The following is a 61,707-nucleotide window of genomic DNA, read 5'->3' as shown; positions in this document are numbered from 1 at the left end:
GGAGAGAATAAAGAGTGAACAATAAAACAATCACATGGGTAAATTAAATAAATTATAAGTAATATTGGAGTTCCCATTGTGGCTCAGCAGTTAATGAACCCAACTAGGATCTATGAGGATGCAGGTTTGATCCCTGAACTTGCTCAGTGGGTTAAGGATCTGGCGTTGCCATGAGCTATGGTGTAGGTCACAGACGCAGCTCAGATCTGGCATTGCTGGGGCTGTGGCATAGGCCAGCAGCTATAGTTCTGATTTGACCCCTAGCCTGGGAACCTCAATATGCTGTGGGTGCAGCCCTAAAAAGCAAAATAATAATAATAATAAATAAAAATTATAAGTAATATTGACTGCATATATATAATTTCTTCTGAATAGAAAATTGTGTGTATATATACTTTATATATATACATTTATATCTATGTATATATATTTGTATACATCCATTAATACTTATATATATGCACATACATGCATACTTATATACACATATATATACATGTATATTATGTTGAGTTTCTTTAGTGAGGCTTGCTATTCTATTGGGTTGTCTCTCAGTAACTTAATTTGCTATAAACAAATTAAGGGGAACATCATGAGGAAATTTTCAAAATATTTAGAACTGAATGAAAAGGCTTATTAAGAGAAAAAGGGAGGAAGATGTAAATAACAATATACTGAACACAAAAGTCAAAATAACCAAAAGAAAAACAGATTTTTTTTTTAATTATGAAAGAACACAAAGAACAAGTTAGCAAATTTGAAAAATTGATGAAATGAAAACAACTACTGGAAAAGATAATATTTCAAAATTGCTCAAGTGAAAGAAAACTTGGATAGACCAATAGGTACTAAGAAAATACAGTTAATTATTTTTAAAAAACCTTCTAAAATCGACTATGTCTAGACTGTTTTAGGGCTGCACCCATGGCATTGGAATTTTCCAAGCTAGGAGTCAAATCAGAGCTTCAACTACTGGCCTATGCCCCAGCCACAGCAATGCCGTGTCTGCAACCTATACCACAGCTTGTGGCAACACCAGATCCTTAACCCACCGAGTGAGGCCAGGGATCAAACCTGCATCCTCATGGGATACATTACCACTGAACCACAACAGGAACTCCCTCCCTCTATTTCCTGATCATGACGACTTTTTACATTTATCCACATATTCTACTTTAAAGACAAACATTAAAGATCCAGGGAGGTTTATTTCTGCCTGCACAAGTGCCTTAAATGGTAACCTAGTCTGGTCCTGAAAGACTTAATCTCTCTAAATACTAAGCTTAGTTTACCTACGGTTGAAAGAGATGATGCTGGCACACTAATTATAATGATAATAAAAATCCTCCAAATGCATTTACAGTGTAACATCATACCTCTACTTGCACTTATTAATGCAATATCACTTGATGGCTAATGGACATTGGGCACTCTGGGGCTCAGTCTCCTATTTGAGAGGATATAATACTCAGTAATTCAATTACCAGTAATGAGACTTGGCCATGAGAAGGAATCTGATTTTACTTCTGGAGTTGAAAGAAGCAAAGTAATAGACTCCAACTCAGACTGTGTTTTGTTTTATTTTCAAGGTAGGCATTTTGTCGAGATATTTGCGTCACCTGGTAGCTCCCATTCATCCGTCAATTTGTAATCTCCTCGCTCTGTGCACACACAGATCAGACCTTTCCCTGTGCTCTGAGGGGGTTCTCTGCTGTTGTAGAGACCAGACCTCCTGCTCTTATCACAGAAGTAGAACCACAGCTTTCCAATCTTTGACCAATTATCTTTAGAAAGATTAGGCGTCTTGAAATTGCTCTGATCTTGCACCCTGTCTTTGAGCTTCTAAGTGCTCTGAGAGGTAGATCCTCAGACACAGAGGAAGCCCTCTGCATTGATCAGTGCCCCACATTTTTAATCTTCTCCTCAGGCCAACTTACAGGTGTAGCAGAGGCTAAGGCTGTTTCTAAGAGGTGGTAAACATAGTAGCAAAAAGTGCCAGCATTCATTAATAGCTGTAAGACATGGCCAGAAGCATTTCCTTCCTCCAACTTTATCTCCTTTAAACATCACTGATTACAACTTCTAGATCATTTTTGAGACCAGGTGAATCTATGTTAATAAATAGTGACATAATTTAAACAACACAGTCATCCCACACAAGAGAAGGAAATAAATTGCTAATTGTTTTAATATTCTGTTGAAGTATCCACTACTGATTTGTTTACCTTATTTGATGTCATTATAACCAATTCTCTTTATTGTAACTTTCATTTCAACTTACATGTGAGCAGTCTGGGCTAAATCCAGGAGTTAAAAAAATGTAAAGGATCTTTAAAGAAAAAAATACTTCATTTACTTCCTGATGTCTGAGGGGAACTAGTGTACAGCAGGATGCAAAAAACCAATGTTTTAAATTTTCAAGATAAGGTTAAGTTTCATCTTATTGAAAAATAGCTTAATACCTGTTGGTCAAATACCTTAATTATGCTATACTTACGGGAACAGCAGGTATGACTGAGTGTCCCAGACATTCACAACGGGTTTTGTTGTGAATTTCTCTAGATCTCACCCTACACCAGGCTAGTGGTTTTCAAAAGGTGATTCCTGGGCCAAAATCATCAATATCCCTTGAGAACTTGTGAAAATGAAGAGTCTTGAGCCCTACACCAGTCCTACTCTGGAGTTTGGAGTCCAGCAATTTCTGTTTGAAGAGAAACTTCAGGTAATCCTAATGCTTGCTAAAGTTTGAAAGCCTTAGGTCAATCATACCTTCAATAGGTAGCACCCATGGTGGCACTCTGGAGGGCTAAATGAACCAAGTTTTCTGATGTTGGGCTACTGTGTTTGGTTATAAAATTCCCTGGGCCTCATAGGGCAAATCCATACCTTGAAGGTACGGTTTTGTCAGAAGAAAGTAGTCTTACTTGAGAACTTTAGAAAAGAGGCAGCTCCTGGAATAGTTAATAAGGTTTTAGAAGATACCTTAGCTTGCAGGTAAGTGGGGACTATAGCCTCCTCTCTAGGCCTGGTGATTATGTGGACCTTGACAATGGATGGAAAGGTCTGTCTCTTAGGACAGAGTGGCCACGTGGAGAAGAGAGCCTTCCCCAGTGGATGGGATGTGGTGGAACAACATTCCAGCAGAGGATCTGCTGGGGTTCTGGAAATGCAACTGCCTACTCCCATGCAGAGGGATCTCCTGAGAACATTATCAGCAGAAGCGTGGCATGGAAGCCTGTTGAGGAAGGAGCCTGCGTCACAGGTTTTAGGACTCTGTCAGAAAAAAACTGAGAGAATAGTGTAGAGTCTAAAGATGGGTTGGATACTATAGGCTCTGTAATGTTGGCAAAGGAAATGAAGGTTATACCCACAGGCTGGGAAAAGCTCGACAGGCATTCACACCTGCTGGATGCCTAGGTACCACAAACTCCTTCACCCCTCATTTGCTGACCTCCAATTCAAACTCTTACTGCCTGCCTTTCCAAATCTCACAATACACCTACCTTTTCTCTTGGCCCTGGCATTACAATATATACAAATCAAGATTAGAAAGGCAGTAAATACAGTGTCACTGTTAATTCAAAGATATTATAAAAACACATCTTATTAATATAGATTCTTCTTCCATACTTCCTATATTATAAACCAGCATGTATGAAATAATCAGAAAGTAAAGAAAGCAGAAATCCCACAGAAGAATTTTTTTAAAAATTTCTTTGGAGTATAACTGACTTACAAAGTTGTGTTAATTTCAGGTGTACAGCAAAGTAAATCCGTTGTATATATACACATATCCATTCTTTTTCAGATTCTTTTCCCATATAGATTATTACATAGCATTAAGTTTTCCTGTGCTATGCAGTAGGACCTTGTTATCCATCTATTTATATTAAGTAGTGTGTATCCCACAAAAGAATTTGGAGAGGGCTAGCTAGGCTTTGCCCTTCCCAGTAAGAATTTGAGAAAGTGAGGCAAATTTCACTTAGAGTCCCAGTCAACCTCTTTGACTTTTCTTTAAGAGTCAGAATTTTATGTTTAAGGTTTTTTAGAAGAAATGTTTTTTTTTCTCCCTTATCTTGAAGTGAGGCCTTTATGGAATTTTACTGGTAATCCTAAGGAGTTCAGAAGAAAAACGAGCAAACGTGGGCAGGTAACATGGCATCCACTACCCGCTCCATGACCTGCTTTCTACTCTCTCTAAATGACTTACTCCCCCATTCTCTTTGTGATCCCAACAGACCACTCCTAGATATTTCCTATGGGTTTTATATCTAGGCTGCCAACATGAGCATCTTATCTGAGATCTTCCCAGACCTGTGCTTCCTGAATCCAGTCATTTTAGTGACATCACAGTGTTTCTTCAGGGGATACCCACGTTCTACAGGGAGGGGCTGCCATATAGTTACCAAGAATAATTCCCAGATAAATCACAGGGAAATGCATGTGGCCTTTCCAAACATTTTTATAAGAAAATAATAAATTTAGCTTTCTTTATGTATATGGATTGCAGTTGTTAATATATCCTTTTGAGTTGTCTTTATGCAAAATTTGGACAGCTTCTCTTTAAATTGCTATGTTAACAGAAACTTTGTCACCAGAAGAGTTTAGTGGCAAAGTGCTGGCTTATCAGTAAAGAGCTGGTTGTGTTAACTTGGGCAAGTAACTTAACTTCTCAAGACCCTTGCTTCTTTATCCATAAAATGAAACAGCTGGACTCTGATCTTTAATAATATTTAGTAGTCTTTAAGGTCTGTCCAGACATAAATATTTTTGGTGCTGTAAATTCAATTTGTTCTGTTCTTTTGCATCACCTCACATTGTCTAGTTGAGTTTCTTTGCACAGAATACTAAGTGTTACTGGATGACTATTAAGACCATGTTTCCAAAACTGGGTCCTGGCACCGCTTTCTTGAGACACCCATGCCTGACTTTGTGTGACTCCACTCTTTCAGCGATGCACTTCTGGAACAGGCAGTACTCAGGCTGGTGAAGGATGAGGCTGGACATCATCCTGAAATCAAATAGACTCGTCTAAATAGCCTTCTCTTATTGGCAAACCAGTCCAATTCCATATTTCTCAAACTAAAATAAAAATCCATTTCACTTTCTTCTGCAACTTGAAGTTCTGAGACCAAGGACATGCAGATGAATAAGAAGACAGAAAACAATAGCAGAACAACAACTTTAATGAAAACTTGTTTTAAATAATTTCCTATTTCATACTGGATGTTCTGTCAGATAGTTTGAATATCTTTTTTATTTACTATCTTAATAATCCAGTGAGAAAATTATTATTCTTCCCATTTTACAGATAGAGACAGGTCTCAGAGAAATCTGGTGACTTGTCAAGGGTCATACAACTATAAAAGACAGAATCAATTAGAACCAAGGTCAGTTTGAATGCTCTTTCCACTATATCATCCTGGCTCTCACAATTTAGTTATTCACTAATAAACATGTAATAGCATAAACATTTGAGTAAAAAGAACTTTATTCCACATAAATATGGCCCTTCTTTTCAGTACACCTAGATGTGGCCCACATAGTTGCCAAAGATTACTTAGGCAGTCTCTAATTTCAACTCTTCCCTCTCCAGCTTATGTTTCTTGTTGGCAGAATAGTAGGATCTAGGAATAGAATCTCCTCAGTTGGGTGAATTTAAGCTGTTCCTCAGTGATGGTCACCACTTAACATTACCACAACAAAAAATCATACCTCTTGAATTGCTAGACAATTGTTTACCCTAAACCCTAAGGGAAAAACATGTTTTAATGAACTATTAGTACTTTTTTAGAGACAGGGACAAAGAACAGAGTCACTTAAAAGCATTTTGTTGAGCCTATTGCATTTCTTGGATATTTAGGATGATGTTGATGGCTATTAGGTACGTCATTTGGACTAGGATTAGAATTTGTTCAGGAAAGAATTAATCTGCATCCAAGAGATGAAGACCTAATGGCTGCCAAATTTAGAATTATCCATGATAAGGGGAGAGGTTAGAAAAATTTAAAAATACCAACCTTCAAGAGCTAGACAGCAATTAAGAACAGATAATTCGGCAGAGCTAGATAGGAAAACAGACATTGGACAATCAGAATTAGGATTAGAATGTGAACTTCCAGATAATGGCACAAACTGTTGGAAATGGAGAAAGGAGTTTTCCTAGAATAGGAACGATAGCAATTTAGTAAAACTGAATACATTTTATAAATATGATAATATATTTGGAATATATAAACTGGGGACCTGCAGTGACAAAATTTTCAGATATTCTTGAATCTCAGTGCCATCTGGCTTCTCAAAACAGGCACCATAGAGACATATAAGGCCAGGTAGATATAAGCATAAAAATACAATTAAATCCTAGTATGATGTATCTATAGCTTTGATTTTTATATACCTCACATTATATATCTTATAAATAAGAAACATAATATACTCTTGCCTTTTTTGCCAAAGTTTAAAAAGTTAATAAATTAGGGTTATAATCTTGTCTCACCATATGAATACAGTTCCATTGTTCTTACTTATGCTTCTTGCATGAGTTCTTTGTTATTCATTTTAGTTCCCATTTACTCATCATTCAAGCACTTATTTCTGGCATTTTCTCTGTGCCAGGAAATCTGCTAGATGCTAGAGGAAGAGATGAGTAAGAGAAGGGCCCCATCGCCAAGTAGTTCTATTGAGTGGGATAATCTGATTCACAAACACCATACCCCAAAACAGTGGGGACAATGCTAGGGCAAAGGAACGCCTACAGTCTGCCAGGATTTTAGCGAGAGGAGCAGCATGGGAACATTACTAGGAAGCCCTGAGGGACCAACTGAGAATGGAGACAGTGACTCTGCAATGGCATCAACTCACTCTGCTTCTAGAGAAAAATAAAAAAATATATCAGTCCAGGTAAAGAAGCAAAGAAACCAAGTGGATATGCTAGAGACCTAGAGATTTGCAAGGGTTGTAGGGCAGGAAAACAAAGAGTCCAAGAGATATGGGGGGCTTTTCATGAAAGAGCTCAGTGTAGGCAAGAAAGAAAGCGAAAAAGATCAGGGGATTTGTAGATTGGAAGAAAAGAACAAGGTTTGAAGAAACCAAAGTTCTCAGTGAGATTTTAAGGGCAAGGATGGAGGGAGATGGTGAATTAGGCATTTTGGTTCAATAAATTAATCAGCCATCATCAGGGTATTCATATAACTTATTACTCAAATGGTGAAAGGAAGCAAAAGAGATTATTAATCACTACTCCAGGCAGCAGGTGTAAACTGGTATGACCCTAGCATGTGCAGTTGCCCTGTCAATAATCCATATGTCAGACCTTGTCCTAGATACTGGGGATAAAATGGAAAACAAGGCAGAAATGGTGTCTTGATTCACAGAGTTTACTGTCATACCGAATGACATGTATTTAATAAAAAATTATTAATGTGATGACTGTTGCTAAAAAGAGAGATGAGGGAGCTGTGTTTTTTATATAGGAAACCAACACCTTCTCAGAGGTCAGCAAAGGGTTCTCCTAGGAAATGACATTTAAGCTGAGCCTGCAAAGACAAGTAGGAGTTTGAAGGTGGAGAAGTGAGGTTTGAATACCCAGGCAGAAGGAAGAATACTAAGGCCTTGGAATGGGAAAGTACATTATATTTGATTTCTAAATTATAATAGGGTTTGAAAAATCCTTATGGTCTTTTTTTCTTTTCTCTCTCTTTTATTTATTTATTTTGCTTTTTAGGGCCCCATCCATAGCATATGAAGTTCCCAGACTAGGAGTCAAATCAGAGTTGCAATTGTCAACCTACACAATGGCCACAGCAACGCAGGATCAGAGGCACATCTGCAAACTACATCACAGCTTATGGCAATGCCAGATGCTTAACCCACTGAGAAAGGCCAGGGATCAAACCCACATCCTCATGGATACTAGCTGGGTTTGTAACTGCTGAGCCATGACAGGGAATTCCTGGACTTTCTTTTTTTTTTTTTTTTTTTGGCTGTTGCTTTCTTCTCTTATTTTTACTCCTTCCTTCATCACTTTGAATTTTTTTTTTTTTTTTTTTTGCCATGCTGGCAGCATGTGGAAGTTCCTGGGCCAGGGATCAAACCTGTACCACAGCAGTGACAACAGCCGGATTTTTAACTGCTAGGCCACCAGGGAACTCCCATTTTGAACATTTAAAATACACTTCGTAAACAATTAATTCATGTTGTTCTACTCATTCAAGCTTTGGCTCCCACTTCTTTCATCTGCTGACTCATGGTATAGTGGTTTGTTTCATGGTATAATTTATGATTTATTACTAGGAGATAGTCATTAGTAGAGAGTTCTCTGTGGGGAAGTAGTCTACAAAGTGCTATTCCCTGTCTCAGCTTGGGCAAAAGGATCCAATTTCCCTTCAGGTTGATTTCCAAGCTTAGGATCCCTCCACACAGGGGATGTGATTTTAGACTCTCCGTCTGCAGGTGGCCCAGACTTGGGGTCTCGACTTCTTGCAGGTGACGTTTTCTCATTTGTGATCCTGGGATATTGTAAACCTTCTTGTTGTTTATCTGAGCTGATGCACAGTTCCCTTAGTCTTCATTTCAAAATCAGCACAAGCCCTTGTTCCCAGATTTATCAAAATAGCTCAGTTCAAGCTTTCCTCCTAGGCCTGGAACCTGGACCCTCTTTCCAGGGCAATTAGTGGTTAGAACCAATGGCAGTTTCTAAGGCCTACATCTGGTTGCAAGAATTCTATGAGCTGTTTGGGCATAAGAGTCTGCTTAGCACCCTGACTTGAAATTTCCTCTTTGATTCTAACACTTGGGGGACCCTCTTTCTTGATTTCAAGCTCAGCTACATACTTAAGTTTTAGCCATATTTTATTCTGTGTTGAGAGCAAATGAGTGAAGAATTCTTTGATATCAGCTCATGTTATAACATGGTAAATTTGAGAAGATGTTTTAAAAACGTATTATTCATCTAAAAAACACTTATGGAGCACCTACGATGTTCTGAGTGTTACAGGACTGAAGGATAGAAAATGAGGGAAGAGGGGCATGAGACAAGGTTAAAGAATGAGATGGAGTTGTGTAAATTATGTTAAGAATATGGATATTTCTTCAGAGCAAATGAGCAGCTTTGAAAGATTTTAAAACATGTTTGCATTTTTAAAATGCAGGGTGAGGAATGGACCAGAGCCCAAAAAGAACAGATGTGGCAGGAAGTATTCAGAGATCCAGTGAGTGATGATGGTAGCTTGAACAGGACAGTGAATAGACTTAAGAGGTATTATAGTAATTGATTTAGTAATACTTCCCTATGGACTTAATTGCAGAAAGGATAGCGATAAGCCAAATATCACTCCCAGGGGTTTGGCTTGAGTATATGAGTGGTTGATAATAGCATTTAATGAGATGGAGAGTACAAAGAGAAGAAGCAAATTTGATGACAAATATCTCAAGTTCAGTTTTGGGCATGTTGATCTTTTAGGTACCAAACAGCCCAGTGGATATATCAAGTAAACAGTAGGCTATTTGAGATGGAGACTCAGGCATAAGTCTAAGCTGAAAATAAAAAGAAAATTGAATTTTTTGAAGTAGATAAGGTTTCCTGAAGAGAGGGGATAGAGTGATCTTAAATTCATATGGAACCACAAAAGATCCCAAGTTGCCAATGCAATCTTGAGAAAAAAGAATAAAGCTGGAGGTATCAGCTTCCCAGACTTCAGACTATATGACAAAGCTAGAGTAATCAAAACAGTACAGTACTGGCATAGAAACAGACATGCAGAACAGTGGAACAGAATGGAGAGCTCAGAAATAAACTCATCCCTTATGGTCATTTAATCTATGACTAGGAGACAAGAATATAGATTGGAGATAAACAATCTCTTTAGGGAGTTCCCACTGTGGTGGTAGTGGGCTAAGGATCTGGCATTGCCATAGCTCTGGCATGGGTCACAGCTGTGGCTCGGATTTGATTATGGGGAACTTCCATGTAGCATGGATGCAGCCAAAAGAAAAAGGAAAAAGAAAAAAAGGCAGTCTCTTCAATAAGTGGTGCTGGGAAAACTGGACAGCTACATATAAAACAATGATATTAGAACATTTCCTCACACCATATACAAAAGTAAATCTAACATGGATTAAATAACTAAATATAAGACCTGAAACCATAAAACTCCTAAAAGAGACTAAGGCAGAACATTCTTTGACATAAATTGCAGCAATATTTTTTTTCAGATCTGTCTCTTAAGGTAAAATGAATAAAAGCAAAAATAAACAAATGGGCCTTAAACATTTTGGCACAACAAAGGAAATTATTGACAAAAATGAAAGACAACCTACAGAGTGGGAGAAAATATTTCCAAATGACATGACCAACAAGGTGTTAATATCCAAAGTTTATAAACAGCTCATACAACTCAATATCAGAAAAACAAATGAATCAAAATATGGGCACAAGATCTGAATAGGCATTTTTCCAAAGAAGATATACAGATGGCTAAAAGGCTCATGGAAAGATGCTCAACATTGTCAATTATTAGAGAAATTCAAATCAAAATGAGACATCACCTCACCCCTGGCAGAATGGCTACCACCCAAAAGTCTACAGATAACAGATGTTGCTGGGGATGTGGAGAAAAGAGAACTCACATATACAGTTGATGGGAATGTAAATTGGTACAGCCACTATGGAAAACAGTGTGGAGGTTACTCAAAATACTAAAATCCACCAATTCTACCAATAATCCACCAATTTTACTCCTGGGCATATATTTGGAAAAAAATGAAAACATTAATTTGAAAAGATACATGCATCCCCATGTTTATAGCAGCAATTATTTTACAATATCCAAGATATGGAAGCAAGCCAAGTGTCCACCAGCAGACAAATGGATAAAAAAGATGTGATATACATATATTTTATGCACACCCCCCCAAACACACCCACTGAAATATTACTTGGCCTTAAAAAAGAATGAAATTCTGCCATTTGCAGAAGCATAAATGATCCTGGAGAATATTATTAGTGAAATATGTAAGAGAAAGATAAATACTGTATGTTGCCACTTATATGTAGAATCTAAAAAATAAACAAATGTGTATAGCAAAACAGAATAGACTCATAAATATGGAAGACAAACTAGTGGCTACCAATGGAACCAGTGGCTACCAGAGGTAAGGGAGGAGGGGAAGCTAAATATATGGGATTAAGAGATACAAGCTACTATGTATAAAATAGATAAGCAACAGATATATTGTATAGCCACAGGGAATTAGAGCCATTATCTTGCAATAATTTTTAATGGAGTATAATCTGTAAAAACACTAAATCAGTATGCTGTATATCTGAAATTAATATAATATGGTAAATCAAATATACTTTAATAAAACAAAGAAATAAACAAAATGAAAAATTTAAAAAGAGAGTATACTGGAAAGAGAAGAGGGCTTGTAATCCACCTTAAGGAATTATGTCAAGAAAAGAACACCTGGAAAAAAGCATTGTATCAAGGGTGACTTTTTTCTCCTTAAGAAGGAATGGATTGAGACTATTTGATGATAGGAAAGACACCAAAGAGAAAGACTAACGTCATTATAGAGAAGAAAGACAACTGCCAACATAAGGTTCCTGAGAAGATGGAAGAGGATACAGATTAAGGGCAGAAGGAGAAGGATTGGTCTTTAACAGGGGGTGGGGCAGCATCATAACAAGAGGGAAAGAAGACAGGATGGGTACCTTCAAGGACGGTTTGTAGAATTGATCTTTGAAAGGCTGTGGTAGTTCTCCGACATTGTTGTTGCTCTCTGTGTAAAGTATAAAGTGAGTTCATCTGCTCCTTGGTTTAGGATAGACAGAAAGACAGGGGCTTGAGGAGAATTTAAGTCTGAGCTAACTCTAAAGACACACTGGCTTTCCGGGCAATGTTGAAAGCTCAGAAATCTGTCAGTTCATATGATTTTTTTCTACTAGTGTTCTTCAGCCTAGGTACAAACACAGAGAAGGTGGGTATCTGGATTCTTCTAGCTTGGGCTTTGTTAGATTGGGGCTTTGACAGACTGGTGCTACAAAAAGACAATGAGGCAAGGCAAATTAGAATATTGATAGGAAACTGGCTAAGATGATGGCCTATGGAATACATACGGGATAAGGGAGGAAACTAAATATAGGGAGATGATAAGAGAAAGACAGAAGACCAGTGCTAGGGTGTGAATATTTATGTCCTGCTAAAATTCATATGTTGAACTCCTAACCCCTTAAGGATGATGGTATTAGAAAGTGCTTACATCATGAGGGAGGGCGCATCATGGATGGCATTAGGGTTCTTATCAAAGAGACTCCTGAGTCCCTTCCGCCTTGTGCCATACAGCTGATTTTCATAAATGCAGAATGTTTTTTGAGTGGCAGGAATTATTTCTGGACATCAAGTGATCTTTCCTTGTATTTATCTCTCTCTTTTCGCATTAGCCTCTATAAAGAGGTAGTTTGTGTTCATTGCCTCAGAATAAGTAGCAAGGTGGAAAGCAAAGAACCTGAAACACCACTCCTAAATTCTAATCTATAAAAAGCCGAGGCCCTGACAAGATGGAAAGGTATGACCAGTAGAACAATGCCCCTCCCCAAAGATACCCATGTCCTAACCCCAGAACCTGTGAATGTGGCAGGCTGCACTGGAAGGGGGAAATAAGACTGCAGATGAGTTAAGATTACTAATCATCTGACCTTAAATTAAGGAGATTTAAATGTCACTGTAAGGGTCTTTGAATATGGAAGATGGAGGCAGAAGAGTAAGAGCTACATAGCATGAAAAGACTTAACTGGCCATGGCTGGCTTTGAAGATGGAAGAGGGCCATGAACAAAGAAAGGTGGTTAAATCTTTAGAATCTGGAAAGGGAAAGAAATGCCTTCTCTCCTAGAGCCTCGGAGGGAACACAGCTCTGCCAAGAACCTGATTTTAGCCCAGAAAGACCAATTTCAGACTTCTGAACTATAGAACGGCAAGATAAATTTGTGTTGTAAGCCACTCAAAGTGCAGTATGTGTTACAGCAGCAGTAAGAAACTAATACAAAGGGCACAACCAAAGTTTTGAGAAGTGGAAATTTGAGGAGGGAATTATCTCAGAAGTGGAAAAATCAAGCCATATCAGAGCAGAAGCATGAACAGAACATGAAGATTAGTTAACAGAGAAAAGAAGCCCAAGACAGGGAGTTCCCATTGTGGCTCAGTGGTAATGAACTGAACAGTATCCATGAGGATGCAGTTTCAATCCCTGGCCTCATTCAGTGGGTTAAGGATCCTGCATTGCTGTGGCTGTGATGTAGGCCAGCAGCTGCAGCTCTGATTTGACCCCTAGCCTGTGCCTTAGGTGTGGCCCTAAAAAGACAAACAACAACAACAACAGCAAACAAAACACAAAACAAAACAAAAACAAGCCCAGGACACTGCTGTCTGGGCCAACACATAGGCAGGCAAAAAACTCCTGAAACAGGATCATGCCTCTGTGCTCTTAGAGGTGGTAACACGTGGAGACAACAAGACCCCCATGGAGAATAGCTATGGGCTGTGTTAGTCAGTCACCATAATTAGCCTCATAAAGAGTTCATTTTATCTTGGCCCAAAGTACTTGGTCCTCTTTTTTTTCTAGTGCTATAGTGCTATACTCATACTCATACTATTCCTCTTCTTCCTCTTTGTGTGTGTGTGTGTGTGTGTGTGTGTGTGTGTGTGTGTGTGTGGTGACTTTTTAAGATGTTAACCTGTCTAGCTTGAACTAACTTTCTTGGTTTTCCTTTCCGGTAGGCAAAGGTGGGCTCCAAGAGAGACACTTGTGAGTGATGTGGAGGTTGGAGGGAAGAAGCAGCTGAACCATGTGGTCACTTACCTACTGGCTCCTCATCTGTGAGGCAGTGGGCGCTGCTGAAGCTGCCTCACCTTCCCCCGATTCTCCTTCCACGTCTAACTCCCGAACCAGGTGTGGATGCTTAGCTCCATGAACAAAGATCTAGCTTCTTCAGGCTGCTCACTCACCAGGGGCAGTGGCAACAAGAACTGAGGCAGGTTTCAGTCCATCCTGTGGGTTCTGTCTCCATCCTGTGGGTTTTAATTGGGTCTTGCTCTTCCCACATTATATCCATCTTTCCTTACCCACTGCCTGCCATGGACTTCAAGCTCCAGGATCAGATGTGAAGACAACAGCCTTACAGATACTGCTTAACCAGCTCCCCCATCATATGAGGTCAAACCCTTGTTGTAAATCCCTTGAATGTGATATAAGATAATGAATATGTATATACACACCCTGTTTCTCTGAACTTTTGTTTCCATCCTATTTGTTTCTGATATTACCAAAAATTCTTTTCAATTTCTGTGATTTGTAGGAATTATATTCCGTGTCTCTCATGGATTATTATCCTGGTCATTTATTCTTTTAACTGGTCCCTCACTTTCTCTGAATACTATTTTTCTTGGGCCAGCAGAATGTGAATGATTCATCAAGATAAAGCAATCATTTGTTCCTCTTAAGCGGTCTTTAAAATGCCTCCCTTTACCTCTCCTCTAACATCCTCCCCAAAGCCTTGAAGAGATCGTTCAAAAGACATAATGGATATAATGCTAATAAGGAACCAGTGATCCATGAATAAATGATGAATAGTGACAGAAGGCGAGGCAATGTTTATGATTCAGCTCAATAGACTTGGCTGGCAGGAAAACATCCTGTAATCAATCCCTTTGATTGCTGGAAAACACGGTTTAAAATAAAAAATGAAGTAATCCTGCTTCATAAGAACAAACACTTGCAAACTTAGAACCCCAGTCCCCAGGCCCCCTTTTAAACAAAATGTTAACCTGAATGAAAGGAGCAGGAGATTTGATAGTCAGATAGGCTGGAGTTGAAATCTTGATTCTTGCACTCTGTTACTCTCTGATTTTTAAGCTGATGATTTAACTTTCCAGAAACTCAGTTTTCTTGTCTACAAAATGGCAGTAATAGTACCAGTCTCATAGGATTGCAGAAAAGATTAGAAATAGTATGTAAAACTTCTGACAGATAAAAGGCACTAGGGGTCACTATCAATTATTATTAAACACCCCAAATAGCACATGCATCCCCTTTGTTAATACCTTTAAAAATATATGTCTCTGGAAATGAGAATCTATACAGATTGGTACATATGTACTTTCTAATTGCTTAAACCTACTCATCTTACTTTCTTACCAGCCGTGAGATCAACGGCTCTGAGGTCAAACTAAAGCAATGTAGGAGCTCACCCTCTTTGCGGCTGCAAGAAGATGGAGGCTCTTGGCAGGAGTTTTGGAGCCTTAAAGAAAGCAGGACCCTGGTCCTTAATCAGAGAGCTGCTGCTTCAGTAGCTGCACTGTGACCAGTCACAAGATAGAGGAGCACAAAAAGAGGGCAGGCCCTTCCTGGCCCAATTTGAAGGTGAGTGGGCCAGTAGATTGCTTTCCTTTCTGACTGCCACCAGCTGTTTCCCTACCTTCTGTAGGTTCCCATGGTCAGGTTACCAAGACAAGGACTTCCCAAAAGGAAAATACACTGACAGCTGTGTTTGGAATCTATTAACAGCATTTTAACAAATACACACAGATCCAAATTTGACCTCAAAATCTTAGGAAACTCATCCCCCAAAGGCTGAGTGAAAATGAAGAGATCACATAAATAAAAAAGACCCTCAAATGAAGTGAAATTATGGATGAAGAAAGGAAGACATTAAAACAAAATATTATCCTGTTACAGACAATAGTTTTAAAAATTCTGGGGCCAAGGGAACAAATCTTTACTTCTGTAACCTTAAACAAAACTCTATTTCCCCCTACTTATGCTGCAAGGCATCCACGAATATTTATTTTCTGATTCTTGGCACATGGATTCTTATTATTTAATTTAATTAATTAATTTATTTATTTTTAATTTTTTTATTTTCCCACTGTACAGCAAGGGGGTCAGGTTATCCTTACATGTATACATTACAATTACATTTTTTTTCCCTACCCTTTGTTCTGTTGCAACATGAGTATCTAGACAAAGTCCTCAATGCTACTCAGCAGGATCTCCTTGTATATCCATTCCAAGTTGTATCTGATAACCCCAAGCTCCTGGTCCCTCCCACTCCCTCCCCCTCCCATCAGGCAGCCACAAGTCTCTTCTCCAAGTCCATGATTTTCTTTTCTGAGGAGATGTTCATTTGTGCTGGATATTAGATTCCAGTTATAAGTGATATCATATGGTATTTGTCTTTGTCTTTCTGGCTCATTTCACTCATGATGAGATTCTCTAGTTCCATCCATGTTGCTGCAAATGGCATTATGGCATTCTTTTTTAATGGCTGAGTAGTATTCCATTGTGTATATATAGCACATCTTCCAAATCCAATCATCTGTTGATGGACATTTGGGTTGTTTCCATGTCCTGGCTATTGTGAATAGTGCTGCAATGAACATGCGGGTACATGTGTCTCTTTTAAGTAGAGTTTTGTCTGGATAGATGCCGAAGAGTGGGATTGCGGGGTCATATGGAAGTTCTATGTATAGATTTCTAAGGTATCTCCAAACGGTTCTCCATAGTGGCTGTACCAGTTTACATTCCCACCAACAGTGCAGGAGGGTTCCCTTTTCTCCACAGCCCCTCCAGCACTTGTTATTTGTGGATTTATGAATGATGGCCATTCTGACTGGTGTGAGGTGGTATCTCATGGTAGTTTTGATTTGCATTTCTCTTATAATCAGCGATGTTGGCATTTTTTCATGTGCTTTTTGGCCATCTGTATATCTTTCTTGGAGAAATGTCTATTCAGGTCTTTTGCCCATTTTTCCATTGGTTGATTGGCTTTTTTGCTGTTGGGTTGTATAAGTTGTTTATATATTCTAGAGATTAAGCCCTTGTCGGTTGCATCATTTGAAACTATTTTCTCCCATTCTGTAAGTTGTCTTTTTGTTTTCTTTTGGGTTTCCTTTGCTGTGCAAAAGCTTTTCAGTTGGATGAGGTCCCCTGGGTTTATTTTTGCTCTAATTTCGATTGCTTTGGGAGACTGACCTGAGAAAATATTCATGAGGTTGATGTCCGAGAGTGTTTTGCCTATGTTTTCTTCTAGGAGTTTGATGGTGTCCTGTCGTATATTTAAGTCTTTCAGCCATTTTGAGTTTATTTTTGTGTATGGTGTGAGGGTGTGTTCCAATCTCATTGCTTTGCATGCAGCTGTCCAGGTTTCCCAGCAATGCTTGCTGAATAGACTTTCTTTTTCCCATTTGATGTTCTTGCCTCCTTGTCAAAGATTAATTGACCATAGGTGTCAGGGTTTATTTCCAGATTCTCTCTTCTGTTCCATTGGTCTGTCTGTCTGTTTTGGTACCAGTACCACACTGTTTTGATGACTGTGGCTTTGTAGTATTTCTTGAAGTCTGGGAGAGTTATGCCTCCTGCTTGGTTTTGTTTCTCAGGATTGCTTTGGCGATTCTGGGTCTTTTGTGGTTCCATATAAATGTTTGGATTTTTTATTCTAGTTCTGTGAAAAATGTAATTTGATAGGGATTGCATTGAATCTGTAGATTGCTGTGGGTAGTATGGCCATTTTTACAATATTGATTTTCCCAATCCAGGAACATGGAATATCTTTCCATTTCTTTACATCTTCTTTGATTTCTTTGATTAAAGTTTTATAGTTCTCGGCATATAGGACCTTTACCTCCTTGGTCAGGTGTATTCCGAGGTTTTGATTTCGTGAGGTACAATTTTAAAAGGTATCGTATTTTTGTATGGATTCTTATTATTTTAGGTTAGAATTTAACAACTCTTTTTGGGTCTTTTTAGGGCTGCACCCCTGGCAGCATGTAGAGGTTCCCAGGTCAAATTGGAGCTTTAGCTGCCGGCCTATACCACAGCCACAGCAATGCAGGATCCAAGCCCCATTGCAACCTACACCACCACTCATGGCAATGCTGGATCCTTAACCCACTGAGTGAGGTCAGGGATCGAACCCACATCTTCATGGATACTAGTTTGGTTTGTTAACCACTGAGCCACAACAGGAACTCCTAACAACTTTTTAACCATCTTTTGCCCTGAAACACATATCTGTACTACCTATCTATTTCTACCTATGGTTTGAGGTTTCTATAGATGTGTGGCCCAGAAGAGCATCACTGTTATGAATAGAGATGTTGATATAGTCTTAAAAGCAAAAAATTGAAAACACAGCATTTGTAATACTTTCCCTTGCTTCTTCTTTTAGCAATAAGCCCAATGTAAGTGAAATTCTATTCACAAAAGTTAGAATTAGACAACAGAACTCTGGTTTTAATGGCCAGTCCTTTCTTCTGATCCAGTACAACACTATCCCTAGAATAAGGAGATAACAATTTTCATAGATCGGATGGACAAGGATTTCTTTAAAGGTTATTACTCTGTGGTGGAAAGGACTTGAGGAAATAGGTGCTTTTGAGTACTTCTGCTCGATACCTAAATCAATACATTTTTCTAAGGAATAATTGAGAAAAATGATTCAAATTCTTAAAGTAAATTTATTAAAAATGCATATATGTGTGTAGTTCCCATTATGGCTCAGCAGAAATGAATCTGACTAGCATCCATGAGGACGCAGGTTTGATCCCTGGCCTCCCTCAGTGGGTTAAGGATCTGGAGTTGCCGCGAGCTGTGGTGTAGGTCGCAGGTGTGGCTCGGATCTGGCATTGCTGTGGCTGTGGTGAGGGCTGACAGCTACAGCTCTGATTCAACCCCTAGACTGGAAACCTCGATATGCCCTGAGTGTGGCCCTAAAAAAGACAACAACAAAAATACATATATGCGGATTAACAAAAAGATTTACAATCAGATTTGTTTTGAAGTGTTATTATGACAGAAATTTGAAAGAACCTAAATGTCCTACAGTAAATTACTAATTAAATTGTCAAATGCTAGCATCACATAATATGTATAATAGTAATATGTAAAAAATATTTAATGATGGGAAAATATTCACATCGTAGTCAGTTAATTCTAGTTTATTTATTGAGTACATAAACCAACATGTTAAGAGCAATTATTCCTAAATGAAGGAATTATGAATAGTTTTTAGTTTTATCACTGTACTTTGTTTTATAAGTTTTCTGTGATGAACATGTATTAATTTATAATCATATTCTGTCAGGTATTAAAAACTATTTTTAAAACTCAGAATTTTAAGCATATTTATGTTTATGAAATGTGTTTATAAACATATAAGCTATAAAATAAATTATGAAAATGATTTTATGGATTATATTTATATTTGCATTTATTCTCAGAATCATGAAACTTCATAGTTGAAAGGGATCACAGTGATAGCCTGGTACAAACAACATTTGGTGTCTAGAATTTTAAGAGACATAATCTACATCATTGATAAAGCTTTTGTAATCACTAATATAAGTTACGACCTCTTTGGTCCTTAAAATCATTTCATTTGGGCCATTTGTGATTTTTTTAAATAAAAGAAGGTAGAATCTACTAGTTGGATAAAAACAAATTATCTTTTACTTTAAGAGACAGAGAAAGCAATTTCTTACCTTTGATAGTAGGTCACTGGGGACATATTTCAGTACAGCTTTAATAAATTCCTTTGTATTGTTATCAAAATATTGGAGTTCTCTTATGGCACAGCAGGTTAAGGATCTAGCATTGTCACTGTAGCAGCTCCAGTCACTGCTGTGGTGTGGGTTTGATCCCTGGCCCAGGAACTTCTATATGCTGTGGGCGTGGCCAAAAAAAATCATAGTGTAAGGATTCCTATGAGATAATAGACTCTCTGAAATACATTCATATATATCAAATCAAAAATTCTGGTAATAGTGGAGTTTTGTCTTTTAGAATTAAACTTAAAATGAATTTTTTTTTCTTTTTAGGTTCACACCCATGGTATATGGAAGTTTCCAAGCTAGAGGTTGAATTGGAGCTGCAGCTGCTGGCCTACCCCACAATCAGAGCAACAGCAACACTAGATCCAAGCCATATCTGCAACCTAACTGCAGCTCACAGAAATGCCAGATCCTTAACCTATTTAGTGAGGCCAGGGATCGAACCAAAGGATATTAGTTGGGTTCGTGACTGCTGAGCCACAACGGGAACTCCCTAAAATGAATTTCTGTTTCTGTTCCTGAATGCAAACGTGTACCACTGAGAGGTTATCTGATTAACATGACATTAAAAGATTTCTTTTGAAACACAATACATGGTTGAACTCATAGGCATTTTCCATTCTTGGAAGTACCATGCAAAAATTCAGTTCTCAAATTATGTGGGTGGTTCGTCTATTAATGTGGTAGCAACTGTACAGTAAAGATACCGGAGTTTTTCACAAAGGATATACCTTTATTACACAGTTTTATTTTTACCTATGTGCCAGGTACTGTGCCAGATGCTGGGGTACATGCAATAGGGCAGGGTCCCTGACCTTGAGGAGCCTATAGAGCAGAGTATATTCCTAAAAATGAGCGGGCAAGTAGATTGTAGTGTGTTAAGTACTCTGCTAAGAGACATGCTAGTGCTAGGAAAGAAGTAGGATAGGACAATGGTAGAAACCTTTTGCAGAGGATCCGTTTAGCTCACACATCTTTCCCTGGGAACTACCTTCCACCTTTGCCTCCTAGCCTTGTCCAACCCCAGCCACTGATGACTGGACAAGAGGTACATATTTGACCCCGACTGGAACTCATCCCAAGGGAAATTTGATCAGTTAGCTGTGGCAGTTGAATCCACATGATCCTGTAAAATCAGAATCAGGGTGGTGGTTTGAGGTTATATACAAACAGATAAAAGAAGGCTGCCCTGTAGAAGTCTGGAGAGGAGGGTGGACTCAATCCATTTGGGAAGAATTGCTTCCAAGATGGCTCACTAATGGGGCCAGGGAGTTGGTGCTGGCTGTTGTCAGGAGACCTCAGTTCTCCTCCACAGCACTGCTTAAGGAATGGCAGCTGGCTTTCCCCACAGCGAGCAATCCAAGACATGGGCAGAAGCTATAAGGCTTTCTAGGACTTTGTTGGAGAAATCGCACACACACACACCATCACTTTCTCTATGTTTGTCACCAGGCCATTCCTGACTCACTGTGGAAGGATACTATGGAAGCCTTTCCTTATTTATTAATAATTGGAAAGAAACCGAAGCATCTGCCTAGACTGGGACTTTAATAATGTTGGAAATGGTAGCAGCAGCTAGTGCTGTCACTGAGAGGGGGTAATATCAATCTCTTTCAAAGGGCAGGCCAGCATGCTTCCTGAGAGGCAGACTGAGGGCTCCGTGGGACTATAGTGACCTCTGCTGGACCCTATCTTTTTAAACTCTAAACGCTCAGTGCCTCGGGGTCATCTGTTCCTGAGTGCTCTGCTTCTTCATCATTCTTCCATCAATCACCATCTCTCTCCACTACATAAATCAGAGTTCCTAAGACATATCATGACCATAGCTTAGTGCATTCATTCTCCTGTCACTGTACCAGAGGGCAAGGTTCTGGTTCCTGCTTATATTCCTAGAATATATATTCAGTTCCGTGATCTTTAAATGAGCACAGTACTGGCTATATTAACTTCACAGTGTTTCAGTGAGGTTCAAATAAGATGAACTATTAGAAAGAACTTCAAAAAATAGAAAGATGCGTAGGATAGTTTCTGAGATACTATTTTTATTATTTGCTTTGTAATTTTCTTCCTCTTCAACGAGTCAAGCAGGTAGCCAGACTATTTCTATTTTTGCTTGTAGAAGCTTTTGCATAGGGGAAACTTAAGCTATAAAAGGTTTAAAAAATTCTTTTTCTCCTTTATAGAAAAGATGATGCTAGGAACCCCAGAGAAGGAAGGAAAGGGGGAATGAGAATAAGATAGAAGTTTGTCCCATTCAGACTAGAAAGGTTATAAAGGTTTATTGTTTTCACACTGCAGCCTGCGCTTGAGGCTGCCCTGAGAAAGGTGGCGAGACCCCAGGTAGAATGCTTCATAACTTAAATATTAAAACCTGACTGTCCACTTGGCTTGCTAGAGAGATAGACAGAAGTAGAGATCTCTATCGATTCATGGGTGAGTTCTATTCATGGCCAAGGAGTCAGCGGCTTGAAGAAACAGGATTAGGAGATAGGTTTAAAGGATGGGCCTTTCAGAGTGGGCAGAGTGAGGATATTTGTGTCCTATGTGAAAGCATACAAAAAAAAAACATCCATTGAAAAAGATTCTCAAAATCAAGTAAACAGTGTGACAATCTTATGGATGTCAGTTAGCTGTCTTCCCCAGCTACCCTGGTTCTTGACAATGGACCTGGCAAGAACACGGGCTAAAGAACACAGGCTTCCATTCACCGAGGCTGACCTGGCTTCTTGCACTGATGAGTGTCTATGTCATCAACATCAGAAATCCACACTGAGCTCCTAAAATGGCATCAATTCCAGGACTTGTCAGTCACCTAAAGGCAGATGGATTACACTGAACTTCTGTCATCGTGGAGGAAAGATACTTAATCTGGATTTGAATTTGCCTTCTTTGCCTATAATGTTTCTGCTTAGAGCCACTATCCAAGAACTAAGAGGCTTCTTTGTTTACTCTCCTGGACTCGCATAAAATATTTCTTTTGACTAAGGAACTCCATTAATAAGAATAAGAATTGAAGACATGGTTTCATGTCCACAGGAAAAAGGTGGCTTGATAGAATGATGGAATGATCTATTGATAACTCATTTATTTGCTTCCTGTGGGACTGAGGAGTTGGCCCACAAGTTCTCTGAGCCAGCAACCAATAGATGATGCCATTTCTCCCATAACCAGAATACTTATAATACAGAATTACAAAGAGGGGTGGCCCCTTCATTATAGTTGCTAATGACCTACTCACATAACTTTTATCTCCATCCCCACAATGTTATGCTCATAGTTTCCAAAGGAGGAATATTTCCTCTAGGAAACACCAGAAGGGTTCCACTGAATGGGAGCTGAGGCTACCACATCAGCCACTTGAATTCTTCATGCCACCAAACCAGCAAGCAAAGAAGGGGATTACTGTATTGGCTCAGGCAATTGATCCTAGTTATAAAATTAGGTTAGTACTACACAGCAAAGGGATGGAGGACTATGTCTGGAAGCCCAGGGTTTTTCTTAGTACTCTCACATCCATAGTAAAATCTACTGGAAGATGAAAGCAACCCAAGTCAAGCAAGAACCACTAATGGTTCAGCTTTTTCAGAGATGAAACTTTAGGTCACCCTAACTGATAAATAATCATGACTACCTAAAGTATTATCTGAAGACAAAAGGAAGAGGGGAAAGATAGTGGAAGAAGGACTTGCAAATACCAACTATGCCCCATAAACTGTGTAGAAACCATTGTGCACATCTTCCAGTTTTTTTCTTTTCCTTCTCTTCCCTGAGGAAGATTCAGGATCTGAATCAAATTATGGAATAGGCCTGGGTCTGGAAGCAAAGAGAAGTAGTGGATTTGACCTTGAAGATATTCCTTATCTTCTGACAAATCAAATACCTCAGGTTATACTAAAACAGATTATCAGGTAGATAGAGACTATGATTATCAATAGAGGGAGGGTTGCTTCTTCCACTAATGACTAAGGATCAGTGGTATTTGGGGGTTCAAGGTAGCTATATTCATGAGAACCTATCCAAGTATTTTCAGTTTCAGGCTCCCACTCTTCTTATCAATGCCTAGAAAGCATGCCTTGTAATACATAAAGCTGCAGAGTCAAACTTAGGTTTGTTTTTTTGGGTACCTCAGCCCCAGTGGTACAAGAAATAAGACATTTTTAGGTAGCCAAAGAAGCTTTCTGATTCTCTGACAATGTCCCAAGTTAAAAATGTAAATATCTGAGTTTGTTGTTTTCTTTAGGTAAGCTTTCTAGTGCCATCAGAACCACCCCCACAGCCCTTATAATTTCCACCATGACATTTTACTGTAACAGCTACTAAGTCTCCTAAATTCTTGTCATTGAAAGGCATCTGATTTCAGGAAATAATGTGATCATTTGAGGAACACTGCACAGTCATGGACTACCAGTATCCTATCTTCTACCAACAATGAGATCACTACTGATTTCAAATCTAATCTATGTATATATTAATGTCCACTATATGCTCATATTATATGCTTGGTTGCTTGAGAGGAAAGAGCATACAAACGAAGGAAAGAAATGGGCCCTGACCTCAAGTATGTTGTGATCTTATCATCAGTAGCTAAAAGAGTTCTGCTAAACTCCAGAGAGCAAACAGCATTCTTTAAGCTGCCTCATTCTCTCTGCACTAAATGACTGGTGGGCACTATATTTGTTGAGTTAGAGAGGAAAGAAGCAGTTTCTTGGATTTCCAAGTAGTGACCCTATATTTCTCATAAAAACAATGTTATAAATGATGGTTACATGCCCACACTATTTCCTCAAAGCCTATCAGCCTCAAAAGGTTACTGAAATAGAGTGCTATTTGTATACAAAATGTAGTATATTTTCTGGCATAATTATAAATAAGCTTTAAGTGAATAATCAGGAAGCCTAATTACCATCCATTGTTTCTATTGTAAAATATTTTCAGATACAATATAATATGTTAAAAATATTCTTCCCCTTTCCTTCCCACCTGAGCTTACATCCATACCCTGGCATCTGAGGCTACCGGGGAATCTCCCCTCAGGGTCACTTCTCACGGGAGACAGAAAAGGGCCTTCTCGATGCACGGTGTGCAGACTGTCCCCCAATAAAGACCACCAGAGGCAGCATTCACTCCATTTGTTCCAAGACAGAATCCGCTTCTCAAAGACACCTTCTATTTCTTTCAGAACCAATACTTGACAAAATGCTAAATAACTTGCCAAAGAACAAACAGCAAGAAAGCATCAAAGCTAAGGTATAAAGTTAGGTCTTTCTTACTCCAAGGCCCACATTCCTTCCTACTTTCTTCAGTACTTTCAAGGAAACTACAATCACTTTAGAAATAGTCCATAGGTGCTATTTTCCACCAATTTTTTATCCTAATAAGTGAAAGTGTGCCTTACCTCCAGCTTCCTATTCACTTTTGAGAGCTATGGTCTCAAAGTAGGCAGCAAATTAAAACCACCTGGAAGCTTTAAAAATCACCTGGGCTCTACTCCAGACCGATTAAATTAGACTCTCTTGGGGTAGGGCTTTTTTTTTTTTTTTTTTTTTAATTCTCTATTTGGTTCCAGTGCACTCCCAGGCTTGAGAACAACTGGTATTTGAGTCTCAGAACTAGGCTTGAAGTTGAGAGCTATAATATGCTGGCTGTGTTAGCAAGGTACTTAGCATAATATTAAAGAAAATTCATGCAGATTAAAGAGAATGTATTTGAGCATTTCACATTGTGTCTGACATGTGGTAGAAACACAACTAATGGTAGGAGTTGTGTTTCACTATAGGACACTGCTATAGTGAAAAGAAAGTGGGATTGGAGTCAGAGAGACATGATTTCAAATACCAGTGTTACTATTTTTAGTCTTTTGTAAGTTAAATATGCTGTGGCTTAGTTTCCTAATTTGTATAATAGTTAGAATAATTCCCATCTCATAGAATTGTTGTGATAAATAAAACGTTTGTGAAAGACCTGGCATATTCCTTGTATTGTTTGTAACCCAGTTATGCTAGTAAAACAGCCATTGAAATCAGTTATAGAATGTTCCTTACATTTGGAAATGTTCTGTTTTAAATATGGAAATGTATAGGCTCTGTTTAGTGGAAGAAATTCACATAACAGTACAGATTCTATTTATTCTATACTATCCCTTACCTTACTATAGAATAAAGCATCAAGATTTTATGATTGGGGGAGTTCCCATCATGGCACAGCAGAAACGAATCCAATTAGTATCCATGAGGATGTGGGTTTGATCCTGAGCCTCGCTTAATGGGTTGGGGATCTGGTGTTGCTGTGAACTGTGGTGTAGGTGGCAGATGCAGCTCAGATCTGGCTTTGCTGTGGCTGTGGCTGTGGCTGGCAGCTCTAGCTCCGATTCGATCCCTAGATTGGGAACTTCCATATGCCGTGAGTATGACCCTAAAAAGAAAAAAAAAAAGATTTTATGATCTGAAAAAAAAGATTTAATGATTAAGTATGATAAAGGGGCTTATTGACCTCTGGGTCAATGAGCTGGGACAGAAACTCTGGCATCTGGACTCTTCCAACCATGCTGTTCCAGACCTGATCCAAGTGCAGATCAAAGTGGCCCAAAACACAGGGGGAATCCAGGCTAGACTGTCACCACTGCCTTCATAAAATTGAGTCTAGAACAGCCTTTAGCTGCTTCTGTCTCCGTGCTGTCAGGGCTGCTGTAGGGGGTTGCAATCAAGATGGAATGTGTCAGCAGTGTTAAAACAAACATCCCTGCTCCATCTTGAGAGCAAACTCTATAAATAGTAGATCTGGACATGGCTCACACCAGACCCTTGTGTAATTATCTGTCTTCACAGGATGTGCTTGGCACAAAGGGCTAAGAAATCTGGAATGGGGCCTGATCTAAACAAGGTACTCAATAAGTGTTCCTTGAATTGAACTGACCTGTGTCCTCTGCCTGGAACACTTTTTCGACTGGAACTAGATGTTAACATTTATTGGGTCTTACCAACTACCTGGCCCTGTACTAGGCACTTTATATAGAGATCATCTCATTCATCTGGCAAACGCTTGCCCATCCTTCAAGATCTAGCTCAAATGTCACCTATTCTGTTAAACCTTCTTGACTCCCTGAGGCAGAGTCCCCTGTGCTTTTGCACTGACAGAGCTTTGCTCAATCTTCAGAGGAGCACTTACCACCTTCTACTTTAACATATCTGTTTACAAGTCTGTCTCCCCCACTGGAATGTGAGGTCATCAGGGGCATCACGTCTTTATTACTTTTTTTGTTACTAGTACCTAGCTTCTCATGAAATTAATTTTCTAAACTTGCTCGCAATTCTGCTAAATAATGTCACACTGAAAAGTGCATTTATTTTAAAAATGACATCCTTCTACACATAGAAGCAGCTGATATTTTTATGTAACTGAGGAAGAAGGACAACTTTGATAAAATTGAGGAAGAATGAATTCTGTACTATAGAATTTGAACTAGTGAAGAGTGGGATCTGAGGCCTTTCTGCACATACCAGCTGTGGGAATCAACACCTCACTAGAAGTGCCTGACATGCTTCCACTGACACCTACCTTGGGACCAAATTATTGCTCTCAGGATATCTATAGTACCTGGCAGCCGTCTTCTGGCAGGATCTATGCACTGCAACAAAGAAAGAGAAATGTGAGAAGATTACACATAGACACACATACACATACACATCCCTCATTTTCCACTAAAGCATTATCATCTGAAATCTTTTTTTTAAATAAATTTTGCCTGTTTCCTTTTACTTTATTTTTTATTTATTTATTTATTTTGTCTTTTTGCCTTTTCAGGGCCGCTCCCATGGCATATGGAGGTTCCCAGGCTAGGGGTCTAATCGGAGCTGTAGCCGCTGGCCTACACCAGAGCCACAGCAACGCAGGATCCAAGCCGCGTCTGCAACCTACACCACAGCTCACAGCAACGCTGGATCCTTGACCCACTGAGCAAGGGCAGGGATCGAACCCGCAACCTCATGGTTCCTACTCGGATTCGTTAACCACTGTGCCACAACAGGAACTCCTATCACCTGAAATCTTAAACACTAATAATAAAATGGAGAAATAACACTTGCCTTATTGATTTCATGAGGATTGAATGAAATAATATACATGAAGTGCATGATATAGTGGCTAATTTATTGCCAGCTAAAAAGAAAGTGGATGCTATTTTAATATCCCATAACCAGGAAATATCCTTGTAACCCTCCAGCTTTCTGACTCCTTTATTCCCACTGAACACTGTGGAGCTTATCAAGAAAAATTCCTCAGAATTCCCGCCATGGTTCAGTGGAAGCAAATCTGTCTAGCATCCATGAGGACACAGGTTTGATCCCTGGCCTTGCTCATGGATTAAGGATCCGGCCTTGCTGTGAGCTGTGGTGTAGGTTGCAGATGTGGCTTGGGTGTGGTATTGCTGTGGCTGTGGCCGGTGGCTACAGTTCTGATTGGACCCCTAGGCTGGGAACCTCCATATGCTGCAGGTAAGGCCCTAAAAAGACAAAAAAAAAAAAAAGACAAATTCCTCAACTCCCAAATGTTTGATATAAGCAAGTGGTTGAATGATGGTGCCATGTAATAAAATGGAGAAGACTGGGTAGGGAAGAGGATTGGTAAATTAAAGTTCTCTTATGGCCATGGTAAACTGGAAATTCTTATTAACTATCCAAAAGGGATATAACATAGACTGCTGAATATGAGCTGGAGTAAATATCAGCAAATACTTAATATTAAAGTCAGAAGGACTGAATGAAATATCTACAGAGAAAACATACATATAATAAATATAACGTTTCTTTTTTCACAGTTATAAAATCTGTTCTGATACTAATTTGCTTTTTCTACTTAGTATATTATATTCATCTAAGTCAGTATACACATATAGATTTGTCTGGAGATACTATAATTTATTTCTAATCAATGGACATGTAAGGTATTTTCAACTTTTCAGCATTATCAACTCTATAAATTTTTGAGAGTTTGTGCAAATTGATCTGAGGGGAAAATCCTAGGAAATAGAATTGCTGGGTCAAAGGGAATGGCATATTTAAAATTCTGAAGGAGAACGCCAAAATGCTCTACAACGTGGATAAAAATTTAAATTTACACTCTTACCAAGAAGGAAATAGGAAATTATTTTCCAATGCTTATTATAATGCTTGAATGAGAAATGGTATTTCAGTGATATTTTAATGTTAACCTTAGTGAGGTTGAACATCTTTTCATAGGTTTATTGGAAATTTGTGTCCTTTTTTGCTATTTTTCTACTGAGTTAACTTTTTTCTTATTCTTAGGGGTTCTGGATGAACATAAGATAAATTTAGCCTTTTTTCCTATCATAAGTATTACATTTTCCTCTCTTTTTCCCCCCCCCCTTTTTTTAGGGCCATACCCACGGCATATGGAAGTTCCCAGACTAGGGGTCTAATCAGAGCTACAGCTGCCAGCCTACACCACAGCCACAGCAATGCAGAATCTGAGCCATGTCTGTAACCTACACCACAGCTCACAGCAACACTGGATCCTTAACCCACTGAGTGAAGCCAGGGATTGAACCCACAACCTCATAGTTACTAGTCGGATTTGTTTCTGCTGCACCACAATATCACTTTCCTCCCTTTGTAATGTTTGCCTTCCAAAGAGAGTTCTACCTCAGACCACATTTGATTACCTGGTACCGTACCTGCCTTCCTGCTATAAACAATTAGAAAGCAGGATAAAATATACAAAACAACTCTTTCAGAAACTGGACACAGACAGCATAAGGCTGTGATCCCTAAGAGAAAGGAAACTAATGAATGATCCATAGAATTGCCCTGGATGAAGTTCTCATTGTAGCTCAGTGGGTTAAGAATCAGACGCAGTGTCTGTGAGGATGTGGGTTCAATCCCTGGCTTCACTCAGTGGGCTAAGGATCCAGCGTTGCTGCAAAGTGTGACATAGGTCACAGATGCAGCTTGGATCCAGAGTTGCTGTGGCTGTGGCATAAGCCTGCAGCTGCAACTTTGATTTGACCCCCAGCCTGGGAACTTCCAGGTGCTGCAGGTGCAGCATAAAAAAAAAGAAAAAAAGAAAAAAAGAATTGCCCTGGAGGCACAACTTGGATCACACTGCAGAGAAGGGAAAGACAAGCAGAGTACAATAATCTTGCTAAGTTGAGAGAACAGAGATCAGAAATTGGGGAGGTTAGGAACACTGGATACTGTGGGACAGGGTGCAAGAGAGGAGGAATCTATTCAAAGAAAGACTCCAAAAATCTGCACAGGGTTCCCTTGAATCTGAAATACGGCTGCAAATGGATAGAGTGAAACTTTATGGACCAGGCAAAGAACACTGAGGAATTGTAAGCTGAATACTTCGTCAAAGTCACCAAGGGCTTCAAGTTCTAACCAGCCAGAGTAAAAGATCTGTTGAGTATCCAGGGCCTTAAATGACCTCAGAAAGATCATATGTTCATATTTATCTTAAACTAGTCCTGAAGTAAAAGCCGCTGTAGATTCAACCTAGCAAATTTGAAAGTCAGCCTCAAAAACATCAAGCTGATCTACAAATAACTTATCTCCTTATCTAAACCAACTTCAACAAATGTTAAAGGAAGACAATGCAATTTAGACACTCTACAGCATAACATTTACAATTACAATTCCCTACACTCAATAAAAAATTAGCAGACAAACAAATGAGCAAGAAAATATGACTCATAATCAGGATAAAACAGTCAATATAGACATACAAAATAGAGATTGATGATGGAATCTGCAGACAAGGATTTTAAAAATCATTATAAATATGCAGAAAACTTTAAAAGAAAATATGAACATAATAAGGAAAGAAATGGAAGACATAAAAAAGAACCAAATGGATTTTCCAGGGATGAAATACAATATCTGAAATGAAATTTTCATTTGTGATTAATATCTGATTAGACACTGCAGAAAAAAAATCAATAAACCAGAAATAAAGAGCAAATAGCTGTCAAAACAGAAGCACACAGAGGGAAAAAAGAGTAAAAAATAATATTAATGGAGGCTCTGTGACCTGTGGGACAACATCAAATTGTCTTATTAATATATGCACAATTATAGTCCCAGAAAGGAATGAGGAAGAAAAAAATATTTGAATAAATAATGCTTACATTTTTTCCAAAATTGATGAAAACTATAAACCCCCCAAATTCAGAAAAGCCAAAAATAATGACAAGTTAAGGACAGGTAATATTACCAGAGATAAAGAGGGACATTGCATAACCACAGAAAAGTCAATTTAATTAATTACAAAAGCATAACAATTGTAGATATGTATGCATCCAATTTCAAAGCTTCAAAATACATGAAGCAAAAATTGACAGAACTAAAAATAGAGATAGTCAAACCCATCATTATAGCTGGAGGCTTCAACACTCCTCTCCTAGTAATTGACAGAAGAAGTAGACAGTAAGGAGATCTATAACTTAACCCTACTCCATTTAACTGACATCTTGAATCATACATTCAACAGCAGGATACATGTTATTTTCAAATGCTCCTGTAACATTCACCCAGATATATTATCTGCCAGGCCATAAAACCAGCTACAATGAATATAAAGGCATAGAAATCATACAGAATGTTTTCTGATTAGAACAATATTAAACTAGAAATCAGTATAAAAAAATCTAGAAAACCTCCGAATATTTGGAAACTAAGCAATGTACTAACTAATCAACAGGTCAAAGAAATAAGAAAAATTAGAAAATAGTTTATATTGTACTTGACTTTGATGTTTTCTTTGCCATGCTGAAATTTAAAATTTTTATCTGGCCGCATTTATCAAGCTGCAATAGAACTTATTGAAAAATGTGTCTCATTAACTTTAAATTTCAGCATGGCAAAGAAAACCTCAAATTTATGGACATACACATGTTAGGATGTATGATGCCCACTCCAAAGTTTACATCATGGTATTTGAAAACCACTCATATTTTCTCATCATACTTTTCAAGTTTCATTTCTGAGATTTAAATAGTTGATGAATATTAAATTGTCCTTGTCTTCACAGAGGTTACAGTCTAGTGGCCAGGGGTCTATGTGGCTGTATCTGTCCTAATACCAACATATAATCCATTTATTTAATGGCTTAACTTAAAAAGACACTTTAATCACTTATGTAGTTTTCTTACATGCTTGTGTCTACATTTCACTCTTTTCTGTTTCACTTTTTTTTTTAATTATTCTATCAATACCATGCTATTTTAAATTACTTGTCCTTAAAATGTTTTCATATCCACTAATGCTAGTCCCCTCTAATCTCTCTTCCTTATCAAAAGTTACCTAGCTATTCTGGAATTCCCGTCGTGGCGCAGTTGTTAAGGAATCCGACTAGGAACCCTGAGGTTGTGGGTTTGATCCCTGCCCTTGCTCAGTGGGTTAACGATCCGGCATTGCCTTGAGCTGTGGTGTAGGGCGCAGACGCGGCTCGGATCCTGCGTTGCTGTGGCTCTGGTGTAAGCTGGCGGCCGCAGCTCCGGTTGGACCCCTAGCCTGGGAACTTCCATATGCCGCGGGAGCGGCCCAAGAAATGGCAAAAAGACAAAAAAAAAAAAAAAAAGTTACCTAGCTATTCTGAATTATAGTTACATTTTAAAATTGATCAGTGTTTTAATTGGAAATTACGTTGTATTTGTAGACTAAAGAGAATGACATCTATACATTACTGAGTCTTCCTATACAAGAAAAGGGTATGTCTTTCCATTTATTGAGTTTTAATATTTTCTTTATATGGAACAGTAGTTTTTCACCCTGGTTGTACATTACAATCACTTAGAGGGTTAAGAAAAAAAAAATAACAGCTGTTTAGGCCCATCACCAAAAGCTTAATTGTTTTGGTGTAGAGCACAAGAGTTGTGTATTTATTAAGAGCTTAACCCCAGAGTTCCCACCGCGGCGCAGTGGCTAATGAATCCGACTAGGATCCATGAAGTTGCAGGTTCCATCCCTGGCTTTCCTCAGTGGGTTAACGATCCGGCGTTGCCGTGAGCTGTGGTGTAGGTTGCAGACGCGGCTCGGATCCCCCCGTTGCTGTGGCTCTGGCATAGGTCCGATTGGACCCCTAGCCTGGGAACCTCCATATGCTGCAGGAACAGCCCTAGAAAAGGCAAAAAAAAAAAAAAAAAAAAAAAAACCTAACCCCAGTCAGGACTAAGAACTACTGGTGTAGGGCCTGCATTCTTAGAGCTGAATTCTCCTCAGGTATTTTTCCTTGCCTTGGCTTAGTTTGGGTTATTATTTTAAATGGCATCTTTTTTTGTTCATTATATTTTCTAATTGATTACTTTTTGCCCAAAGAAAATCTATGATTTCAGAGTGTATTAATTTTGTAACATGATACCTTAATGAATTTATTTCATATACATATTTTCAGTCAACTCTTTTATATTTTTATAGGCATTAAGTTATATGCAAAAATAATGTCAACTTTGTTTTTTCTTGTCCTATATTTATACCATATTCCATATTGTCTATTGTGTTGGCTAATAGTTCCATAAAAATAACAAGTAATTATTGTTAAGGCTATTCTTAATTTATCCTCATTTTAATGAGAATATGTATAGTGTTTCATTATTAAGCATAATTTTGGTTTATCACTCAAGAAAATATCCATCTACTCAAATTTTGCTGAAGGTTTTTTTAGTAAGGACTCCTATTTATTTTTTTCATTTTATAAAGTTTTATTGAAGTATAGTTGATTTATAATGTTGTGATATTTTTCTGCTATACAACAAAGTGATTCAGTTATGCACACATCAAATCTTTTTCAGATTTTTTCCCCATATAGATTATCACTGAATACTGGGTAGAGGTTCCTGCGCTATATAGCAAGTCCGCACTGGCCAGTCAGTTCCAAATACTGCAGTGTGCATATGCCAGTCCCAAACCCCCAGGCCTTCCCTCTTCCCCCACCTATCCCCTTTGATAACCATAAGTTTGTTTTTAAAGCTGTGTGTGAGTCTGTTTCTGTTCTGCAGATAAGTTCATCTGTATATTTTATTTTATTTTATTTTAGTCTCTTTAGGGCCACACCCACAGCATATGGAAGTTCCCAGGCTAGGGGTTGAATTGGAACTGTAGCTGCCGGCCTACACCATGGCCACAGCAATGTGGGATCCGAGCTGTGTCTGTGATCCTCACCACAGCTCAAAGCAATGCCAGATCCTTAACCCACTGTGGGATGCCAGGGGTCAAACCTGTATCCTCATTGATACCAGTAAGATTTGTTTCCGCTGCACCACAACAGGAACTCCTGTATCCATTTTTTAGATTCCACATATAAGTAGTATCATATGATGTTTGTATTTCTCTGTCTAACTTCACTAGTATGATAATTTTGGTCCACCCATGTTGCTGCAAATGGCATTATTTCAATCTTTTTATGGCTGGGTAACATTTCATTGTATATATGTACCACATCTTCTTAATTCATTCCTTTGTTGATGGACATTTAGGTTGCTTTCATGTCTTGGCTGCTGTGAATAGTGCTGTAATGAACATAATGGTGTATGTATCTTTTTGAATTACAGTTTTGCCCTGATACATGCCCAGGAGTGGGATTGCTGGATTATATGGTAGTTCTATATTTAGATTTCTGAGGAACCTCCATATGGTTTTCCATAGTGGTTGTACCAATTTACATTCCTACCAACAGCGTAGAAGGGTTCCCTTTACTCCACACCCTCTCCAGCATTTATTGTTTGCAGATTTTTTGATGATGGCTGTTCTGGCTAGTGTAAGGTGGTACCTTATTGTAGTTTTGATTTGCGTTTCTCTAATAATTAGCAATGTTGAGCATCTTTTCATTTTTTGGGGGGCATCTGTATGATTTCTTTGGAGAAATGGTGTTCTACCAATTTGTTGATTGGGTTGGTTGTTTTTTTTGATATTGAGCCACATGAGTTTGTGTATTTTGGAGATTAATCCCTTGTCAGTCACTTCATTTGCAAATAACTTCTCTCTCCCATTCTGTGGGTTGTCTTTCCGTTTTTTTGGTGGTTTCCTCTGATGTGCAAAAACTTTTAAATTTAATTAGGTTCCATTTGTTTATTTCTTTTAATTTTCATTACTCTAGGAGGTGGATCTGAAAAGATATTGCTTCAGTTTATGTCAGATAGTGTTCTATCTATGTTTTCCTCTAAATATTTATAGGATCCAATCTTATATTTAGGCCTTTAATCCATTTCGAGTTTATTTTCATGTATGGTGTTACAGAGTGTTTTAATTTCATTCTTTTACATGTAGTCGTCCAGTTTTCCCAGCACCACTTATTGAAGAGACTATGTTTTCTCCATTGTATATTCTTGCTTCCTTTGTCATAGATAGTTGATTATAGGTGTGTGGGTTTATTTCTGGGCTTTCTAAAGGACTATTTAAATTCTGCCAAGCACTCTATAGGAATAAATTAAGATGATCATGTTTTCCCCTTCTTTTACATATTAATATATTAAAAGATATGAACAGATTTCAGATATTGAACCATGTTTGTGCTGCTGGAATAACTGGGCTCCATTACAGTATATTGTTCTTTTAATGTACTATAGAATTCTACTTGCTAATATTTAACTTAATTTTTTCTTTTTTGGCCACCCCGCAGCATATGGAGTTCCTGGGCCAGGGATCAGATCTGAGCCATAGCCACAGCCACACCAGCGCTAGATCCTTAACCCACTATGCTGGACCAGGGATTGAACCTGTGTCCCAGCTCTCCCAAGACACTGCTGATCTTGTGCCACAGCAGGAACTCCACTAATATTTAATTTCAAAATTTGAATCAATATTCTTGTTTTGCTCATTGCCATGTATTAGCATCAGTATTATGGAGCTTATATTTTTTGCTAAGCTTTCTGTATTAATTCATTTTTATTCTTTAATTTATTAAAATTTTAGAATGGTGGCTTTCAGAGTATTTTGATTGTGACCCAGAGTAAAAAATGCAGCTTTAAAAGGAGATCTGGCATAAAATAAGCACTGTAACCAAAGTTTCACATCATAATTCTTGCTCTATGATATGCACTCACTCTATACTATTTTATTTCAGTTTAAGAAAATGCTCATCTCAAAACCACTATCTTGAAAAACACTGTAGATTATTTGAGGATTTGAAAGAATCATCTATAAAAACTGGTATTTTTCAGAGAGTAGCTCTCTGGTAATTATTCCATTTTTTTTCCTTGCTTGTGTTTTTTTTAGACAACCCATATCATCTTGGGAGGTCCCCTTGTGGCTCAACTGGTTAAGAATTCTACTAGTTAGGTGTTCTGGCTGTGGTTTAGCAGTAAAGAATCCAACTAGTATCCATGAGGATGTGGTTCCATCCCTGGCCTCATTCAGTGTGTTAAGGATCCCATGTTTCTGTGAGCTGTGGTGTAGGTCACAGACACAGCTTGGACCCTGCATTGCTGTGGCTGTGGCCTAGGCCAGCAGCTGCAGCTCCAATTAGACTCCTAGCCCAGGAACTTCCATATGCCACAGATGCAGCCCTAAAAAGCCAAAAGCCAAAAGCCAAAAAAAAAAAAAAAAAATTCCCTGGCTTCATTCAGTGGGTTAAGTTTCTGGCATTGCCCTCAAGCTGCATCATAGTTTGCAGATGTGGCTGGTTCTGGTATTGTTGTGGCTTTGGTGTAGGCTGGCAGCTGCAGTTCCAATTTGACCCATAGCCTGAGAACTTGATGTGCCACAGGTGGGGCCCTAAAAAGAAAAAAAGGAAGAAGAAGAAGAAAAAAGAAAAGACAAGACCTATATCATCTTAATTCCATGTAGGCCTTCAATTTTTGTGTGTGAGTGTGTCTTTTTAGGGCTGCAGCCATGGCATATGGAGGTTCCCAGGCTAGGGGTCAAAAAAGGAGCTGTAGCTGCTGGCCCACACCACAGCTACAGGAATACCAATCCAAGCCACATCTGCAACCTACATCACAGCTCATGGCAATGCCGGATCCTTAATCCAGGGATTGAGCAAAGCCAGGGATTGAAACTGTGTCCTCATGGATAGTAGTCAGATTCATTTCTGCTGAGCCACTTCAGGAATTCCAGGTCTTCAAATTTATTTGCATAATATAATAAAATATATAAACTATCTATGCTTTCTTTATATTGATTAGATTAGCTAGTGTATTGGATTTTTTTTTCTCCTTAAGGAAATAAGTCATAGATTTATATTGTAATTTATATTATCAGTTCTATTGCTTTTCTGTTTTTTAAATCAATACGTACTTTATTTTAAAAATTTTATTGAATTATAGTTAATTTGCTGCTTTGCTGTTTTTGCTTTTACCTTTCTCTTCTGCTTTTTAAGGTTTAATTTTAGTCTGTTTGGTAGTTCATTTTCTACTTTTTTTTTTTTTTTGGCTGCACCCACAGCACGAGAAGTTCCTGGGCCAGGGATTGAATCCACACAGCAGTTGAGATCTGCACCACAGCTATGGCAACACTAGATCCTTAACCTGCTGTGCCATAGGAGAACTTCTCACTTTCTAATTTTTTTAGTTAAACAGTATGTTGTTTTCCTTCTTTCTTGTATTCCTGTTTGAAACCATGATTATCTGCTGAACATAGTGGTAGTTGTATTCTATAGGTTTTGGTGTGTAATGTTTTAATTATTATTTTGTACACATTCTGCAAAAACAGTTTTATTTCCTTTTTGCACCAAAGTTGTTTTAAGTAGTGTTTATATTTAAAATATAATCTTCATTTTTATTTTGTTCACTCATTTTTGTTGAATTGCCTAGTTATCAGAGAATGTAGTCTGGATTAGTTCTACTTTTGGGAATTAATTAAGAGATTTCAGTGTGTGTATGTGGGCCAATGGATAGTTAGTTTGGTAAATGTTTCATGAACTTTTAAAAATAAGATTGGTTTTCAGATAACGGGATACCTATTTCATCTATTTCATCAACCAAATCTATTTCATCAACCTCATTGACTTCATCATCCAAATATATCCGTACCAATTTTGACAGCTTAATCCATAAAGTGAATTAAAGTAGACTAGTACTACTTTCTGACTATCTTTCCTTGTAGTTCTGCAGTTTTCTTTATGTACTTTTATTATTATATTATTCAATGCTTTAAGGTTTATGAAATGTATATCCTCTCTGTAGAGCTTCTGCCATCATAAGATTTCCTCCTTCACCTTGTATTATACTTTCTGCCTTAAATTTTATCCTACTATCATGACTGCAGCTTTCTTTTTGTTAGCATTTGCCTGAAAGATCTTTTCCCACTGTTTTCTTTCTAGTTTTCTAGTCATTTTGCTTTAGATCTTCCTCTGAGTATATCATATATACTCATCCCTCTCTTTACAAAAATTAAATTTATATATTTTCAATTAAGATTTCTAACAAATTAATATCAGTGATATAAAAATTGTTAGGTTTCTACTGGTATTACTGTTGTTAGATGTTGACAATGATTTCAATATTTAGTATTTTTTAAGCATTTACTTAGCCCCAGACTCTGTTCTTGGTACTTTACATCATTATTTCATTTAGTCCTCACAACTTGACTAATATTTCCACTTTGCAGATGAGGAAATGAAAGTTTCTAAGTTGTCCAAAGCCAGAGAGCTCATAGATACTAGCTGGCAAAAGTGTTTATTATTCATAGGTTTTGGAGAGGGAAGGTTTTATCATCTTATTTCTAGTCTCGCATTTGTTCTCCACTCCACACTGATAAATATCCTATGTACACACCGTTCCAGCTACACCCAAGAAATTGCTGGTTTGTCCCATAGTCCATACTCTAGTCCATAACTTTGCACTTGCTCAAGTGATTACCCACTCCTTTCTAGGGGTAGGGCAATGTTGTATATAAATATACTTGATGTCTACCTACAACCAAACAGTGAATATTAAAAAAAAATCAAGTATTTTAATCAAGTATTTAAATTTCACCTGCTCTCTCATCAGATTTCTCCTCTAAGTTTGAGCGAAGATGAAAAATATTTATTCATATTTAAAATGAAGGTGAAGATTTGATTTTATTACAGTGTATTTAGATTCATTATATCATGCAAAAATGTGCAATATTTAACAGATATTGAACCTTATTAAAAGTAATGCCTTACAGATTTTATTTAAAAATTTTCTGTGTATTACCAAAACAAAGGAAAGAACATAGAAAACTGAATTCACGGTTTAACCTAAAGTCCCTATGACCATAGAAAAATTGGTGGTACAGGTGATGTAGTTCTTAGAGTTCCCAGCAGGGGACAGAATGTTCATGTTAAATCTAATTAAATGAAAATGTTTTTACTCTAATTCAAGACTGTTTCTATTTTTAAACCAATACAAAAGTCAGAACTTTTTATAGTTAAAATTACTAGAAGCTTCTGATTTGTTAATTTAAATTTTCAAGAATTTAAATATATAATTCAAAATATTGAAAAATGAGCTTAACAGAAATAGTGATGTTCTGTAACAAAAGGCTGATCCCCAATATCTGAGCAAATGGGTATCCCAAGTACACTTAGTCAGTAGACACTAAAACCCCTATACTAATGGCCAAACCCAGGTCATTGGGTCTTTCAGTTGCCAAGCCAGACCATGGACTGGTTCCAAGGACAAAGGGCACCATGTGGCACTGACCCAGCAAATTGAGCACTGACCTTATTTGTTAATTTTAGAACATTAAAAAAAATTCTTAACTCAATATAAAAGAAGTATTGGTGTTTCAAAAGTGTTTCAATTCAAATTGCCTTTGTAAATCAAATAAACTTTTTAATTTAATTCTATTTTAGGTCATATAAACTCTCTGGGCCTCAGTTTCTCCATCTGTTCATGAGTATATTAGATATGATCATCTTAAAATTCTAATGCTCCTAAAATTCAATTTTTTCCACTAGACAAAAAGTATCATTTTTTTTTCCTTTCCTTTAGTTCTTGGCATAGTCTCTCTCACAAACCAGGTGCTCAGTAAGTGTAATGAATAAACAAATAAATGAATACATTTTTAGAGAATTCTTTCTAGGAATTTACAAAAGAATTTGGAAACAGAATGGCTCTGAAAGCCAAACTTCTGTGAATTATGAAAAACAATGCTTTAGGCAATTCCAAGGAAATAAGAAAACATTTCCTGAATACTTTTGGCAAGCACTGAATTCTATTCTGGATATTACTATTTCCAAGTCACTAGCTGAGTAAAGAGGAAGCCAATTTTTTAAGGGTTTTAAGTCTTTAAATTTAAAATCTAAATTGCTCAACATTGCTAATTACCAGAGAAAGGCAAATCCAAACTCCAGTGAGGTATCACCTTGCACCAATCAGAATAACTGTCATTTAAAAGTCCACAAACAATAAATGCTAGAAAGGGTGTGGAGAAAAGAGAATGCTACTACATATGTTTGAAGGTAAACTGATGCAGCCACTATGGAAAACAGTATGGAGGTTCCTCAAAAAACTAAAAATAGAGTCACCATATGATCTAGCAATCTGGCTCTTGGGCATATATCCAGTCAAAACTCTAATTCAAAAACATATACACACCCCTATATTCATAGCAGCACTATTTACAATAGCCAAGACATGGAACCTAAATGTTCAGTGACATAAGAATGGGTAAAGAAGATGTGGTACATATATACACTGGAATATTACTTAATCATAAAAAAGAATGAAATCATGCCATTTGCACCAACATAGATGGAACTAGAGATTATCAAACTGAATGAAGTAAATCAGAAAAATAAAAATACTATATGATATCACTTTTATTTGGAGTCTAAAACATGAGACAAATGAACTTATCTACCAAACAGAAAGATCCATAGACATAGAGAACAGACTTGTGGTTGCCAAGGGTGAGGGATTGTGGGGGAGGGGTAGATTGGGAATTTGGAGTTAGCAGATGCAAACTATTATATATAGAATGGATAAATAACAAGGTTCTATTGCATAGCACAGGCAACTATATTGACTATCCTGTGATTAAACCATAATAGAAAATAATATGAAAATATATATATATGTATGTATAACTGAATCATTTTTCTGTACAGCAGAAATTAACACAATATTGTAAATCAACTATACTTCAATAATCTCCAGTGTCGATCTATACTGTCATCTGCTCTGGAAAGCATGTGCTTGTTCTGAAGTGAAGAAAACCATCATGAAGGAAATCAGTCATCAAAAATAATGAAAACGAACTTCTTATACTCGGCTTCCCATTTGTAAAATTTTTTAATTTTACTTCATTAAAATTTGAGGAAGAAATGCATAACTGCAGGCAGAAGTTTTGTGCCTTCTTAATCCAGGGAGGTGGGCGATGGTGTGGAAGTTTAGATCAAAAGTGAGGATGTGACTGTAGCAAATTTGAGGGTCCAACTAGAGACTGCTATAACATATCAGGGAAACATCCTTACCTGCTATGTCACTGAATGTACATTCAACAAAAACAAAAAGAAAATTCAAGACCTGTAAAAAGGGTTAAATTAGTAAATTACAGACTTTTTTCAACCAGCAACTGCCATTCAGCAAAAAACTTCAGTAGCTATGCTTATTTACTATTAAAAGAAATTATCTGAGCCAGGTTCTCAAAGCTTTAATAATGTAAAGATTCCTTTCCAAGGAAAAACAAATTTTTAGAGAACTCTCACAGATAAAAGTCAACCCCTATCAGTTTAGATGGCATTTGAAGTCAACTTTATTACAGTAAAAAACTCAACTATAAACACCTTTAAAAAATAACACTGTAGGAGTTCCTGCTGTGTGACAATGGGTTAAAAATCCAACTGCAGTGGCTCATGTTGCTGCAGAGGTGTGGGTTTGATCCCTGGCCTGGGAACTTCCATATGCTGCAGGAGTGTCAATAAAATGAATACATACATACATACATATATATATATATATATACACACACATATATAATATACATATATATACATATACATACACATACATACATATATACATATACATACATATATATACATATATACATACATATATATACACACACATACACGTATATAAGAAGTATATATACATATATATATATATATGCACACATACACTGTAGACTACAGACATACACTGTAGATCTAGAATGTTCATCAAGTACTAAGTTTTATGAAATTACTTATGGAACTCACAGATGCCTCTGGAGAGCTAAGAACTTAGGTGGAGAGCATATTCTGGGAAATAGGTTGATTTTTGGCCCACCTGGGATGGCTATTCAAAGAGCTATGCCTTGGGGTAAACTGAGGTGATAAACTCTATTTGAGTTTTGGGGAAAAATACCTTCCTACTGATATGAGGAGAAAGGGAGAGAAGTAATTTTTTTTTTTGTCTTTTGTTGTTGTTATTGTTGTTGTTGCTATTTCTTGGGCCGCTCCAGCGGCATATGGAGGTTCCCAGGCTAGGGGTCGAATCGGAGCTGTAGCCACCGGCCTACGCCAGAGCCACAGCAATGCGGGATCCGAGCCGCGTCTGCAACCTACACCACAGCTCACGGCAACGCCGGATCGTTAACCCACTGAGCAAGGGCAGGGACCGAACCCGCAACCTCAACCTCATGGTTCCTAGTCGGATTCGTTAACCACTGCGCCACGACGGGAACTCCCGAGAGAAGTAATTTATAAAAAGGAACATGGAGAAGGAGAAGACCGTAGCATATATAATCAGTTCACATTTCTCCCCACTGGGTCAAAGCAAAGAAGACTGTTGTGCCTACACACACACACACACACACACACACACACACACACACACACACACACACACACACACACACACACACTGCCCTTTTGAGATTTCTTTTCTCCTTTCTGGCTACCTCTGTTGCTCCTTAAACTCAGTTTGACCTAAATAGGACCTATGTTGGGTAAGGGCTCTGGTAGTCTAGCTATATCACAGCAAGTGTGGTCACTCCCTAACAAGGTCCTGTTAAATGCCACAAAGATCATTAAGTGCAAAAGTTCAAGTGTTTGGTCTACCACAGAACTGCAAGAGGAGGCAAGGACAAAAGGATCCACCAGTACTGGTACTCCCTACCACCTCAGGTAAGAGAGAACCCTGTAGAAGTGCTGTAAACATAGTGCAAACTAAAAGCACAACAGAGTCCTTCAAAAGTCTATAAATATAAAAATATAAGTATACCTATTGAAAAATTAGAAAGTTGAACTTTCTTTTACTTAAGGAGACATTATTTATTTGTTGATTCAATGATCAATAAACACCCTTTTGTCAAGCTAATTATGTACCAGGTATTAGACCAAAACCTAAGGGGACAAAAATGAACAAGATAATTCTGTCTTTCAGGAGCTCATAGCCTTTTGGGGGAGGGAGGGGTAGAGATGGGAGGACAAGTAAGGAAACAAAAGCAAATACTTGAGAATTGTAATAGTCTAATTTTAACACTAAGTCTTTGAGTCTAGTATCTTTTTTCAATGGAAAAATGAGAAAGCTAAATTATAACTTAATTTTTGTTCTTTGTATTTCAAATGTGTGAATGAATAGTGTTTCCAATTTGGAAAGGAAGGAAGGCAGAAATCACACTTAAAGTTGTTCTGAATTAATAGTACCTCTACAGGACAGTGGAATGCAAAAACTTTGTTAACTGGACATTATTATGATGCATTGCCATAATATGAATATTATCAAGACTGACCTGAAAACCATAAAAGAAATCCCTCAAGACCAGATTTCAGTCTATGCTCCAGAACTTACAAATGTGCAAATGTCCTCTAAACAACCTCAAGTTAGTAGTTGTTAATTATAAAAAAATAATATTTATATTTATGCTCTTGGCAATAATTATGTATCATACGTTTTAAAATGACCATATTTGATGTCTCATTAAAAGCAAAGCTACAGGTGTTAGGAAGAGGGGACTTCAAGTTAGAGGGAAAAAAATTAAACTAAAGTAGTATAAAAATTATTACTTTGGGGAGTTCCCATCGTGGCGCAGCAGAAATGAATCCGACTAGGAACCATGAGATTGTGGGTTCAATCCCTGGCCTCGCTCAGCAGGTTAAGGATCCAGCATTTCCTTGAGCTGCAGTGTAGTTCGTAGTCACGGCTCAGATCTGGCGTTGCTGTGGCCAAGGTGTAGGCTGGCAGCTACAGCTTTGATTAGACCCCCTAGCCTGGGAACCTCCATATGCTGCGAGTGTGGCCCTAAAAAGATGAAAGACAACAACAACAACAAATTATTACTTTGGGGCATGATTCTCAAAGCGTGGTCTGGGGATCCCTGGTGTGAAGACCCTTTCAGAAAGACTGTGGAAAAAAAACTATTTTCACAACAATGTTGAGGGTTTTTTTGCTACTCTCATTCTTTCTTCCAGATGCTCTGCGATAAGTGATGACACATATGCTGTCAGCAAATAGAATATATGCTTGCATATGTCTGTATTCTAAAATATCTTGTTTTGGGAATTCCTGTTTTGTCTCAGTGGTAACAAACCCAAAACCCAACTGGTATGCATGAGGATGTGGGTTTGACCTCTGGCCCCACTCAGTGGGTTAAGGATTCAGCATTGCCGTGAGCTGTGGTGTAGGTTGCAGATGTGACTCAGATCCCGCATTGTTGTGGCTGTGGTGTAGGCCGGCATCTGCAGCTCCAATTTGACCTCTAGCCTAGGAACTTCCACATGCTGCATGAGCAGCCCTAAAAAAAAAAAAAAAAAAAAAAAAAAAAAGGCAAAAAAACCCCTTGTTTTAATTTATACAAAATTAAATTTTGATAGATGTGACCCACACAAACAAAATCTTTTGAGGATCCTAAATAACTTCTTTTCTTTGTCTTTTTTGTCTCTTTTCTAGGGTCGCTCCCGCGGCACATGGAGGTTCCCAGGCTAGGGGTCGAATCAGAGCTATAGCCACCAGCCTACGCCAGAGCCACAGCAACGCGGGATCTGAGCTGCGTCTGCAACCTACACTACAGCTCACGGCAACGCCGGATCCTTAACCCACTGAGCAAGGCCAGGGATCAAACCCGCAACCTCATGGTTCCTAGTCGGATTCATTAACCACTGAACCATGATGGGAACTCCCTAAATAACTTTTCACAGCAAAAGAATCCTGAGGCCAAAAAATTTGAGAACTGCTGCTTTAGGAGTATGTCTCAAGCAAAACAGCACATATCAAATTTCCTATTTCACATGAAAAAACTAGACTATAGGTTTCATGAAGATAGTCACTGTTTCTGTTTGGCTCACTGTTTTCTCCTCAGAATCTAGCACAGTGCCAGGGACATAGTAGGCATTAGAATACTTCATAAAATAATATATGAATTAATACAGTTGACACTCAAACAGGACAGGGGTTAGGAGTACCAACTGTCCTCCAAGTTGAGAATCCGCATATAATTTTACAGTCATCCCTCTGTATCCAAGGTTCTGCATTGGAGGAGTCAAGTGACTGCAGATGGTATAGTACTGTAGTATATGCTTAGCAAAAAATGTGCAAATAAGAGGACCCATGCAGGTTAAACGTGCTGTTCAAAGGTCCATTATACATACATACATACCTGCATTCCAAAACAAAGACTTTGTCAACTGACTCATTCAAGGTTACATAAAATGTCAGCAACAAACCCAGAACTAAATTTCAGAACTCCTGTCTTCTATTCCTACACTGTTTTTCCCTGGCTTAAGGATCTTTTTGGTTTTGTTAATTTTTATTCTGTAATCTATTGAAAGTATGGATAATGAGATATTGCCAATGTGGGATGACTACCTTCTCAAACTGTTACGTGAGTTGAACACTATTTAGTTTTGGTTTTTTTTTTCTGGCCTTAAGCATAATCAGAACAGTGTAACACCAAAGAGGTGTCATTAGAAGAAATGGGCTCCCAGTAACATGGATGCATCTAGAGATTCTCATACTAAGTGAGGTAAGTCAGAAAAAGAAAGACAAATACCATATCGTATCATTTATATATGGAAACTAAAATATGACACAAATGAACCCATCCACAAAACAGGAAAAGACTCACGGGCAAGGAGAATAGACTTGTGGTTGCCGCTGGGGAGGGGATTTGGGGAAGCATGGAGTGGGAGGCTGGGGTTAGCAGAGGCTATTACCCATGGAGGGGATAAACAGCAAGGTATAGCACAGAGAACTATACTCAATATCCTATGCTAAACCAAAATGGAAAAGAATATTAAAAAACAATATATACGTAGAACTGAATCACCTTGCTGTACAGCAGAAATTAACAAACATTGTAAATCAAATATACTTCAATTTAAAAAGAGTGGAGTTTGAAAAGACAAAAAAACAAGAAAATGGCAAAAATGATTGGATAAAATATAATTTTCTGGGTTTTTCTCACAAGTTGAATTTTTCATGATTTATCCTTATTCTAATAGTCTAATCCTCCTTTCTTTGGCCACATCATTAAACTTCTGACAAGCCTTTATGTTAATGCACTTAGTAATTCCCAGACTGTAGAGTAAAACCATAAATGTTTTTCTGGGAAATACACTTTTTTTTTGGCCACACCCATGGCATTTGGGAGTTCCTGGGCCAGGGATTGAATCCGCACTATAGCAGTGACCAGAGCCACTGCAGTTGTCAACACTGGCTATGCCACAAGAGAACTCCCTGGGAAATATGCTTTATATTTTCAAAGTTGTTTTGAAACACCCCCCTGGCATTTGTAAGAGAAGTGAGAGAAGTTCCTTGCTCCCTTCAGTTATAGAAATGTAAGGCCCTCATCCACTATAAAGAAGAACAGGGGGAAGGAAAAAGATAAGTCTTGTGAAAGAGCTGCACTGGCCACCTAAATTGACTCATGTGAGAAACTGCTTTCAAATACAGAACAACCTAAGACAAAGCCAACAAGCTGGTGGACCACACCCTCCCAATTAACTAGAAGGGATTCTCTACTCACTCATTCTGATGACACAGTCCATTCTTCATGAATGCAGCCAAGGCTAGGCCCCCATCAGTCACACCACAGTGATGGTTCCTATGGCTGGTGAAACTTCCTTCTCTGGGGCTTTGGAAAGATTGCAGTCACTGACACTGGAGAAGGAACATAGGTTCTCAAAACTTCTTGAGTACCTATTAACTCATTCAATACTGACCTTGAGCACAGTTGATTAGATTCAGTTGATTCTCATTATTCATAGCAGTTGTGTTCTATCAAATCACTGCCAACACTGAATGAATGATGGATCACTGAGCCATTGCTCCTAGGGGAAGTACAAAGTTAGGTTCCTATCAGCCTCTGGTCACATTTTCACCAACCAATCAATATATAACTTTGTTTTATGTTCATTTCTGTTTTAAAATATTTATTTAATATATATTATTGATTTATTAACATTGTATTCATAGGCAAATACACTATAACTCAAGCCTGAATTATGCTTACATAATACACATATTTTTCCATAAGGAAATTATTTTCCCTAAGTCATAGCACAACCTTCTTTTTTTAAAATTGTGGTAAAATATACATAAGACTGAGTATTTATTTTCAACTGTACAGTTCAGTGGCATTAAATACATTTATATTGTTGTGCAATCATGATCAATATCCATCTCCAGAACTTTTTGACCTTCCCAAATTGAAAATTTTGTATCTATTGAACAGTAGGTTTCCCCCATCCCACCCCACCTCTCCTCCAGCACCTGGTAACCACCATTCTCCTTTCCATCACAGCCTTCCTGTATGTAGGAGCACAGCACTTAAGCACTATGCTTTGGGACCATTTTAAACAGCAGAATCATCCCCTAAAAAAACAAGTAAAAATGTGAAAAATATGGTACTATACAGATTGCAAAGAGGGCACTTGCTTAAATCTGAGAGCTGAAACAAGGCAGAGAATTGCCTTGTTTGACCTCAACTGGGACCCTGTGTCCTCAAAATTTTTGCTGTTTTGTACAGGCGTCTGAATGACTATCAAAGTGCCATGAGTATTGATTCTGGAGTTAAAAATAAATTTCAGCAAGTAGACAAATTTGCATACAGGGAATCCATGAATAACGAGCATTAGCTGTATGGAAATGACAGCTTTGTTTCCTTTACTCCAGGTACTAAGAATAAAGAGCTGAAATGTGGCTTGTGATAGGGTTGCCTTGGAATATTTTACTTGCCTCAGAGGCCTAGAGAGCTAGCCTATGTGAACTGATAATTGGCAGCTACAACCTGAAGCAGTTCTAGTTCATGTGGAGGATAAACTTAAGCATAATCTCAAACCCCTCTGCATGAAACAAAGACCAAACATTCAAGTACCAGTTATCAATCACTTACTATGTGACAGGCACTATACTCGGCAATTTACATGCATTATTGAATTACATCCCCCAAAACTGAAGGTTAGAGAAGCTAAGTATCTCATCCATTATTACACTGTTAGAAGTGGCAAAGTTGAGATTTGAACTCAGGTCTATCTGACTCCAAAGCCTTATTTCCCAACAGCTTTGCAATTCTATTCAAGTTAAAAAAAAAATCTGATTTACTCAGAAGTGTATAGGAGCATATGTTATGATTATTATAATATTACAAAGATTTATATGTTGAAAAATAAATTTACCAAAAAAATCCTTTATAAGCCTGATCTAATATTGCTCCACATTAAAGAATTTCTGAAATCCTTCAGGGCATCTGGTTTGTGTCTGTTTTTCCTTAATCTTTAATGATGAGCAAGTCTAATGCATTATGTAAGGCCATTTTTCTCAAGAGATGTAGATACCTCCTAAGAATTTGATGAAAATGCATTAACTTTTCAGGCTACTGAGTTGCATTTTAGTGCACTGAGGCAGTAAATGAGTGTACAATGTGCAAAAGTAGTGACCTAAAAAATAAATATTTGATATGAACCACTGCATTCTCTTGGAAAAAAAAAAAAGTAATGGATTAACTCTCTTAGGAGTCCTTAGCTTCCCCAAAAGGAGTAGGAAGAATAAATCTCCTGTGGCCTGGAAACAGCTTCTGTTTCTCACTGGCTATGTTTGTTTAGCTCTTTAATAGTTCATTTGATTAGATCTTGTGGCTTCTAAAGCTAAGGTTGAGAGTTTGAGCTCTACAGAGGCCACTTAAATTTAGAGAACAAAAAGCTCTATTCTCTGCTCCCAGACCTTACCCCAAATCCCTGCCAGGTGTCTGCCCTCTGGTCAAATGAGAAACTGGCAAAGGGGTGCAAACCTAGCACAGAATTGGGAAACAGAAAAATGGGCACCCTTTATTATGGTGCTCCTTCTCTTTTATGTGTTTACAATACTTGGGCATAATTTACAGAGAATAGATACTACATTTTTTACTTTCACCACTGGAAATCTGAGGCAAACTGCATTATCAGTCATAAAATTCATTATCTTCCTATTCTAAGTTATTCTAAGCTTATTCTAAGCTCAGATAGCTGACATTATCCTCTTGGTAATAAACAATGAAAAAGCACATCTTCTGAGCAATATTAATCTGCAACTTTAGGATAGGAAAAAATCAGTTGAAAACTGAGCACGATTTTCACGTGAATAAAAGATATTATTTAAAAATAATTCCATGTGTAATATAACAGAATAAGTATGATTTTCATTATGTACTAGAAATTTAGTCAGGAAAACAAGTTTCTCAAATTATAGCTGAATATATTTTACTAGTATCACAATCTTAAATTTTAATTCAGGTCTTCCTAACTTAAATCTGTATTTCTCTGATTACACAGGACTAAAAATAATTTAAAACAGCAAATAAAATTCTTTTTACCTCAAATGTTTGTCTAAATAATGTAAAATCATTTTATTTTTTTGAGGAAAAAGACATTTCAACTTTTTAAGTATGAAGTGTAAAAGAATTACTTATTTAAATTACAATTTTAAAGTTTCACTAATAAAGATTAATAATATTTAAGTGCAGTTTATATTATTGTTAACATAGATTTTAACTTTTCAAATGTCACATATATCTTTCATTATTTGTAGATTTATTTCTTTTATGAAGTAGTCAAATGAATCAGCTCACCCTTGACTGTAACAAAATACTGTTTGGTGACTTGTGACAGACAGGGTTTTAACCTCTGACAGCGAGATTCATTGTGGAGCAAGAGCCAATCATAGATCCTGACGACACTTGTCTCATCAAGTGGAATATAAAAAGCCACTTGGAATACAGTATAAAAGATTCACTGGTGTGGCAAGTTGTCTCTCAGACACTGCAGGCATTAAAATTTTGCTTGGCGTTACTCAAAAGCAAAAGTAAAAGGAAGAAATAAGAACAAGGAGAAAGATTGTATTGATTTTAAAATCATGCAAAAACTGCAAATCTATGTTTATATTTACCTGTTTATGCTGATTGTTGCTGGTCCCGTGGATCTGAATGAGAACAGCGAGCAAAAGGAAAATGTGGAAAAAGAGGGGCTGTGTAATGCATGTATGTGGAGACAAAACACTAAATCTTCAAGACTAGAAGCCATAAAAATTCAAATCCTCAGTAAACTTCGCCTGGAAACAGCTCCTAACATTAGCAAAGATGCTATAAGACAACTTTTGCCCAAAGCTCCTCCACTCCGGGAACTGATTGATCAGTACGATGTCCAGAGAGATGACAGCAGTGATGGCTCCTTGGAAGATGATGATTATCACGCTACGACGGAAACGATCATTACCATGCCTACAGAGTGTAAGTAGTCCTATTAGTGTATATCAACAATTCTGCTGACTGTTGTTGCAGTGTTTATGAGAAACAGATCTATTTTCAGGCTCTTTTAACAAGCTGTTGGCTTGTACGTAAGTAGGAGGGAAAAGAGTTTCTTTTTTCAAGATTTCATGAGAAATAAACTAATGAGACTGAAAGCTGCTGTATTATTGTTTTCCTTAGCTAAACAGCTGAAAATAAAAAATAAAATGCTTGCATAGCATTGTTATATAGTTTAATAAGACAAATATAACATGCTTATGCTTTCACAGCTTAATGCCACCAAGGCAAGGATTGGGAGTTTCTACAAGCAATGTGGAAAAAAAGGTTGGTTGTCTGAAATAGGCATTTGTAATAACGGGTTTTTTTCACTAATGATAGAGAAGGGAAGATGTAAATTTGCAGATATTGAGCCCCATTGGGGCATTTGCTACACCCCTAGAATGACTTCTGTTATTCAGAACTATTTCTCACAGTGTTTCTATGTTCTTCACAAATTAAAATATCTAATTTTGAAAGCTATTACACTGGAAAGTATAAAAAATATTTTTTTAAAATTTAATGTTTTGGTAAGAGCAATGATGAAGTAAACATAGCATAATGGTAATTATGAGCTAATTATCAGAAAATGCCAAGAAATAAACATTTTATCAAGTAGGTTATGGCTCACAAAGTCCTGCTTATACCTTGACCATGGTACTATTGTTGAGAGTACCCCATCTGCATATTTCCAGGCAGTCACATGCTTAATAAGCTCTACAATATTATTTTCTTTTTCATAAGAGGGAGAAAGAACTATTACCTGTAGTATCCACATTGCTTATGAAGGACAATATATTTCATACCATTCCTATTACAATCAGTTCAAAAGTATACACAAGGAAAGGGAGACAGGCACCTTAACAGAGAAGGCATGACAAGAAAGATTTTTGTGCCATGTGTCTGTGATTTTGCTTTATACAGTGCTTTACCCACTTTAAACTAGACTCAAAACAGTTTCAAAATATTGTTCTTCTTATTAAGTAATTAGGCTATAATGCAACAAATAATTTTTCTTGAAGACTATGCTATCAGATAATCCTAGAGTAGATTTGCCTTATTTATAAACAATCTTGGAAAACCAAAAGGAAAGCTGTTTCTAAATGCTTCTGCTTACAATGACAGCATGGCCTTAACAATGTTTTCTAAGTTTTGAGATAGCCTGAATGCAACATTTAAATTTGGTGCTAAGTGCCTTCTAGTTTGGTTCCTTTAAAAAAGCTATCCCAGGCCAAAACGTAACAGATGTACTATATTTTCTACTAATTCCTGAGGCTCAGTTAGTTGCTCAGTGTGTCTCGTTCCCAGGTAATTCAGGCCTGGGGGAAGGGTTCCTTCTTCCAGACTGATTGGTACAGCTGCTCAGTAAGTGTAACTACTCAGATTCCCAAAGAATTCTAAGTGGATGTTCCTCCACAGTGTCTCTTGTTCTCTCTAATCATCATCATTTTAAAATTTCATCCACTCTTCATTCCTTTATAGAATTTTCTTTAGTCTACAGTTTTCTAGAAAGGAAGTAGGTTTCTCATAAACAGCTGAAAAAACATATTGAAAAAAATCTGAAAAGCTATAGTAATTATTTCATTTGATATTTTTCTGAATTATGAATGAAATTCTACAGTTTTTCATTTTAAAAGACTAAATATGCATGCACTATTCCAATAGAAAAAAAGCTCACTGATTAATATGAAGGAGTTTGTTCATTTTTCATGAAACAATTTCAATAACTCTTTTCTTTTTTTACTCATTTTAGCTGATCTTCTAATGCAAGTGGAAGGAAAACCCAAATGCTGCTTCTTTAAATTTAGCTCTAAAATACAATACAATAAAGTAGTAAAGGCCCAACTGTGGATATATCTGAGACCCGTCAAGACTCCTACAACAGTGTTTGTGCAAATCCTGAGACTCATCAAACCCATGAAAGACGGTACAAGGTATACTGGAATCCGATCTCTGAAACTTGACATGAACCCAGGCACTGGTATTTGGCAGAGCATTGATGTGAAGACAGTGTTGCAAAATTGGCTCAAACAACCTGAATCCAACTTAGGCATTGAAATCAAAGCTTTAGATGAGAATGGTCATGATCTTGCTGTAACCTTCCCAGGACCAGGAGAAGATGGGCTGGTAAGAGTTTACTGAAAATAACACTCTTAAAATCTTGTTATGTTTTTATTCATAATGTGAATGAGTAGTAGTGGAAAATAACTACCAGTTTCCTAAGCTAGACAAAGGTATCTTATCCCAATGGTAGCCCTGTACCCAATAAAAGTAGGTGTTCAGTTTCATATCCTATGAAGTACCCTCTTGATACTTTTACTTTGCATTAGGATTTAGAAGAAAAAAGTTTTACTATAATCCTTAACTTAGGAAATTCTTTCGAATTGGAAATGAAACACAAATTGCTTTTCATTGATATGCCATATGATTATATGAATAAAACATGAAATCTTCATATTGGATTCTAGTATATACCCAAGTAAATATGTTTTCCCTAGAAGAGTGCCAAGTGTGTTAAAACCTTTTGGTTTAATAAAGCAGAAAAAGATAAACTCTAAAAATCATAATTAAAAATGAAATGCTTTTATTTATAGCAATTAACTACAACATGTTTAGAATTACATACTATTAAATATAATATATTTAAGACCCCCTCATGATAAATATGTTCATTATTTTGTAGGCTGTTGATGCACTAATATGTATGTAGATTACTTTGTGAATTGCCCTTAATAAAATTTAAAACTTTAGGCTAGTAAACCTGTAACACTCAACTTAGTTCTTAACTATCTCACTATTCTTTTGCAAGAATTTATGTAGGTAATGCCAACTAATTTATTCCAAGGCCGAAAAGATGACAATGTCTTATATATTATAAAAACTAATAAAAACCATTTTAAAACCTAGTATAAATTTAAAGGTACTTGCTCTTCCGGTTTATCTCTTCTTTTGTTTACTTCTGCTTTCAAAAACTTATTTATTGTGCCCATATTCTTTACTTCCATTTATTGTTATAATTTATAAGATACTATACTTGCAAGCAATAAATGTTATCTTTTTAGCTTTTAAATGGTCTCATTTGAAAAGAATATATAATTAGTAAGTCATAGCTACTTTAAATAAAAACATTCTTTAAGAGATTAAACACTTTTCAAGTGATCTGTTTTTCTTTAATTAAAATGTTATTAACTCCCAAAGTGATGTTATTGTTTTTTATAATCTTAAATACCAATAATTACCAGGTCTATTTTGATTTTGATACAGGATAAAAACTACTATTAATTACTTAAGAATGTGTTCTTTTTTACATGTACCATTTTCATGATCAAAGTTGGTGATGTGACTGAGGTTTTGATTATTATTAAACAGATAGTTAATATGATATATTCCTCATTTTTTCCAAATGAAAGGAAAAATGTCTTATATGGAGGAAAAGATTTGGGCAGGGGGATTAGTAAATTATTACTTAAATATCTGAATAGGAGGATTTTTCAATGAAAGGATAAAGGAAGAATGATTGTATCATCTGAATCTTTCCCTCCCTTTCCTGGAGTTTGTCCTTTCAACCCAGTATACCTACCACTCCCTTCATCACCTACTTTCCCATTACAGTCCCTATGTGCTGGGTGGTAACTATTTTGTTTTGGTGTTAATATCCAAGTTTCCCTTAATAACACCTAGTGAATGGAGGAAGGATGAGCATACCTACCCATCAGACATATTTAGCCACCATATTTAATCAACAAGCATGAAGAAAGGAAGCTAGCCTCTCTCCTCCCTTTCCTCCTGCCTCTCTCTCTCTTCTCTGTCCTCTCTCCCTTTCTTCCCATCAATATTTTCAGAGCACCTCTTATGTGCCAGACATTGGGATACTCAAACTGGGGGAAACAAGAACAAAAAAAAAAAAAAGGCGAAGACCTCAGGGAAATTTATATTGCTGCTATATTTTTTTGAGCCTAGTGTAAATTAAAATTCCTTAATGCTGTGCCTTTTAAAAACAAATATGGTATAAGCAAAATAGTTTATTTCTTCAACAGTAAAGTCCTTAGGGTAGGAAAGTGATTCAGGATCTATTGCTACTATTAACTCTTCTTTCATTTTCACACAGAATCCCTTTTTAGAAGTCAAGGTAACAGACACACCAAAAAGATCCAGGAGAGATTTTGGACTTGACTGTGATGAGCACTCAACAGAATCTCGATGCTGTCGTTACCCTCTAACTGTGGACTTTGAAGCTTTTGGATGGGACTGGATTATTGCACCTAAAAGATATAAGGCCAATTACTGCTCTGGAGAGTGTGAATTTGTATTTTTACAAAAATACCCTCACACTCATCTTGTGCACCAAGCAAACCCCAGAGGTTCAGCAGGCCCCTGCTGTACTCCCACAAAGATGTCTCCAATCAATATGCTATATTTTAATGGCAAAGAACAAATAATATATGGGAAAATTCCAGCCATGGTAGTAGATCGCTGTGGGTGCTCATGAGATTTATATTTGGTTCATTACTTCCTAAAACATGGAAGGTTTTTCCCCTCAATAATTTTGAAACTGTGAAATTATGTACCACAGGCTACATGCCTGGAGTATGCTATAGTCACTTAAGCACAAGCGACAGTATATGAACTAAAAGAGAGAATATATGCAATGGTTGGCATTTAACCATCAAAACAAATCATACAATAAAAGGTTTTTATGATTTCCAGAGTTTTTGAACGAGGAGATCAAATTCCATTTATGTTCATATATATTACAACATATGCAGGTAAATGAAAGCAATTCTCCTTGTGTTCTGGTGAATTAAAGGAGTATGCTTTAAAGTCTATTTCTTTACAATTTTACTTAATATTTACAGAAAAATCTATATGTAGTATTGATAAGATGTAGGATTGTTATATACCATTATTTGAGTCATCCTTAAACACTTGAATTATATTGTATGATAGCATACTTGGTAAGAGAAGATTCCACAAAAATAGGGATGGTACACCATATGCAAGTTCCCATTCCTATTCTGATTGATACAGTACATTGACAATTCATGCCAATGGTGCTAATACAATAGGCTGAATGGCTGGTGTTATCAGGTTTATCAAATAAAAACATTCAGTAAAGTAATGGTTCTCCTTTCTTCAGGTGCATTTTCATACTCTTTCAAATGGAGAATGGATTTTCTTTAATGAAAGAAAAATCATTTTTCTAGAGCTCTGCATTCAATTCTGTAGCATACTTGGAGAAACTGCATTTAAAAGGTAGCCAAAAAGTATTCATTTTATCAAAATTTCAAAATTATAGCCTGCCTTTGCAACACTGCAGTTTTTATGATAAAATCATGGCAATGACTGATTCTATCAATATTGTATAAAAAGACTTTGAAACAATTGCATTTATATAATATGTAAACAATATTGTTTTGTAAATAAATGTCTCCTTTTTTATTTACTTTGGTATATTTTATGTAAGGATATTTCAAATTAAGTATTAAGGCACAAATACATGTCATGTGACAGAAAAGCAAATGCTTATATTTCGGAGCAAATTAGCTGATTAAATAGTGGTCTTAAAACTCCATATGCTAATGGTTAGATGGTTATATTACAATCATTTTATATTTTTTTACATTATTAACATTCACTATGGATTCATGATGGCTGTATAATGTGAATGTGAAATTTCAATGGTTTACTGTCAATGTATTCAAATCTCAACGTTCCATTATTTTAATACTTATAAGTAAGCATACCAAAATGACTTAACTCAATTATCTGAAATCAGAATAATAAACTGATGATATCTTAAGAATTGTTAATTTAATTTTATAATTCGATAATGAATATATTTCTGCATATATTTACTTCTATTTTGTAAATTAGGATTTTGTTAATCAAATACATTGTACTTATGACTAAGTGAAATTATTTCTTACATCTAATGTGTAGAAACAATATAAATTATATTAAAGTGTTTTCACCTTTTTTGAAAGACACAACAGTTTTATGTTATAATGATTAATTCTGAATTTTTGGTTTTCATTTTATTATAACAGTTTAATGATTTAGCATAGAAGTTTGGTTTCGAAATTTTAAGTCTGCTACTAGAGTGAGACTCCTGTTTAATTGGTTCTGGTTAGGTTGCTTTAAACATACAAAAGCAAAGACTAGTTACATCTGTTTCATTTCTCTTTATCTTGACCTGAAAACTATTTATATGTTTTCATAGGTTCAATTTCCAAATGCATTGCAGTTGGCAAGGGTATATGGTCCTAGAGTTACAAGTTCTACTAAGCCACAGGGACATGGGGAAACCGCATCTTTTTTCTAGCACTTAATGATACAGGCACATTTATCTGAGTTTGGGGGCACCAATTTTCAAATTGAATTGAAAAATGATTACAAAGTGCCTAGAAATCCTTTAAGCGCAACACTGTATATAAATGTCTCCAAGATGAGCTCTGTTCTCTACCCCCCCATCCGTTTAGTAAATTAGCTCTAAAGCAGTGACTCAATCTAATAGAGGAGGTAATTAAAATTCTATCCAGTGTTATGGTTATTAAATAATTTATAATTATTATAAATATAATTTTTAACTATGAATGGTATTATGCTAGTTTACACTCATACAAACAAAGTGTTGTACTTCTAATTTTAATATGTATTTAATACTTACAATGCTGGAGCTGTAAGGGAGTTAGTTGGCCTTGTGGGGAAAGGGCCCAACTGTGGTGATGGGGGTGAGGTCACTTCTCAGCTGCACATATCAGAACATCTTCCAGGGCCATGAATATACAGGACCTAAAAGTCTGGGTTAACAGGCCCATTTACACACCTTGGCTCTGAAGTACAAATAATGGAGGACCTTGATCTCTAATGGAGGACCTTGATGTCTGACTAAAGAATTCTGGTACTGGCCAAAGAAAGCAGTGTCATTTCAGGGTAGAATCTGTACCAAAGGCTGGATTTTGGCTTCTATCTGTTGACACAACAATGTACCTGTAAACCAGGTACATTCCCGGGTTAGTGTGCTTGGGCCTCCTATATCCTATTCACCTTGGAAGAAATAAACTACCCAATAATGTCTCGGACAGGAAGCATGAGCATTTACTTAGGAGGGAAAAGTATGTTAGATAGGTATTAGTATTTCCATTTTTAGAATGAAGAAGCTGAGATTCAGAGATGTTTGTGACTAAGAAACTGTGACTGGGGACTGTAAGAAAGGAACAACCTCAATTTTCAAGGACCCAGTTAAAGGACTCCCCAGTCTTTATGCTTGTCCTTACCATGGAGCCCCAGTATCATATAAACCTCTCCTTTTGGTAGACCTTTTTGAAACCCATATGACCACAAAATAAAGCATCAGGACCAATTTCTTTGGTTGACAAGACTTAGGTATTTCTTTTTCTATTTTGCCTAGGTCCTAGGAATTGCAAAGACACCCTGCCAGTCTGCCTATGGGCACATCAATTTCATTTTCAGCACCCCAAGAATACTCACTTGTGATATGTAATGTTAATCCCTGAGATTTTCAGAAAACATTATGTAAAGTTCAATGTAGTGTATCAGTTTTAATATTCTCAATGTTTTGTAATATTTCCCACAAACCTATTTTAGTTAAAGAAAAAAAAAAGTAAAACCCTTTCAAATTCTATGGTTCTTTTGTATTCAACTTGGCTTTTGTATCTCTGTATAGAACACTATTTTCTTAAAATAAAAACACTGAAAGCAGCTAGATTAGAGCTCAATTATTCTATCCCTCAAATGAAAATATATTTATTTCCTTTATACCACCATACACTCATTTAAGAACATCAATGATCCTTTTGGGTCTGTTGAAAACTAGAGATAGTCCCACAAAGAAAATAAAACTTGCAATTTCATGGAGTTTAGGGTCTTCCTAGAACTCATTCATAAAACTTAGTTTGCAACCCCCCAGGAGGGATGCCAAAACTTCCAAGATTTTTAAGATAAAAATTATTCATGAAGTAATAAAATATATTTATAAGAGCCTGCTTCCCAATTAATTGGTTTTAGTCATTAAACAATTTGAATGTCTGAAAAGGAAAATAAATATCAAATCAGCATGGATGTCTTTTTTTTTTTTTTTTTTGGTCTTTTCTAGGGCCACTCCCACAGCATATGGAGGTTCCCAGGCTAGGGGTCTAATCAGAGCTATAGCCGTCGGCCTACACCAGAGCCACAGCAACGCGGGACCCGAGCCACTTCTTCGACGTATACCACAGCTCATGGCAACGCTAGATCCTTAACCCACTGAGCAAGGCCAGGGATCGAACCTGCAACCTCATGGTTCCTAGTCAGATTCGTTAACCCCTGTGCCACGATGGGAACTCCGGCACAGCTAGGATAGCATAGTGGCCAAAGATACGCAGATGCACAGCCTATACAACAGGAACCCCAGCCTGGATGTCTTAACATGGCTAAAACACCTACTAATTACCAAAACATTCTATGTTTCTTAAAGATCATCCAATCATCAACTAGCAACTCTGCAACAGTTTAAACTAGATAGTTGAATAAAAAAGTACTTCAAATTATGAACCCAAGTTCTTCTATGTGTAAAAACAAAATCGAGAAATCATCAGGATTTCTGACATCAGAATTAAGACAGTATGAGATGATAATATTTACTGAGCACAAGATTTGTGCTAGGAAATTTCCTGACATGCTCAGTGTAAGAGACATTATTGTCCCCAGTTTACAGAAGAGGATTCTGAGGAACTGAGACAATAAGAATTACCTCAGTGGATGGCCTGGATTGGAACTCAGAGTAGTTTGACGCAATGATTTATTGCTTTGGTTACAACAATTCTTCACCAAGTCCTAATGAAAGAGTGAAATTATATTTTCAATATTTTTATTTTTATAATATATCTTTATCTAGATTATGATTTCTGCCAGAGGTTGCATGGTTGCATTTTAATGAGGGAGGTTAGAATTGGTATCAGGAGAAACTGGAAGAAGACCAGGTGATTAGCAAAGCAGCATACATACAGAGAGAAGTTGGTCAATGTCATAGGATGTGAGAGATGGAATAGACCTAAGAGATCATATAATTTACATATTATAGAACAGAGGTCTAAAGACACGGTTGCCCAAGGACATAAAGTGAACTGGTTCAAGAACTGAGAAAAAAGCTCTGAAATATTAGAGTAGAACAGATGGTGGATCAGGGTAAGAAAAATTATTCCAAAAGACAAAATGCAGGAGAGCTAAAAACAAACAAACAAGAGCCCTGAGTTTGTTTACATCTATTTCATAAATCTTTTATCAACCTGGAGATTTTATTGGATGAATAGACACTAACAGGAAATTTATGCTATTCTGTGATTAAAACCATTACTTTATTGTATATAGTAACACAAACAGAAATAGTAAATTAATTAGTAATAGCTTTCAAAGTGCCTTCACGTTAATGATATAATTTTATATCTTTGTAATGCTGAATGTTGAGTATTATTATTATGTCCATTTCATAGGCTAAATAAACTAATCAAAATGCCCAAGGAAATGCAGCATTTATATCTATATGTTAATTACATTAAGAAATAGAAATCTAAATCAGTTACACTTGTTTAATCATTCATTACAATAATACTTACTAAAAATGCAGCATGACAAGAAGAAATCCATTTAAAATATCAAATGATCAGTTTAAAACATAAGACATATGAATACTATTCAGTAACAAAACTAAGAAACTAAACCATAGGCTAAAATGTGATGTGCAAGTCATGACTTGCCTGGCATGTGATGTATAGTGTTAAAATCTCATTTGCATGGTCATTCAGTTCCAGTTTACACATTGCAAAACATATCAAAGTAAACTATACTAATCTTGGTCATCCCTGAGTATGATGTCAAGCAATGCAAAATGGTACTAAATTTAGTTCATTCATGCCTAGACAGAATTTTGCAGAGGAAGTCTAAAAAATTGATACATTTTCATTAGATATCATTCATTTATAGCAAGAGTTTCTTTGTTGCCACTTAACATACTAGATAGAGGGAATATTTACATATATTTTTACTAGATTACCTGTCAAAAGTCCTCAGTGAACATCACATCCTATCAAGAATACAGGATTTTCTTGATTTTTTTTTATTTTTTAATTTTTTTATTCTTAAAAATCTTTTTATGGCTGCACCCACGGCATACGGAGGTTTCCAGGCTAGGGATCAAATTGGAGCTGCAGCTGCTGGCCTATGCCACAGCCACAGTGGGGCAGGATCCCAGCCACGTTTATGACCTAGACCATAGCTCATGGCAACACCAGCCCCTTAACCTGCTGAGTGAGACCAGGGGTCAAACTTGAGTCCTAACGGATACTAGTCAGATTCGTTTCCACTGAGTCACAACGGGAACTCCTTGATTTTATTTTATGCTGCCTATTTTATCTGTCAGGTATAAAATAATGCTATCTGCAGCAACATGGATGGAACTAGAGACTCTCATACTAAGTGAAGTAAGCCAGAAAGAGAAAAACAAATACTATATGATATCTCTTATATCTGGAATCTAATATACGGCACAAATGAACCTTTCCAAAGAAAAGAAAATCATGGACATGGAGAACAGACTTGTGGTTGCCAAGGGGGAGGAGGAGGGAGCAGGATGGACTAGGAATTTGGGGTTAATAGATGCGAACTATTGTCTTTGGAATGGATAAGCAATGAGATCCTGCTGTATAGCACTGGGAACTATATCTAGTCACTTATGATGGAACATGATAATGGGAGAAAAAGAATGTATACATGTATGGGTGACTGGGTCATCTTGCTGTACAGTAGCAAATTGACAGAACACTGTAAATCAGCTATAATGGAAAAAATAAAAATCATTATAAGATAAAAAAATAAAAATAGGAGTTCTCGTCATGGCTCAGTGGTTAACGAGTCCGAATAGGAACCATGAAGTTGCAGGTTGGATCCCTGGCCTTGCTCAGTGGGTTAAGGATCTGGCCTTGCCATGAGCTGTGGTGTAGGTTGCAGACGCAGCTCAATCCCGCGTTGCTGTGGCTCTGGTGTAGGCCGGCGGCTGCAGCTCCGATTTGATCCCTAGCCTGGAAACCTCCATATGCCGCAGGAGCGGCCCAGGAAATGGCAAAAAGACAAAAAAATAATAAGAATAAAATAAATAAACAAATAAATAAATATAAAATGTATGTGTAATAATAGTAGAAAACTCCCAAATATCTCTTAGAATGGTTGAGTAGTTTACTTCAGCTATGGCTTAACATTATACTAAGTATTCCTGATACAGAAATACATAGGTTAACAATAAAGCAAAGACATATATACACTTAGTTTTCTCTGATTCCAGTTTTGGATTACTGAAAGAGAAGGGTTTTTTTTTTTAACCATATAATGCTATTATTTTTGCTCTATAATAAAGGTGACTATTTATTAAACACACACATATATTTACTTT

The 61,707-nt window shown here is 37.1% G+C and overlaps 1 protein-coding gene and 1 long non-coding RNA gene across 2 annotated transcripts; one reads left to right on the top strand and one right to left on the bottom strand.

Annotated features, from left to right (window-relative positions):
- Window positions 1–27,155: 27,155 nt before the first annotated feature.
- Window positions 27,156–47,365, bottom strand: LOC125122245 (uncharacterized). The gene is made up of 4 exons (XR_007133740.1): window positions 47,222–47,365; window positions 46,672–46,779; window positions 46,476–46,583; window positions 27,156–27,232 (listed from the first exon to the last, which is right to left on the bottom strand). It is a non-coding gene; the product is annotated as an uncharacterized LOC125122245 (long non-coding RNA).
- Window positions 47,366–49,636: 2,271 nt separating this feature from the next.
- On the top strand, window positions 49,637–56,300 carry MSTN (myostatin). Its single transcript, XM_047770464.1, has 3 exons — window positions 49,637–50,210; window positions 52,018–52,391; window positions 54,373–56,300. The coding sequence occupies exons 1-3, from the start codon at window positions 49,838–49,840 to the stop codon at window positions 54,751–54,753; spliced, it is 1,128 nt and encodes a 375-aa protein (XP_047626420.1). The 5' UTR covers window positions 49,637–49,837; the 3' UTR covers window positions 54,754–56,300.
- Window positions 56,301–61,707: the final 5,407 nt, after the last annotated feature.

Source organism: Phacochoerus africanus, chromosome 3 (genome assembly GCF_016906955.1).
Source record: "Phacochoerus africanus isolate WHEZ1 chromosome 3, ROS_Pafr_v1, whole genome shotgun sequence".
Taxonomy (NCBI): Eukaryota; Metazoa; Chordata; class Mammalia; order Artiodactyla; family Suidae; genus Phacochoerus; species Phacochoerus africanus.
Note: the sequence above shows the minus strand (reverse complement) of the source record. Positions and strands in the feature narration are given on the sequence as shown.

Excerpts from the sequence above, each read along its gene's own strand:
- MSTN (XM_047770464.1), top strand. The coding sequence starts at position 49,838 with ATGCAAAAACTGCAAATCTATGTTTATATTTACCTGTTTATGCTGATT. Across the intron at positions 50,211-52,017 it reads CATTACCATGCCTACAGAGT|CTGATCTTCTAATGCAAGTG; the intron begins GTAAGTAGTCCT and ends TACTCATTTTAG. Across the intron at positions 52,392-54,372 it reads GACCAGGAGAAGATGGGCTG|AATCCCTTTTTAGAAGTCAA; the intron begins GTAAGAGTTTAC and ends ATTTTCACACAG.